This window comes from Quercus lobata, chromosome 6 (assembly GCF_001633185.2).
Source record: "Quercus lobata isolate SW786 chromosome 6, ValleyOak3.0 Primary Assembly, whole genome shotgun sequence".
In the NCBI taxonomy this organism is placed as follows: domain Eukaryota; kingdom Viridiplantae; phylum Streptophyta; class Magnoliopsida; order Fagales; family Fagaceae; genus Quercus; species Quercus lobata.
In genome coordinates, this window is record NC_044909.1 from 33,445,293 (window position 1) to 33,498,020 (window position 52,728).

General features: G+C 33.3%; 4 protein-coding genes, 1 non-coding gene and 1 pseudogene across 7 annotated transcripts; 4 read left to right on the top strand and 2 right to left on the bottom strand.

The window, feature by feature from the left end:
• Window positions 1–16,648: 16,648 nt before the first annotated feature.
• Window positions 16,649–21,572, top strand: LOC115950588. 3 transcript variants are annotated; one of them, XM_031067791.1, is made up of 8 exons: window positions 16,649–17,343; window positions 18,067–18,363; window positions 18,653–18,809; window positions 19,416–19,754; window positions 19,850–19,896; window positions 20,159–20,221; window positions 20,836–20,968; window positions 21,295–21,572. In XM_031067791.1, the coding sequence occupies exons 3-8, from the start codon at window positions 18,707–18,709 to the stop codon at window positions 21,309–21,311; spliced, it is 702 nt and encodes a 233-aa protein (XP_030923651.1). In that variant the 5' UTR covers window positions 16,649–17,343; window positions 18,067–18,363; window positions 18,653–18,706; the 3' UTR covers window positions 21,312–21,572. The 3 variants fall into 3 exon arrangements, with proteins under 3 accessions (XP_030923651.1, XP_030923652.1, XP_030923653.1); XM_031067792.1 differs by having other exon boundaries at window positions 18,114–18,363; XM_031067793.1 differs by having other exon boundaries at window positions 18,119–18,363.
• A 1,323-nt stretch (window positions 21,573–22,895) lies between these two features.
• LOC115951114 lies at window positions 22,896–22,999 on the bottom strand. The gene has a single exon (XR_004083239.1). It is a non-coding gene; the product is annotated as a U6 spliceosomal RNA (small nuclear RNA).
• Window positions 23,000–30,201: 7,202 nt separating this feature from the next.
• LOC115994900 (short-chain dehydrogenase ptmH-like) lies at window positions 30,202–35,274 on the top strand. The gene is made up of 3 exons (XM_031119239.1): window positions 30,202–30,993; window positions 34,070–34,229; window positions 34,746–35,274. Exons 1-3 carry the CDS (start codon window positions 30,657–30,659, stop codon window positions 35,080–35,082), a joined length of 834 nt encoding a protein of 277 aa, XP_030975099.1. The 5' UTR covers window positions 30,202–30,656; the 3' UTR covers window positions 35,083–35,274.
• A 3,723-nt stretch (window positions 35,275–38,997) lies between these two features.
• On the bottom strand, window positions 38,998–41,209 carry LOC115993730. Its single transcript, XM_031117693.1, has 4 exons — window positions 41,071–41,209; window positions 40,675–40,921; window positions 39,826–40,170; window positions 38,998–39,722 (listed from the first exon to the last, which is right to left on the bottom strand). The coding sequence occupies exons 1-4, from the start codon at window positions 41,187–41,189 to the stop codon at window positions 39,234–39,236; spliced, it is 1,200 nt and encodes a 399-aa protein (XP_030973553.1). The 5' UTR covers window positions 41,190–41,209; the 3' UTR covers window positions 38,998–39,233.
• A 1,674-nt stretch (window positions 41,210–42,883) lies between these two features.
• On the top strand, window positions 42,884–45,216 carry LOC115950732. The gene is made up of 3 exons (XM_031067967.1): window positions 42,884–43,012; window positions 44,109–44,453; window positions 44,559–45,216. Exons 1-3 carry the CDS (start codon window positions 42,959–42,961, stop codon window positions 44,901–44,903), a joined length of 744 nt encoding a protein of 247 aa, XP_030923827.1. The 5' UTR covers window positions 42,884–42,958; the 3' UTR covers window positions 44,904–45,216.
• A 1,357-nt stretch (window positions 45,217–46,573) lies between these two features.
• LOC115950152 lies at window positions 46,574–50,224 on the top strand (annotated as a pseudogene).
• Window positions 50,225–52,728: the final 2,504 nt, after the last annotated feature.

The window sequence follows — 52,728 nt, forward strand, 5'->3', positions numbered from 1 at the left end:
ATTTTGCAAAAAGTACTTGACAGTGATCTTATGTTTCAAGATGGAGAATTTACAGACCTTCCTCTTCATATTAAACTACTTCTTGATAATTTACAGGCAGCATTCACCCTCAGACAGAAACCCTTATTCCAAATGACCCTTCAGGCTTTGGAATTACATCTTGTTAGCACCGGGGCATTTATTGAAGCTCTCGGTTGTCAACTCCCTGGCAAGGAGAATGGAGATTCAAGCTCCACAAAGACAGAACTACAGTCTCTAAAAAGCTATCTTATGGGAACAAGCTTTTCAAAGCTCCACCCTAAGATTCAGCAAAAAACAAGACTTGCTATTAGAACCTTACCCCCTGAAATCCAACAGAATATATTAACTCATAAAGCTGTAACAAGTTCTTATAACAAATGGATGTATCTTTTTACAGTATTAATCTCTACAACATTTATCAGAACAGAAGACATGATAGATGATCTATGGTTATCTCATAAGGCTAAATGGTATGACAATTTTGGAAATTCAGACAGAGTTTATGAAAGAACAGGAGACATATTTAATCCTTACCCGGGATTACTTATCAACACAGAGACAGAAGATCCAGTAATCTGTGATCCCTTATGGTTATCTGAAATGCTAGAAGCAGGGTTTATCAGCAAATTAACCATTACTTCTGCAAATCATATTAGTTTATTTCCCAGAGTCATCCAAGAAGCAGCAGCACAGATTGGAGGACTTAATTATATGAAGATGGAAATCTAGAGTACTCTTCCAGTTTGGGACACTAGCTATTATATGGAAGCTCAGCCAGCACATATTTTAGTCCTTATCCATGATTGGTGTGGTATCCCTGAATGTAACTGGTATACAGGAGATACTTATTTATCACTTAATGATCCAAGTGCTCTGGCTCAAGAATGGTCTAATTTCATGAGTAATAAGATTTATGAAGTATAGAAAGAATTAGACAGAGGTTTCCATTTATATGGCTACACCGACAGAATAGCTATGTATGGCCCAAGACCTTCAGCAGGAAGGCTCATTGGGAAAAGAAGGATTGTTAAAGACCCCAGATTGATGACAGCCAAGGATCATGTTCCTGTTTTCCTTCCGATTTCATACTGTGCCCTATGTAATGATTATGGAGTGCTCCACGAGTATGAGCAGTATGAGGATAACTCTGATCCGCTAGATTATGACAACTACGCGGATATAGATTGATAGACAGATAAACAGAAGGCACAGACAGACAGAATACTCTTCTGACAGACAACGGCGACAGATCACTATTTACCAATGACAGATCACTATTCACTAGAGACAGATCACTATTCACCGACATGCATGAATAGCTTCCAGACAGATCCATTACAGTCCAGACAAATACAGACAGATCCAAAAAGATATTTTGACAGAATATTATTCACATGCAGATAGATTATTACTGTTCAAGATAGACTTTTACTGTTCAAGATTCTACCGACAAATTAACTTGAGTTCACTTTACTTAACTCAGGTTACTTTTGAAGACTTACCATGGTTCAGTTCATCTATAAAAGGACAAACTCCGAAGACAGAAGAAAGGTCCAAATTTTAAGTCCAAGTTTCCATTCCAAGGTCCAAGCTTTAGATAGACTTTGTAATAGACTTCCCTTTCCCTCTCCGAAAGACTTTTGTACTTTACTTTCTTTTTGTAATCTTGTAACCTTCCCTTCAGACAGACAATCTTGTAACCTTACCTTTCCAGACAGATAATCTTGTAACTCTTTACAAGATTTTACTTTGTAATCTTGTAACTCTTCAGACAGTATTTATTTTCAAAGCTTGTAAGAAAGACAGAAGTTTTCAGTTTTAATCAAAGACAGAAGTATTTTCAAGTAAGATTTTATTTGTTTCAGTTTTCATATTTCATACCCTGTTTTAATCTATTTTGACTATATCTATTTTGCTATTTTCTTCCTTATCAACTATTATATCATTGTTTATGCTTCTATATTACTGTTGTGCTTCTATATTATCTGTTATACTCCAAAGTCCTCCAATCTGTGCGGCTGCTTCTTGGATGACATTAGGAAATAAACTGATCTGATTTGCAGAAGTAATGGTTAATTTGCTAATAAACCCTGCTTCTAGCATTTCAAATAACCTTAAGGGATCACAGATTACTGGATCTTCTATCTCTGTGTTGATAAGTAATCCCGGGTAGGGATTAAATCTATCTCCTGTTCTTTCATAAACTCTGTCTGAATTTCCAAAGCTCTCATACTATTTAGCTTTGTGAGATAACCATATTTCACCTGTCATGTCTTCTATTCTGATAAATGCTGTAGAGACCATTAGTTTAAAAAGATACATCCATCTATCATAAGAACTTGTTATAGCTTTATGAGTTAATATATTCTGTTGGATTTCAGGGGGTAAGGTTCTAACAGCAAGTCTCGTTTTTTGCTGAATCTTAGGGTGGAGCTTTGAAAAGCTTGTTCCCATAAGATAGCTTTTTAGAGACTGTAGTTCTGTCTTTGTGGAGCTTGAATCTCCATCCTCCTTGCCAGGGAGTTGACAACCGAGTGCTTCAATAAATGCCCCGGTGCTAACAAGATGTAATTCCAAAGCCTGAAGGGTCATCTGGAATAAGGGTTTCTGTCTGAGGGTGAAGGCTGCTTGTAAATTATCAAGAAGTAGTTTAATATGAAAAGGAAGGTCTGTAAATTCTCTGTCTTGAAACATAAGATCACTGTCGAGCACTTTTTGCAGAATTACACTTTTATCACCACATGAATACATTGCCTCTGCTAGCAGTGTATCTTGAAGGGATATTGTCTCTATCGAGACGCCTTCATGCATATCCGAAATTTTTACTAAGGGCTTTCGGAAACCTCTGGGTTGCACCGCTGGTGCCTTGCCCTTGTCTTTCTGAGAGAATCTTTTACTCATGGTAGTCTGCAATTGGGTTTTAGGAAAAGGATTATGTTTGGAACAAATATTTTCTGTCAAAACTTCTTTTGAAGTTCTTTTGCCTCTGTCTTTCTGTGAAATTCTTTTGAAATATTTTATAAGAAAAGTAATAAAAGCATTTACAAAACAAACAACATTTATAAAACAAACTTTTCTTTGTACACTTTTGTGCTCTTGCTAAGTAGCAATAATATTAGAGTAGTCATAATGGGATCTATCAAGGTAAATGAGATTCAAAGTATTTCTTAAATATAGTATGATTCTTTCTTCGTGAAGTCTTTCATTAATAGGACAATCTATCAAGGGATTAATTCTACCTGTTAGGAAATTAAATCTGTCATTATTCAAGAAATTACCATAATTAATGTTTTCTTTAATGATTAATAAAGGAGAGTCTGTCGTCAAAGCTTCTTTTATTAAAATATCTGTTATATGAATATTTAAAAATGCTATAAAGGGTGTACATTTTTCATTTAGTACTTCTATCAGTCTATTAGTATGTCTGTCATTATTATTAAAAGAAATAATAATTGTTTCATCTATATTTTGTGTGGGGGCAATAGTCTCAAATTGCCATCTGTCAGTCCATATACTATTAGTCCATGCATATTGATTACAAAAGACTATATTCATATCTCCGTCTTTTATGGATTCTTCTGTAGATTGGACTTTATGTAAGAAAGCAATAGGAGAATAAGAACATATCTCTGTCTCTTTGTCTTGTTTATCTTTCTTTTTGTCATTTTCTGTCAATTGATTAACAAGTAATATTTCTGTCTTTAAAGATGACAAACTTCTTTTAGTTCTTTCATTGATATCTGTTAAAATAGTAACCTTTTTGGAAGAGTGCATTTCTTTCAATACATTAGTTTTAATTCCTTTATCTGTCACTAAAAAGGGATAAATTAAAATCATGAAAGGAATTCTTAAAATAATTTTAGAAGGAAAGTCTTTAATTAAAACAAAGGCTGTCTCAAAATATATTCCATCATGGCATATATGAATAATAGGTATTTTATAATTAATTATTAGTTTTTCTCCATTGGCCTGAATTAATCTTTCAGATGATTGTTCATAATACTTTAAGGGTATTAATCTTTCTTGTATATAATCCATATCAGCACCTGAATCTGTCAAAGCAAATTCTGTTAAAGAAAATTGTTTAGTAATATTTGTATGCCATTTTTGGAGAATTACTCTGTCAATTAAACTTAAGAAATTCTGTCTATCAAATTTATTACTATTGTTTGAAACATTAATATCTATAACTTCTTTATCTGTAGGAGGATCAGGGGAGTCTATCATGGGTTTAGAAAATTCTCTTAAACTTGATATTTCTACAATATTATGTTCATTTATGTCCGTCGAATTTTCTTCTTTAATTTCTTTAATTTTCTTTTTTACCGTTTTTGCTTCTGTCATTAAGTCTTGTAGATCTACTGGTTTTATCTCTACACCATCTTGTTTTATTTTCATTTTTACCTTTTCTTTCTTGTCTTTTTCTTTCTTGGCCTTTTCTTCCTTTCTACAATCCGTAACATGGTGTCCATATTTCCTACACCTAATGCAAGCAATAGGTATTTTTATAGAGTCTTTCAATTTTAATAAATATTCTTTTTTGTCTTTATGGTGATTCAGTAGATTGTCTATTAGTTTTATTATTATGTCTTTTTGTTTTCTTTTTCTTTTATTAATTTTAAGTGGGTTGGTTGATTTTAACTCTTTCTTTACTTGATCTATCTCTTTTTGACTAACATTAAATATTTCCATTAATTCATTTATAATATCTTTCTCAAATTCTAATTTACTGATTTGTTTAATAATTCTATTATGTCTGTCACATTGTTTTTTAGTATGTCCATATCTTTTGCATTTATGACAAATAGTATTATTAACATGTCTGTCAGTTTTCTCATTATCTGATAACTCTGTAGTATTTAAAACTGTTATATCTCTATTTCTGTCTGTCTGTAAAGGTGTATCTAAAATTTTGATTTTTCTAGTTAATTCTATCAAACTGTCATTTTGGGTTTCTATTATAGATCTTTCAATTAATTTTAGTCTTTCATCTATCATTTCTTTTAAACTATTACACTTTTTGTCTTTTACTTTTACTACACTATTACTATTACCATAATTATTTTTCCTACCTCTGTGGACTTTGACTTTTTCTCTTTCATGTCTCATCTTTTCTTCTATCTCTATCTTCCTACGTAGAGATTCTTTACTACTATTTGTTTTTGGTTTTTGCATGTCTTTTACTGTCCCTACATCTTTACTATTTTGTCTTTCATGTAATTCTTTCAAACTATCATCATAATTTCTAGGACTATCATCTTTCTTTATCATGTTTCTCTGTTTTACTATGTCTTTTCCTATATCTAATCCTTTACGTAGAGTTCCATCTTTTAATTCACAATTCTGTCTTTCAAACATTTCTTTCATCTCTTTTACCATTCTTTTTTTTATTATTTCTTTCTCATTATCTATCAACTTCTCATGTAGAGATTCTTTCTTGTCTGTCTCTATTAGGCTCTTTTGTCTATCTGTGTCTAGCTTTTTACATATAATTTGTACTGAACTAGAATCTTCTCTATTATTTTGCTTTTCCATCATTTGTTTTAGTCTGTCATTTTCTAGAGTACTTCTATCTTTTATACGTGTTACTCTTTCCTTAATAGGGCCAGTTTCTTCGTCAACTAATCTGTCAGTTGCTTTTAATGTCCGTAAATTCTTATCTACAACTTCTTTTGAATCACTATTTATATACCAATTATCTGTCATAGGTTCTGTAAAAGATGATCTATGATGGGGTCCAAATTCTATATCTTTTTCAAAATGTTAATTTAAAGCTTTCATTCTTTCATAGAGGTCCAAAAAGCTATCATTTTTCTTTTCAACTTTAGTATATATAGCAAATCTGTCAATATTTTCTAAAGATTCTAACTTTCTATTAATTTTGTCTAAAAAACTATTATTGTAGTTATTAGTTTGTCGGTTGATTTTATCTCCTGTTAAATTACTCCAATTGTTTGTGTTACCATTATAATTATAATCATCAATTTCACTGTCAGAATCAATTTCATAATCCATATCACTATTAGACCAATTTTCATCTATATCTTTCATGCTATAACCTTCATCATAAACTATATCATCATAGTCCATGTTTCAATTAGTGTGTGCCTAGCCTAAGTGTGAATAAGCAAACAGATGATGAACTGATAAATGTATTTATTCTCTTTCTAAGCAATTAATAATTCCTGGCAGAACTATTACTAACCACTGGTATCCTTGCTATCGGGACCACCTCCTCGGGAAACTCCATTGCGGGACCACCCAAACACACGCCTGCATTGACTACTCAGGAGAGAGCACAGCAGTAATATAGAAGCATAAACAATGATAAAATAGTTGATAAGGAAGAAAATAGCAAAATAGATATAGTCAAAATAGATTAAAACAGGGTATGGAATATGAAAACTGAAACAAATAAAATCTTACTTGAAAATACTTTTGTCTTTGATTAAAACTGAAAACTTCTGTCTTTCTTACAAGCTTTGAAAATAAACACTGTCTGAAGAGTTATAAGATTACAAAGTAAAATCTGTAAAGGGTTACAAGATTGTCTGTCTGGAAAGGTAAGGTTACAAGATTACAAAAAGAAAGTAAAGTACAAAAGTCTACAAAAGTCTTTCGGAGAGAGAAAGGGAAAGCTAAAGTCTTTCTGAGGATTTGACCTTGGAATGGAAATTTTGGACCTTAGAATTGGACCTCAAACTTGGACCTAGAATTTGAACCTAAATTCTGGACCTAAATTTGAACCTATTTTTTGGACCTGTCTTCTGTCTTCTGAGTCTGTCTATTTATAGATAAAGTGAACCATGGTAAGTCTTCAAAAGTAACCTGAGTTAAGTAAAGTGAACTCAAGTTAATCTGTCGGTAGAATCTTGAACAGTAAAAGTCTATCTTAAACAGTAATAGTCTATCTACATATGAATAATATTCTGTCAAAATATCTTTCAAAATATCTTTCTGGATCTGTCTGTATTTGTCTGGACTGTAATGGATCTGTCTGGAAGCTATTCATGCATGTCGGTGAATAGTGATCTATCTCCAGTGAATAGTGATATGTCGCCGTTGTCTGTCGGAAGGGTATTCTGTCTGTCTGTGCCTTCTGTCTATCTGTCTATCAATCTGTATCCGCATAGTTATCATAATCTAGCAGATCAGAATTATCCTCATACTGCTCATGCTCGTGGAGCACTCCATAATCATTACATAGGGCACAGTATGAAATCGGAAGGAAAACAGGAACATGATCCTTGGCTGTCATTAATCTGCGGTCTTTAACAATCCTTCTTTTCCCAATGAGCCTTCCTGCTGAAGGTCTTGGGCCATACACAGCTATCCTGTCGGTGTAGCCATATAAATGGAAACCTCTGTCTAATTCTTTCTGTACTTCATAAATCTTATTACTCATGAAATTAGACCATTCTTGAGCCAGAGCACCTGGATCATCAAGTGATAAATAAGTATCTCCTGTATACCTGTTATATTCAGGGATACTACTCCAATCATGGATAAGGACTAAAATGTGTGCTGGCTGAGCTTCCATATAATAACTAGTGTCCCAAACTGGAAGAGTACTCCAGATTTCTATCTTCATATAATTAAGTCCTCCAATTTGTGCGGCTGCTTCTTGGATGACATTAGGAAATAAACTGATGTAATTTGCAGAAGTAATGGTTAATTTGCTAATAAACCCTGTTTCTAGCATTTCAGATAACCATAAGGGATCACAGATTACTGGGTCTTCTGTCTCTGTGTTGATAAGTAATCCCGGGTAGGGATTAAATCTATCTCTTGTTCTTTCATAAACTCTGTCTGAATTTCCAAAGCTCTCATACCATTTAGCTTTGTGAGATAACCATATTTCACCTGTCATGTCTTCTGTTCTGATAAATGCTGTAGAGACCATTAGTTTAAAAAGATACATCCATCTATCATAAGAACTTGTTATAGCTTTATGAGTTAATATATTCTATTGGATTTCAGGGGGTAAGGTTCTAATAGCGAGTCTCGTTTTTTGCTGAATCTTAGGGTGGAGCTTTGAAAAACTTGTTCCCATAAGATAGCTTTTTAAAGACTGTAGTTCTGTCTTTGTGGAGCTTGAATCTCCATCCTCCTTGCCAGGGAGTTGACAACCGAGTGCTTCAATAAATGCCCCGGTGCTAACAAGATGTAATTCCAAAGCCTGAAGGGTCATTTGGAATAAAGGTTTCTGTTTGAGGGTGAAGGCTGCCTGTAAATTATCAAGTAGTAGTTTAATATGAAAAGGAAGGTCTGTAAATTCTCCGTCTTGAAACATAAGATTACTGTCCAGCACTTTTTGCAAAATTACACTTTTATTACCACATGAATACATTGCCTCTGCTAGCAACGTATCCTGAAGGGATATTGTCTCTATCGAGACGCCTTCATGCATATCCGAAATTTTGACTGAGGGCTTTCGGAAACCTCTGGGTTGCACCGTTGGTGCCTTGCCCTTGTCTTTCTGAGAGAATCTTTTACTCATGGTAGTCTGCAATTGGGTTTTGGGAAAAGGATTATGTTTGGAACAAATATTTTCTGTCAAAACTTCTTTCAAAATTCTTTTGCCTCTGTCTTTCTGTGAAATTCTTTTGCAATATTTTACAAGAAAAACATTTATAAAACAAACAACATTTATAAAACAAACTTTTCTTTGTACACTTTTGTGCTCTTGCTGAGTAGCAACAGTATTAGAGTAGATATGATGGGATCTGTCAAGGTAAGTGAGATTCAGAATGTTTCTTAAATCTAGTATGATTCTATCTTCGTAAAGTCTTTAATTAATAGGACAATCTATCAGGGGATTAATTCTATCTATAGGGAGATTAAATCTATCATTATTCAAGAGATTACCACAATTAATATTTTCTTTAATGTTTAATAAAGAAGAGTCTGTCAAAGATTCTTTTATTAAAATATCTGTTATATGAATATTTAAAAATGCTATAAAGGGTGTACATTTGTCATTTAGTACTTCTATCAGTCTATCAATATGTCTGTCATTATTATTAAAAGAAATAATAATTTTACCATCTATATTTTGTGTGGGGGCAATAGTCTCAAATTGCCATCTGTCAGTCCATATACTATTAGTCCATGCATATTGATTACAAAAGATTGTATTCATATTTCCGTCTTTTATGAGTTCTTCTGTAGATTGGACTTTATGTAAGAAAGGAGAATAAAAATATATCTCTGTCTCTTTGTCTTGTTTATCTTTCTTTTTGTCATTTTCTGTCAATTGATTAACAAGTAGCATTTCTGCCTTTAAAGATGATAAACTTCTTTCAGTTCTATAGATTCCTCTATCGTTGATATCTGTTAAAATAGTAACCTTTTTGAAAGAGTGTATTTCTTTCAAGACAGGTGGTACAATGAATTTAAAGAATATATCTTTTTCCAATATATTAGTTTTAATTCTTTCGTCTGTCACTAAAAAGGGATAAACTAAAGTCATAAAAGGAGTTCCTGAATCTGTCAAAGCAATTTTTGTCAAAGAAAACTGTTTAGTAATTTCGGTATGCCATCTTTGGAGAATTACTCTGTCAATTAAACTTAAGAAATTCTGTCTATTAAATTTATTATTATTGTTTGAAACATTAATATCTATAACTTCTTTATCTGTAGGAGGATCAAAGGGGTCTATCATGGAATTAGAAAATTCTTTTACAATATTATGTTCATTTATGTCCGTCGGATTTTCTTCTTTAATTTCTTGGTTTATTTTACCCTTTTCTTTCTTGTCTTTTTCTTTCTCTTTCTTTCGGCATTCTGTAACATGGTGTCCATATTTCCTACACCTAATGCAAGCAATAGGTATTTCTATAGAGTCTTTCAATTTTAATAAATATTCTATTTTGTCTTTATGGTGATTCGGTAGATTTTCTATCAGTTTTATTATTATGTCTTTTTGTTTTCTTTTTCTTTATTAATCTTAAGTGGATTGGTTGATTTTAACTCTTTCTTTACTTGATCTATCTCTTTTTGACTAACATTAAATATTTCCATTAAGTCATTTATAATATCTTTCTCAAATTCTAATTTACTGATTTGTTTAATAATTATATTATGTCTGTCACATTGTTTTTTAGTATGTCCATATCTTTTGCATTTATGACAAATAGTGTTATTAACATGTCTATCAGTTTTCTCATTATCTGATAACTGTGTAGTATTTAAAACTGTTATATCTCTATTTATGTCTGTCTGTAAAGGTGTATTTAAAATTTTGATTTTTCTAGTTAATTCTGTCAAACTGTCATTTTGGGTTTCTATTATAGATCTTTCAATTAATTTTAGTCTTTCATCTATCATTTCTTTTAAACTATTACACTTTTTGTCTTTTACTTCCACTTTTACTATACTATCATTATTTTCTTTTTCTTTTAAATTACCACAATTATTTTTCCTACCTTTGTGGACTTTGACTTTTTCTCTTTCATGTCTCATCTTTTCTTCTATTTCTATCTTCCTACGTAGAGATTCTTTACTACTATTTGTTTTTGGTTTTTGCATGTCCTTTACTTTCCCTACATCTTTACTATTTTGTCTTTCATGTAATTCTTTCAAACTATCATCATAATTTCTAGGACTATCATCTTTCTTTATCATGTTTCTCTGTTTTACTATATCTTTTCCTATATCTAATCATTTACGTAGAGTTCCATCTTTTAATTCACAATTCTGTCTTTCAAACATTTCTTTCATCTCTTTTACCATTCCTTTTTTTATTATTTCTTTCTCATTATCTATCAACTTCTCATGTAGAGATTCTTTCTTGTCTGTCTCTATTAGGCTCTTTTGTCTATCTGTGTCTAGCTTTTTACATATAATTTGTACTAAACTAGAATCTTCTCTATTATTTTGCTTTTCCACCATTTCTTTTAGTCTGTCATTTTCTATAGTACTTCTATCTTTTATACGTGTTACTCTTTCCTTAATAGGGCCAGTTTCTTCGTCAACTAATCTGTTAGTTGCTTTTAATGTCTGTAAATTCTTATCTGCAACTTCTTTTGAATTACTATTTATAAACCAATTATCTGTCATATTTTCTGTAAAAGATGATCTATGATGGGGTTCAAATTCTATTTCTTTTCCAAAATGTGAATTTAAAGCTTTCATTCTTTCATAGAGGTCCAAAAAACTATCCTTTTTCTTTTCAACTGTAGTATCAACTGTAGTATATATAGCAGATCTGTCAATATTTTCCAAGGATTCCAATTTTCTATTAATTCTGTCTAAAAAACTATTATTGTGTTTATTAGTCTGTCGGTTGATTTTATCTCCTGTTAAATTACTCCAATTATTTGTATTATTATAGTTATAATTATCCATTTCACTGTCAGAATCAGAATCTGTTTCATATTCCATATCACTATTTGACCAATTATCATCTATATCTTTCATGCTATAACCTTCATCATAAACTATATCATCATAGTCCATGTTTCAAATTAGTGTGTGCCTAGCCTAAGTGTGAACAAGCAAACAGATGATGAGTTGATAAATGTATTTATTCTCTTTCTAAGCAATTAATAATTACTGGCGGAACTATTACTAACCACTGGTATCCTTGCTATCGGGACCACCTCCTCGGGAAACTCCATTACAGGACCACCCAAACACACGCCTGTCCGTTGGCTACAACAAAGGGGCTGACCAACGCAAAACTATGGTTTGCCAACGAGTCACTAGGCTGACCAACGCTAACAAGGAGCAAGTAGTGGCTATGTAGTAATATAAGTTTCTAGTAACTTCTTAATTGCAAAGAAATAAAACTCATACACCTACCATCCATGGCTCTGATACCATTGACTACCCAGGAGAGAGCACAGCAGTAATATAGAAGCATAAACAATGATGAAAGCTATCCACCATTAAAGAATGACAGAGTACTAGTTCATGACTTCTTCTTTTTCCACACAATGTGAATATCTGAACCCAGTTCTTCTTCTTTTATTAAATAAATAAAAATTATAAAAAAAACCCATTATTTAAATTTCCCAAAATAGAAATAAAGTATTAATTTTTTTATAAGAAAAAAAAAACCTCTAAACAGCTAAACTAAAAAACGCTAACATTAACATTAACATGAAATTTATACAAAGAAGTTAATCCAACGGGTGAAGTGTAAAAAGGAGCTGCAGATTTAGGCTTTTGGGTTCGGCACAAGTTACCAAAGTGTGGATTTAGGTGAATAGGAATCAAATAGACTAGGCTTGAAACTTGACAAGTTCTCAAATATCACATGTGGTGTTGTCCTAGTCTCAAAAGAAAATTAATCGTAGCAGGTGGCCTAAAAAAAAAAAAAAAAAAGACCGTATGAAGAAGATGGGTCTAGGATGGATCTTCAAGAAATTTTGTAGCAGTGCCAGCCCTCAACCTTTTTAGGAAGTCAGTAAGATACAAAAAGTAGGAAAAAAAAATTTGTGAAACTCGAGTACTATGAAGAACCTGGTGACTTATCTAGGAACTCGAGTTTACGAAACTTTAGTACTATTTAAAACTCAATTTTGTAAAACTAAAGTACTAAAAAAGTGATAAATTGCTAAATATTTCCGAAACAGTGCTAGTTTGTCACAATTATTATAAAAAAATTTTTGCAAACTACTAATGTGGTGAGTAGTTATTATAAAAGTAATATTAGAGGTGAGCCCAGATAAGAACTAGTAATAATTAGCCATAACAATAGTTTGTAAAAATATTATAAAATTGTTTATAGATATAACATTATTTCTTTTTTTATTTTTATTCTAGATTTCTCCATTAGAAATACTAAAATGTGTCGATTGAGTTACAAGCTAGGTTCTTGGCAACCCCTTCAATTACTCTAATTTGAATTGTACTATCTAATTTTTCTTAATATACACATCAAATTTTGTGATACTCTAATGTTATTTACTATATGATATATAAACTCATATTTTGTATATAATTTTTTTTTTTGAAGGATCATATATAATTTTCAAATATAAATAACTTGATATTTAAATATTTTATAGTTGAGATAATTATTAATATCTCTAATCATAGTAGTATAATTAACAATCTTGTTTAAGATAAACTTAATTATTAGGTTTGTAGATTAAAAAATAGACTCTCAATGTCCAAAATAAAAATTCTTTGTTCCGCATTTAATGTTTCACTTTATATTCCCCTAATTTTGTATGTCCTATGTCTAATTCAGTTACAAAGGAGACCTTTTCTTCATATATCGACACCCCAATGAGTTCCACTTCTAGAGTGAAAAAAATAGAGTGAAACTAATATTCGGGGTATAAAGGCTTGCGGTAATTATTAACAAGTTTTTTTTTCCCATATCCTCCCACCTTCAGTCACATGAGCTCTCGAGGGCTCGATCCAAATCTAAAAAATTATTTTTATGTATGTCTCACATCTTTCAGCTCAGTGAGAGTTTGAACCGCTTCCATCACATCGCTTATAATAACATAAGTACGCGTAGCATCATTTTCAACAGACCTCCATTGTACATATCTTTTTATACAGTTGCCAACAAATTGTTTATACATTAAATTGCTGCTTATATACACACTTACATCAGAGAGCTCATATAGAGAAGGAATTCCCATGGTACGACAGTTCTACACTTACAATGGATTGGGTTGGGTTGGGTGAGAAGTTTCTCAACCCGATAAGGTCGTGTTGAGTTATGAAAAACCCTCCAACCCTATGCATACCCCTACATGCTTCAATACTATGTCTTTCTTTGCCGCTCGTTCCTCAAGGCACCAGTGTAGCTATGCAACAACCATAGTAGTCATTTTTGGGTCAATATTTTACATGTTTTATTTATGGACCATCTTACATTCGATTTGATCATTTATCCCCATTTTGGCCGTCATTTCACGTTTGGTAGTTTGGCCATTATAATATAGGAGTAATATAATATCTAATTTAAAAAGATTGTGTCGTTTTAGACTTCTCTTTTTAAACCATTTAATCACCAAATGATGTTGTTTTAGAGTTTTTTTTTTACACAACTCTCAGTCTCCTTTTCAAGTGAAACGAAGTCGTTTAGGTTATTATTACTATGCAATTTTTTTTTCAACTCTTTTACTCTGTAATTTTCCAATTCTAAAATACACACACAGCCCAATCCCACCCAACAAACAGTATTTTTCCCTCTACCTAACCCTTCACTAAAATTCTAAAATACTTAGTTTATATTTGGTAACAATTTTTGTTTTCTATTTTCAAAAACTTGTTTTTCGGAATATAAAGAAAAAACAATTTTCTTGTATTTTTGAAATCAAAAACATGTTTGGTTAGTTGAAATTAAAAGGATAATTTTTTGAAGAATAAAAAAAGAAAATACTAAAATATGTAGTTACTAGGATTTGAACTCTAATGCTAACTCATTAAATGATATAGATTCATTAAATTAAATACATTTTTTCATTGAATTTTAAAAATTAGAAACTGAAAACAGCATTTTACATGTTTTCAGTTTCCTTCACAAATTGAATTTTGAGAACAATTTTTGTTTTCTATCTATTTTGGGTTGCCAAACAAGTTTTTTAGTCTCAAAAATAGAAAACTATTTTTGAAAACAGAAAATAAGGGGAAAAAATAGTTACCAAACATACCCTTATACTCGGCCTCTCCTCTCGCTCATCTCAGAACTCACTCTCATAGTCACGGTCTCACTCTCTCTCACCCTTTGAAAAAAAAAAAATCTTCTCACAGTTTCACACTTTCTAAGCCAATCAATCTCTCTCTCCTCTCAGTTCTCCACCGCAGAGCTATGTAGCTCTTTCTTTGGTAAACCCTAATCCCTAATTTTTTTGGTTTTTTCAGCTCACCGATCTACTTATTTGGTGATTCTAATTTATTTTTTTTTGGGGTTATTTTCTTGCAATTTCAGGGGCGTTTTAAGTGATTTAGCCTCATAAAGAACTAAATTTGAAAGGATCAAAGACTTCTAGGGTATTTTCTAAATCTATTTTTTATTTGTTTTGAGTTCACTAATGTTTGATTTTTTTTTTCTAGGGTTCAAATATTATAATTTTATTTCTTGATTATCCTATTGTTCCATTATTCTGCTATGATTTTAGTTGATTATGTCCTGCTATCGTGGTTTTCGGTGATTATCTTCTTGATGTGAGTTTAGCAATGAAAAAGCTAATGTTATTATTTTATTACCAAGCTAATGTGTCATTTTAGCATTAGGAAAGCTGCTTGAATGGTTGTTATCTACAGATAGTTATAGAACTTGGTGAATGGTTGTGTATATGTTGTAATTAAGTCAAAATGGACTCAAATGCTATTCTTTAGAGGCCTAAAAGACCAAAATTTAGAATAATAATTTTAAAAAAGTCTAGCCCAAATAACCGAACTAACCACACTGAACCGTTGAAATTAACCGCACCTTATGTAGACCAGTTTTACCCTTTAGAACTAGGGTGCGGTCATGCATTGGGTGAAACCGCACCCTCTAGGTGTGGTGCAAAAAACCTCTTTAAAACCGACCAAACCGAACCGTGTACAGCCCTACTTGGAGTTATGAATCAAAGGTTCTAGTCATGAACATGAACGGGTTGTTCGTGAATGGGTGATGTACGAAGAGTTCATAAATTCTAAAACTGTTGTAAGTCATACCAATAAGTTCAACTATTAGGTAGTGTCTATGGTCAAAGGTTTTGAACTAGGTTTATAAACTTCTCTTTTATAGTAAATTACCTTAATCAGGGTGGGTGGGTCATCATTGTAGTGGGTTTTTCTTTGAAGTTGTTCTACGTGTCTGTTTGGAATAACTTATTTAGTTGAAAATGAAAACTTTTTATTGAAAATATAGAAAAAATATTAAAAAAATAAGCTGAATAATATAGTGAGACCCATAATAGTATCAAAAAATGCAGTGGAACCCATGAATAGTATAAAAAATAATCTGAAAGTAGAGATAAGCTGAAAAATTCAACTCATCCCAAATGCACACATTTGTTTTTCACTTTGTTATCATATTCGCTATGTTATCTCTTCAATGCTTTCTTTGCTTGCTTTATAGATTTGATGACGGCTAGTTTCATTCATTAAATTGTCGTAATTGTAGCCACATGCTTGAATTAACCGGTTATAATCAGTTAATTCATTGCATAATCATTTTACTGTTTTAGGGTTGAAATTGTATAACATGGAGGAAAAATGGAGTTTGACAATACACAAAGTGCAGTTAATTTTAGGCGAAAACCACATTTTCGTCCTTACATTTTTATGCAATTTCACTTTGGTCCCTAACATTTTTTTTTTTCCCCACTGCTTTTAGTCCCTAAAATAAAAAAAGCGATCTCGTTTTTTGTCTTTATCACCAGTGCCCTAACGGCAAAATTTTAGGTGGCAAATGAAACACTCTATTAGCTGATGTGGCGATTAAAATATTATTAAAAAGATTATTTAACATTTTTATATGCCATGTCAGCATTTTAATTTCTTTAAAATGCCACATCAGAAATTTTTAAAAAAATTAAATTTAAACAAAAACCTTAAATCTAATTAATTTAAAATTTTAACTAAAATTTTCTTTCCTTAGTATTCATGTTCTTCAACTTGTCCTTCCTGTTCTTCACAGGCCAAACCCAGCAACCAAGAACTCAAACCCATATCAGAAGAACACAAACAAAAACAACAAGAAGAAAAAATTAAATTAAATACTAACAGGAAATTTTCATCATGTTCTTCTCAAATCCAAGAAGCAACCAAACCAATCTCTTAGCAAACCCCAAATCCAAATCCAAATCCAGCAACCAAACCCAATCTCCATCAAATCCAGAAAAACAAAAAATAAATCCAATAAACAAACCGGCCCAATTTCAAAAAACAATATACAAATCTATATGAAACGCATTTGAGAACAGAAAGAAAAAAAAAAACAAAACAAAACAAAATTAGAACCTAGAATACAGACACTAACCCCACAAACCCAGACACAGCACAGGCCGCCACAAACAACACAAAGCTCAGAGGAACCTTAGCCCGGGTCCGAAAATCCGGCGATACAGAAGCCAAAGAGTTCGAAACGAGAAAGAATCGGACGAGGTCGAGAAAGAGCTCAAAAGGGTAAGCAGGGGAATGGGGATAGGGCGAGGAGACGAGTGAGAGAGAAGCAGAGAAGAGGAGCTGTGAGAGGTGGAATGTGAAGAAAGTGAGGAGTGAAATGAGTGATGGAGCAAAAGAGAGTAACGGGTTTTTACTAGTGGAAGTGGTGGTGGGTCCGATCTGCCACCACAAGGTCCGATCTAGCACCTCTCTCCGCAAGGTCTCCACCTTCGACACCGTCGAAGATTTTTGGTGGTACCTTTCTAACCTTCCTCAATTCCCTGATTTATTCATGTTTTTGTGTCTATTACTATGATTCTTGATCTGGGCTCCTCTTCATCTTTGCCCTCTTTCGTTTTTTTATGTGTTTATGGGTTTGTTTCTGGGATTTATTTTTTGTTTTTCTGGATTGGATGGAGATTGGGTTTGGTTGCTGGATTTGGATTTGGGGTTTGCTAGATATTGGTTTGGTTGCTTCTTGGATTTGAGAAGAACCTGAAGAAAATTTCCTATTTGGTATTTAATTTAATCTTTTTTATTTTAGAGACTAAAAACAGTGAAAAAAAAAAGAAGTTAGGAACTAAAATGAAAATTGCATGAAAATTTAAGGACGAGCACGTGGTTTTCGCCTTAATTTTATCAAAAAAAAAAAAAAAAGTGTATGTTTGAATTTTGTTTGACAAAAGGGCTCCAAAACGTTAAAACGGAAGGAGTGGATTTCATTTTGGGTTTGTTTAGTGTGTGAAGAGGAATTTACGCTTCTATCCTAAAACAATTTTGATTAGAAGGAGAGTTTGTTTGAATTTGGTTTGACAAAACGACTCCAAAACGTTAAAACGGCAGGAGTGGACTTCATTCTGTTTTGGGTTTGTTTAGTGTGTGAAGATGAATTTACGCTTCTATCCTTAAAAACTTATGATTTAATTGGCGAAAGAGCTGGGACAGTTTCGACTATCTAATCTCTTTGTTTGCTTTAAGCCGTGTTTGTCAGAGAGTGAGAGTGAGTCTGTTCATTTTCACTCTAGTGCAGACTGCGGAATGCGGATTGAAATTTGAAAGAGAGACGGAGGGAAGCAGATCAATTGCCGGACCGGATACTTCGGCAGAAAGTCAGTGCCGATTGCAAACACTTCATTTGAGGAATTTGTGTTTGATTATCATACATTTATTCCCACTAATAACACCGAGAGAGAGAGAGAGAGAGAGAGAGAGAGAGAGAGAGGGAAAGGGACGAAATTCAAGGATTGCTTTACGAAGTGTCCCATTTTGTTCAAGGTTAGCATTCAAACCGTTCAATTTAATATTCTGATTTTGATCTTGATATTTATCGGCTATATTCTCATCTTTGGTATTTTCGATTGAAGGTTATTTTAAAAAACAATTGAAATATCTTATGATTGAACTTTCAGTCGTGTGTTAGCTCTTGAATCAGATTACTTATTTCACATTTGCCACTTAAAATTAGGGTTCCAAGTTAACTTAAACTAACATTTTGCAAAAATTGAAAAAAAAAATGCTAATTATTTTCAGTTTATTTACATTAACATATCACTTTGCTTTGCAGAAAATTAAAAAATAAGAATAGCCGTTTGGTTGAGATAGAATTTTGCTTGTGAAAATGGCAAGGCGAAGAGCCAAGAAAAGCGTTAAGAAAGTGGAGACGTCACCTGTGAATGATGAAAACGACGTCGTTGAAAATGAGGCCCAATTTGACAAAGAAGGTATGATTTTCCCTTGCCCCTTTGGTTATGTGCTTGCTGGCACAAGTTAGGCTTGGAGATGCTAACTCTTAAAAATTGCACTATATCGAGGCATTGTTCAAAATTATGTGTTAACTCTATCAAAAGAACGTATTAAGTTTCAACTCAAATTTTTGTGCCGGATCGTATGTGTGGATCAGACCTGCGTGTATTATGTGTAATACGCAATATGGTTTTCGTGTTTGGATGATACTTTTAAACTATGATGATGTTATTGCTATTTCTTAAAATGATATCCCCGTTAGCCAAGCATGCCGAATTCATTTGCTTTATTTGAAAATGGAGAAGCTTCCTTTTACTTCTGTTCTTTTTGGAACACCATGGTTTTGATTTTTTTCATTTTCTCTAGGAAACAATATTCTTATGTCTTGTCTATCTTACTTTACCAGCTAACCAGCTGTGTTTGCGTGTGTGTGTGTGTTTATTTGAATCATGAAATGAATGTAAGGACTCAATTTTTATTGAACTTTTGATTTATGGTGTGTAATTCATTGGAGTGATTTTAGAATTGTTTCTCAATTTGTTGCCTTTCTTTTATATTTTGTCTTTCTTTCCCTTTTTAAACAGTTGAGCGACAGAGTGGTGCTATTAGGGCTATTCGTGATGTGGAGATTGAGCATTTACTGACTGAATTGCGTTTGCTTCGCTCATATTTCAGCGAGGAACAACTACAAACCCCCACAATGCAATTTTTTAAAGAAAATCTTCCAAACCTTTCAGTTGTAGGAACTGAAGGAAACAAACAATTTGAAGTTCAATGGAATGATAAGGAAAGTAAGGTATCCATGAACCATGCTGATGAAAGAGACATACATTCTTCTCTTCTGCGCCAGTTGTCTATGGTTTATCCTGACTGCCCTGCTACTGTTGCATCTTTGGGTGGCTTTGAGTTTTCTAGCAAAGCAGGTATCAACAAATTTCTGATATTTTGATGAATAAAAATTGACATTTGAGTTTTTTATCATTGATTGTATCTCACAAGATTGCTTGATTGGTGGCAGTGAAAACAAGCTATCTAGGTGCTGGTAATCTGCAAATAAATGACTTTGTATGTTCTCTAGCTTTTTATGTTATTGCAAACAAGGGTTTCTGGATACAACTCTTCCTAACAAAAAAAAAATAAAGGATAGTCTCAACTTTCATTTGAGTTTGTTTAATTGCATTGAAATGTGCTTTTCTTTTGCACCTCATGTGATTAACTCATTAAAGCATGGTTTGAGCCAAAATCCAAAGACCCTTTGACACACACACACACACATACACTTCAGTCCCTTTCTCTTGTTATTCTGATTGAAATTTCCATTTTGTAGGTTTTGGAGGAGCCATCAGAAACTCAGATACTCGGGATGCAAGATGGTCTTCAAACTCCTGGGGTTTGTCTCTTCTTATTTATTTTTCATATTTAATTTTGTATGAAGCTTCAATCTTATTAAAATGTAACTAATCCAATGTCTTGGTAAGTTTTAGTTAGGAACCAAATTCTTGTTTCATTTCTTGAAACAAGTAGAAGGGAAAAAATGTTTACTGAATTGCACAATTCATCAATATGCTATAGTCCAACTTCAGGACCTTGAAGAAGTTTTCAGCTGATGCAAATAAGTGCCTACAATGACCAGTGCGCCCTAGATGCTCCAATGAATTTGTACATATGGGTAGATGGGCTTGCTTATCCTTTGACAAGCCCATCTAAGGATAAGCAATGCGCCTGCAATTCATTTGTTAAGAGAAAATATAAGCATAAGCAGCTAGTGATTGCAATTGAGTGAACCATAAAAGCATGCTAACTTTCAAGTTTGTTAGAAGAGTGCATATTAGCTAGGAGTGTCAAGGGTTTTGGAGAGGGAAGGAGGAGGAGGGGGGGGGGGGGGGGAAGACGGGAACAACTTATGGTTGATGACTTCCCTGATACTGTGAGATTTCTCATGGGAGGTGTTGGATGGTTATCAAACGGGCATGACTTGATGTGACATCTGAATCATATTTGCAGGTGAGTAGCCAAAGGCTGTCTGTTGGAATGACACCCAAAACATTGAGGCTGCCTAAGCCTGGTGAGATGCTTTTATCCGTACATGGCTCACCCCTTGGAGTCTACAAAGAAGACAATATGGAAGCCATACATGGTATGAAGAGTATCTATATCTTCTCTTGTTCATGTTGTCAACACTGCATTGAGGGGGCATGCTTGCTATATTGGGGTTTTTTTTTGTTTTTATTTTATTTTTTTTTTTATTTTATAAGTAGCTTGCTATGTTCATATTGTTTAGAAAGTGGAATACCAAATTCTCCTTGCTGTTTTACATCCTCTACTGTTATGGAGATTTGTTCCCCTTATAAATGTGAATTGAATGGGCTAATTTTATGCATTATAGGGGAAGAGTGTGTTCTTAAACTTTGATTATTATCTTAGTTTTGTTCTGATGTGTAAATTGAATCAATTGATGTGCAGAGTCAGAAGAGGATTGACTGGCTTCAATTTTACCATCAATGTGGTTCAAATAGATGCAAATACTTGCAGTTCCTAGTCCATTAGAATGTTTCTCTTTCACTGTACCAATGACTATTGTAAGCACTGAAATTGTTCTTATATTATAATGCACTGTTACCTTTGCAATGATATTCAAATTAAGAATACTTGAGCATTTCTTATTCGTATTGGTCTGTGTAATTCTTCTTCATTTGCTCTAATAATCACAATGGAACAAGCCTACTCCAATCCACTGATCATATAACGGGGTCCTGATGAGATTTGTCTATATTTGATGTTGAATTAGATTCAAGGTAGTATTTAAGTGGGTTTTCATATTATGTTTGCATGGCTTTGGGTTTATGAGATTCAGTATGCTCATGGTCCAATTTTCTGAGAATGTTATGTCTAAAATTCTGAATTCATGTTTACTTTTGGTTTGATTAAGAATATTTAGATTTCTATAAATGTGATAATTACATGTTCAGCTTATTCTTAAGAATCTTGTGGGACTTATTTATGTTGTTCAAAACTCTATAGTCTATACAATGAGAAATTATTCAATACAACAGGACTATCATGTAAGAGGTGTCTAGTATTCTTCTCACCCAAAAAACTACTGTCATCTGTTTCAAATTGAGTCAGGCCATTTTAACTTTTAAGAGTGGTCCACCCATAAAAACTTACCCACTCACCCAAACCCACTCAAAACTCAACGATCCACAACAACCATCATTTAACCCATATAATCGACCAAACAGATACTCACCCAAATTAAACACCCAGCTCTTCCATTTGCATTTTTTGCAACTTTCGGGCATGAAAAGCCTTGATTCCAACTCGTACCATGAAGTCACCATGTATAAATGAATTATTTTCAAATGAATGCGAAAGATTTGCTATTGAAAATTGAAATCAACAGTTACCAAGCATTTTGGACTTGAAAACTCTAGATTGCCCACAAATGCCATTAGTTGAATTTTTGCATAAATGAATCATTCTCAGACTCGGAATGATATGGGTCAATTGCATTCAAAACTAATACCATCCTTGTACTTTAATTTGAGTGTATTTGATCTGTAAACCTTCCAAAGACTTGTTCAAACTGAAAATTCAAGAATGATATTAACACTGACATCAAAGTTCAAGTGTGATATTTTAAGAAACCTCTTAAATAAATATATATACCCAAGATAGGGTGGGACAAAGTAGAACAATATGGACAAAGCTTGGCCAATGGTTACAACCCTACGCAATATTTTTCCATTGGATGTGAATTTTGACAAATTCACCATTAAATAACAATTTATTGCGAAATTTCCAGAAAATCAAATATCAATAGTTATATTATTAATTAAATATTTAAATTTCAAATTTTTGTAGTTTAAAATTATGCGTCAAAAGTAAGTTTATGAATTAAATAGTAAATAATATTCGATTGACATGAAATTTGACACGTGTGTTAAGAACATAAGAAACATGCAATTCAACGACTAAAATTTTGAAATATGTAGCAATGTTAAATCTTTTAGTGGAAGTTATAACCTTTAACTACAACCAAGTTTGTAATTAAATTTTGTCCTAACAATATAATCTAAATTATTGATTTATGCTTGTCATCCTTGCGTAGGGGCCATGCTAATCTTCTCTGTATCGTTCCAATTTTATCGGATGTCCCCGAAGGGACAATATAATCTAAATTATCAAAAGCATTAACTATTAACAATAGAATCATCCAATAGCATCAACATGCTCAAGTAAAGATAAATTCAATAAAATCAATATTAATTTCATATAGAGAATCAAATATTATGTTTCATGAGTAAAAATTAATAAAAAGAGATAAACTTTTGTTATTTTTTTTTTTAAAGTGGACTTTACTTTGTTTTAGTTAAGGCATGGTGAAAGAAAGTTGAACTTGAATTCCCAATTCGTGTGAGAGGGTGAATGACTAATGTTGAAAGTGTGAGAGATTGGTTTACAAAAATTGACATCTCATGCCATTGGCAAATCGATACTTAGTTTTGGGGTCTTATTAATAAGAGTGGGAGAGAAATACAACAAAATAAACTTAGATGCGAAGATAATCTCACTCTGTTTTTTATAACTATAAATCTATAAATGCTTTAAGCCAAAAAAAAGAGAGGGTGTTTAGCAGCTCACTAATAATAAAGGGTGTTTAGCAACCCACTAAAAAATTGTTTTATTGGATCTTCAAGTTGAAAATAATTTTAAAGATGATTATAAATTCATTATTTACTATTTATGTTTTACAAACTCAAAACTTAAAAACAACATTCACCATATTTTGTAAAACACTAAAATTCTACTAGTAAGATTCAACTCCTAATAAAATAAACTAGCACATGTTATAACCAGAAATGCATAAGGGGTAAAATGGCTAAATATCACTTATTTAAAACATATTTAACCAAACATCACTGTTTGCAAACTATTTAGCAGAATACCACTATTTTAGAACTCAATATTATGAAAATTGAGTTCCACTTAGAACTCGATATTTCAAATATCGAGTTTCATGCATTTTTTTGCCACAATGGCAAGCGGTGATGTGGCTTTGTTCAATAAAAAAATCATGGAACTCGATATTATGAATATGGAGTTCTATGTTAAGTTGAACTTGATATTCATAATATCAAGTTCTTTGCAATTTATATTTAAAAAAAAAAGAAAAGAAAAAAAAAGAAGGCGAAACTTGATGTTAAAGATATCAAGTTCCAATGCAGCTTAAACCCAGAAACAAACGAATCTGTTCTCTCTCTCTCTCTCTCTCTCTCTCTCTCTCTCTCTCCTTACCATGGAAATCAAATCCATCTCTCTCTACCTCTCCTCTCACCAAAACCCAAATCCCCCCCCCCCCGCTTCCCCCCCTCTCTCGCTCAGTCCATAGCTCTCCTTCCACCAGAAGATTCCTAAATCTGATCCATTTGAGCTCTCTCTCTCTCTCTCTCTCTCTCGAGTAAATTGAAGTTGATTTGTCAAACCCATAAGGTACAATTTTTAACCTAAATTACTGTATTTTCTTTACTAGTGGGTTTGCTTACCAAGTGGTTTGATTTATTTTTACTTATTTAACATTGATGCTAATATGAAGTTGTAGCCTACTGAATAAAAGAAACCATTTACATGATTCCATTGTACTATGGTTCAAAAATATTTTTTCATTTAATTTGGACGTATATGGTTGAAAAATAATTTTTCATTTAAAATAATTTTTATTTTAATTTTTTTTTTTGAGATATAACTCAACTTTATCTTGCTGCAGTTTAGATGTATATTGTTTATAGTGAAGTTAGTTCAGTATGTCATGTTAAGTGGTAGCCATGTATCTTATTGAGATGAGAATATCAATTACCATTGATGAAATCATTGTTGTTTCCATTTCAATATAGTTACTATGACACTAGTTGTCTGAAACTAAGAAGCATTTTAGATCTATATTGTTTATATAAATAGCTGTTGTTGCAATCATGGGCGGAGCCAAGGGTGGGGCGAGAGGGGGCAAGTGCCCCCCTAGCTCCTCAAAAAATGACTTTTAAATGAACAACAACTTTAACTCTTTTAGGTCTTGCCCCTCCTGACATGAGAAAAGAAAAAGCAAAGAAGCATTCTCACAATAACTAATCTGTATCATTGACATAAGAAAAATCCAAAAACCTATACTACTTAATCAATAAGCCTAGCACCTAAGAACAAGACACCAACTGTCACTTCTTTAAAGCCACTATCACCCATGATTTCACAACACCACACCATTCCTGCTATCCTTTTATATTTTCTCCCCAATCCCTTTTTTTTTTCTTTCAAACCAGCCACAACAACTCAATCAATGGGCCCCATATTAATATTACACACAATATAATATAATAATAATAAGTAATTTTAGAGACACAACAAAATGTTATAACAATTATAGTTGTTTACAGTTATTTATTTATTTATTTCTTATTAATATTGATTAATTTTCTTTAGGCTATTTTTTTATAGTGTCTTTTAATTTTGCCCCTCCTAAATTGAAATCCTGACTCCGCCATTGGTTGCAATCGACTAGTCTCTTCTTCATAGTTGATGTTGTATTTTTAACCATTTTGGATTGTTTGGATTTTGTAAATGTCACTGGTTTTCGGCTTGTGTTTCGAAAAATAAATAATAAAATCTAAGTACCCAAAAATTTCCTTGTGTAAAAGACACCGCGGAAAAATATTTCAAAAAGGTCTATTGGTAGTTAGCACAAATTTTAAATTACAAAATTTCAACTTACATAATCACCTTTTGTTAGACATTAACAACAATGTCTTAAGTTCATAGGTAGTTTTTGGAAATAATCATTGCTTGAATCTGAAAAGTCTGAAATTTCTTTGTCATCTTATAAGTTTGTAATTTCATCAATGGACTTGATGCTCACTCTTGTGCCTTCCCCTTTAGATGTTTCCTAAATTTTTGGATTACATGGAAACAGTATAATCACATTTGCATTTGATTGTTCGCTCTTTCAAGGTGATCAAGTACCTTTGTAGATTCATCTCTAGGTAACTTTGTGTTAATACCCATTTTCGCGACACATTTTTACAAGTCCAATTCATGTATTATATTTTATTTTATTCTTTTAAGCATGACCCAAGCCCATGTAACTTTTTGAGGAAATTGAGGAAATGTGGTTTGGAGGGTATGGGTCAATTCCTTTCGGACCTTTTACATGAGCCTAGCCCATGCGTGCTACCAAGTGGGCAAGGAACACTTGTAGCACCTTAGGCTCATGGAAGAGGACTTGTATCCAAAATTTCCACCCCAAAACAGCTTTTATGCTCTATGTGACTGTGGCCCAAAGTTTTTGTCCAAACCTTTTTTTTCCTTTAAAAATGGTTGGCTCTCATTGGCCAACTTCAGCTGCTAGCTCTCATCTAGTTGAGCCTCCCAATGGTCTGAAACAACTGAAAATGAGGAGCCAATGAAAGTTTAGTCAAGCATTTCCCTTAATGATGATAAAAGTAATCCTTCCTTTTATCCAAATAAAAGCAAACCTGAAAATTACTACTTGCTTAACAACTTGGGGTCCAAAGCCTTTTCTATTGACCAAAAATCAGTCACTTAGAGCACCCCAAACTCAATATAAATTCCAAAATCAGATTCAAAACAAAGGAGGACGTTTTACTCTGAGAGCAACACCCCGAGCTCAATACAAGAGTCTTTCTTCAACTAAAAAAACAACCAACCACGTTCTACCTAAAGACCTGAAATTTCAGAGCAAAATCCCATTAAGCCAGTCAATAATCTCACAATTCCAATGTTTGGGGGTGGAAATATTGGTATAGGGGAACCTTCCCTCTCTTCCTCACGACCTCCCTCAATTTCCTCTTCTGTGTAGCTGTGAGTCGAAATTTCAGACCTATTATGTTTTTATGCTTTTTCTGCACTTTTGTTGTTAGCATTTTGATTCTCTCTTGTCAAAGCACCATTAGCCTTTGTTTTTTTATACATTGTGAAATTTGGGCTTGATTCTCCATAAACAAACACTTCTAAAGAACCCAAGGGGAGATTTGGGCCGTTTTCGCATTTTTGGCCCTTGTCGCAAAACGTCCCCGACACTTTGCAAAGAACTAGATATTATGAATGTCAAGTTCTAAATTACACTCAACTCGATTTTGAAAATATTGAGTTCCATGTGATATTTTTTTATTGAGAAAAGCCACATCACCGCTTGCCACTGCGGCAAGTTACTCATGTGAAACTCGATTTTCATAATATTGAGTTCCAAAAGGGTGGTATTCTGCTACATAGTTTGAAAATGGTGGAGTTTGGATAAATATTTTTAAAATAAGTGGTATTTAGCCATTTTTTCCATGTATAGGATACAAATTCTCTCTGCCTAAATTATCGAATTGTAAGGGGAAATTTTTTATATAAAAAAAAAAAAAAAAATCACTTCTGCAATAAATGACAGAGACTTGGCAAAACAGGTTGGATTCTTTAAGCCAACCTGAACCCAAAATTTTTTACTCAAATAAAAAATGGGTTGATCCATGACTCGACCCTTTTTTATGGGTCAACCCGACTAACTAGTGTCCTGGTCCGTTTTTAAATACTTTTTTTAAAAAAAAATTTAAGACATAGTTGGTTTACTTGTTTGTTATGGGTTTTACATTGTACAACCCAAACTCAATTGACAAATATAACGCACGTGACTTTTTATTCCCTAAAAACATCAAATTTTGAAAAAAAAAAAAAAAGCATCTATTTATATTTAATATCATTCAAATACATTAGTCTCAAGAAAACAATTGAGAATTTTATCTAGTTGCATGCAAATGAATTGATGATTACATGAAATAAGTAAAGATTGAGACATTCTTCTTGCTTGAATAACAAGATAAGTAAAGATTTTAGATATTAAATAACAAAGTATTTATCAAAATAATTTGGATGCAATAGACTTTAAAACAAATATTTGAAATTATAGACATATATGAGAAGTATTTATTAGTGTGTAAAGGGTAAAGATGGAGTATATCAATGAAATTGGCTTAAATTAGGAATGATTAGGCTTATTTCTTATCAGTCCATAGCCAAAATAAAATAAAATTTTTCTGGAGTGTATATTGCCTAACAATAATATAATATTTATAAAAGAGACCATATATAAATAAGTAAATAATCAAAATTTGATGTATATTCCCAAATTGAAATAGAGTGCCAACCATAATGCATCAAAAATTAAATACAACTTTTAGATCATTTTTCAAGGTATTAGACTATGATATTAGTTTTCAAGATTTTAAAAAAAAATTCATTTGTTTTTATTCTTTGTCAAATTAGCTATCTAATTGGACATTTGTAATTTTGTTTTTATATTTTGGGATGTTGATATTATGTAGTAGTGAAATTTATGTGTTTGTTCTAATTAGATTTTCAAATGGTAGATGTAAGGACCAGATTCGAGACTCAGTCCAGGATGAATGGACTTAGGCCAAAAAAGCTCAAAACAATGAATTTGTAGAGAGTGGGTTAAAGAACTAAACCCTAATGAATTTGACAACAGCTAGTATGGATGTAGAGGATGATTAAGCAAGAACAAAGAATATAGAGCTAAATGAGTTCACCGTTCGAGGAGGTAAGTTTTTATATAAATCAATTAAACAGAGTACAAGTACAATTTAGATTGCTACAGTGCCTTTTCTTTATTCCCCCATCCCCCTTTTATCAATGAAGGACCTCTTACATTATATAGGTCCCTCAAGATGATCTCGATCCTACATCTGTTGATTATTTGAGCCACTATTCGAGTGTCTGTTCCATCAAACACCCCCTCTGGCCTTCTGTTAGTTGTGGTAACCAAGATAACACTGTTCAGGGGTTTTATTCACATAAATGTGGTCAGAAAGTTAGCTGCAAGGCATTAAATGCGGTGGCAACAGCTTTTCTTTAGATATTTCCTAGCTCCCATCCTACTTGTATGTTCATGAGGCATGTCCCTATCACTGAAGCTTCCTCGAAGGTCACCTTGACTTTTTATGAGACATATTTGAGTTGTGCTTAGTCTATCCTCGGAGACATTCCTCCTCGGACTACCCTCCCATTCGTATTTCACTTATTAGATTCTAAGTTTGACTCTGCCACCTCCATTTATTTGTCTTCAGATCACCATGCTCTCGCCCAAAACCCAAGGCTCAATATGTGGGCTAGGCCCTTGACTCTACAGTAGACTATACACCTTTTTGTATGTGCTATTTATTTTGATCAGTAATATTAAGATTTGTATAATTTTATAATTATTGAATAAGTATCAATTTGTTGAGCTCAACTCTTGGATAGTGAATTTAAAGCTATATATATTTTTTTGGATAGAAAAAGTAATGCATTTCATACTAAATAATTTACTATTATTATATGACCAAGATAAAGACATAATTTTTAAAAAAATAAAAAATTTCATGCGAGAAAGTACTAATTGACCCGACCCTATTAAAGCTCTAACGAGCATATCTGGTGCGGTTTTTGAGTGTTTCTAGTGTCTCAAAAACTGGCATAATAAGGGTGGGTTTGGATTCAGCGTTTGCTGAATCCTGCGTCCACGTTTTTCCCTTTTTTTTTTTTTTTTTTTTTTTTTTTTTTCACTTTCACGCGTTTAAGGAGAGACAGATTTTATTGTTCAGAGACAATTTTCACTGTTTCGTTACTGTTTATGTACTGTAGTAGTACTGTTTATGCATTTAAAAATATTAAAAATGAGTCCCACGGTACTTTTCACATATTTAAAAATTATTTTGCTATAATATTTTCAATTTTCAATTTCAGCAATAATAAATTCTATCCAAACAAACTCTAAATATCACAATTCCTCGTGTGATTGATAAAAGATAAGGATGAGCCATATAAGGACACTCTCCACTAACTACCGCCCATGACTAATCCGCGGTTTTTTTGGATGGAATTGGAAACATCAAAATCATTATCAGATTTCCTTCTCAACCAAAAAAAGAAAATCATTATCAGATTTCATTTAGTCATTCCAGCCAGCTGGATGAACCACTGGTGGTGTGACACGATAAAAGAGAAAACTTATGGCCATAAATTATGGGTAGAATAATAAATAAATTAATAATAATATATCCACCACGCTTTCCCAGATGTAGGTGGTCAGTGAAATCTTAAATGAAAAAACTGTTACCAATTTTGTTTTTTTCCTTTCATTTTGGACTTATAAAGATGGGTCATACCGATGAGTGGCATTTATTAATAATCTATTTTTAAAAAATTTTAATATTATTTTTATAAAAAATAAAAAAAATTATCAAAATATTAATTTTTTTTTTATTTTCCATAAAAAATTTCTTTAAATAAATTATTAATCAATGTCACCCGTTAGCATTTCTAAATAAAGATTTACACATACAAATGTACGACTCTCCCTGTCTCTCATTAGTCTCTCTATCATTGGTATCAACGAAGAGCTGGAATGGTAGTACTAGTAATACTAATAGTGTAACTAATAATAGTACTACTGAGAGGGCAGAGGGCAGAGCAGAGAGATGAGAGGAATGAAAAATGGCGTGAAGCTTATCTTTTGATTTATTTAAAGGTAATTTGGTAACTTCTTCCAGAGTCTAACGGTAGGATTTCTCAACGTGCACGGGCTTTTGGAAAAGACTCCTCACAGCTCCATTAAAAGAACGCGCAATCTCTTCACGTGGGCTAAACGCAACTTTTTCTGAAAAGTAGCTTTTTAGCTTCTACCAAACGCATATATTACATGTATGGTTACGTGCTTTTGGGCTGGGAAAGCTGAAATAAACGGGCACTAAAAACTCTTTCAGAACCGTGAAGAAATGGAACCTGACGGCAAAGAAGTGGTGCTAATCACGGGGTGTTCGGCTGGCGGTATAGGCCACGCGCTGGCACGCGCGTTCGCCGCCAAAAACTGCCAAGTCGTGGCAACGAGCAGGTCCAAGGTTTCGATGGGAGACTTAGAGCAGGATCCTAGGTTCTTCCTGCAAGAACTGGATGTCCTGTCCCACGACAGCGTGCAACGCGTGGTGTCCACTGTCGTGGAGAAGTACGGTCACATAGATGTGCTGGTGAACAATGCTGGGGTCCAATGTGTAGGCCCTCTTGCTGAGATTCCTCTCTCTGCTCTCCAACGAACTTTTGATACCAATGTCTATGGTAACATACTGAACTGACTTATCAGCCTAATTTTTGTTAATTATTGTTGGATAAATTATGATAAAGATATATATATTTTTTAATTGATTTAAATGAATTAGTATGGATTATGATTAGTTAGATTAGTTTTGTTTAGGATGATTTTTTTTGATAAATTTGATAGGTACAATGGGGAAGGGTGGATTCGAATGTAGACGGCTGTGTTGAAAACATTAGGGGCTCTAGTTGAACTACGAGGCACTTGGTGGTTTTAGGATGAATTGTGATTAGTTTTATTGATAGATTATAAGAATTTCGTATTTAAATTTTATCTAATACCAAGTCTATTTTGTATAGCTAGACTAACTTGAGGTATACACTCTCTTGAATTAGTATTTTTTATCAAAATTTGGAGGCTTGGTAATGGTGCCTTCAAAGCAACTAATAAAAAATTGTGCACATAACATATGCTCTACTAAATATTCTTCTGCTAACCTTTTATTTTGTATTTTTAAACAAATTTTTTTTTTAAAGATGTGCTTAATCTGTGTTTTTGGTTTTCGTTACTGCCATGTTGTAATTGTGATGGTTATTTCTCAAAATTCACCGAGCTTCAACTTTGGGACAATTGAGAATAATATTAAAACATTGGTTGTGACTTGTGAGTTTGAACCCTGCATTCTACACTCCTCCCATTTAACCACTTATTAATATCGGGAGTCTGGGTCCACATGTGAGTGAGGGTGTTAGAATAATGGTTAAGTGATTAAATTCACTACTGCCTATAAGTTTAAGCTTTTTCGACAATAGGTAATTTATCATTGCAATATGCTACTGTTTTAAATGTTAAGTTGAATGGGCATTTCTTCACTTATTACAGATTGCCCTGCCTGAGGTCAGCTTGTTTTTCCTTACTGCAATACTTTTTTTCAATATTTCACACACGTGTTTTGTTTTGTTACCTCTCGATAGTGATTGATAGCAGTTAAAGTTCTTGCTGCTATAATAGAAGGAAAAAGGTATGACATTCAGAATTTATCTTTGGAACTTTGACAAACTTGTAAATCTCAAAATATTGGGGTACTTGCTATTTGAAATTTGATAGCAATATCTAGAATGAACAAATTTGAAAAGAAACGAGTTTTATGTCCTTCAGGGAGAAAATTGTGATTTTTTTTTAAAACTTAATTAAGCAATATCTAGAAACAGGTTCTTTTGTAATGCTTTTTATAGGAAATGTTAGAACTGAATATCAAAATGGTGCTAAACAACAATAGTAGACCCTAAAATAGATGCCCATCTTGATGCAGGCTGGTTGGGGTTGCTGTTTATGCTTAGAAATGAAATGAGAATGAGGCAAGCTTATAGGTGGATAATACCATTGCATAGAGAGAACACTTTGAAAATAGCACTCAAGGCTAAGTAAATGTCATTCAATCATAATATGTGTAACAAGTCATGCAGCAAATTACTTGTATTGCAATAAGTAGTTTGATTGGCTCAAACGTCACTTATTTCTGATTAGTTCCTACAGAGCTAACTAACTAAAGCACTAACTAGTTAGTTACAAACTAATCTCATTGGCTGCTGCATTAACAGACAGCTAGAAACAATGTGATTGGCTGCAGCTTAACTAACTGGCAGCCTAACTACTTCTGTTACAACAAGTTGCTTTCGAAACCACTAAGCCTACTTCTAAAGCTTTCAACTACCCTGACATGAGGCTTCACCTTGAACTAAGCCACTGCACCAAGCCTAGCCCAGTTGCTGAAATCACTAGCTGGTTTATTACGTGCTGCTGCACTGGATTATGCCTGCTGTTACTGCACTCGGTTGTTGCTGCAACATACCAAATTACTACACAGCCAACTACTCACAAAGGCATTTAGCTATGTAGATGCTCCTGCATCACATCTACTTGATATCTGCTATAGAATGAGTTTTTCAGAGGCCACATCACTTATGTTTATGCTGCGTCAGCACACTGATACTTTGCTAGTATCAATTCTTTAGTTCACCCAATGAAGAATTTTCAGGCCTCACTCAACGCTATTCTTTGTGATGGTTCAATTGGTAACTGCATGACAGCATTACAGTTAAGACGATAAATGTATCATTAATCAGCATCGATGCACTCCTTTGTATGTGTATATATGTATAAACACACAAGTTAATAACTTTTTATTGAATGTTTTTGTTTTTTGGATAAATTCGCTATCGGGTTAATTATCTCCTTAAATCAATAGCTATTTCATCTATGATAGTATTAAACTTAAAGTTTTTTGCACTTTAAAAATTATATAGTTTGTCATGCACATACATGTATATTTACATTTAGTTGAAAGAACTGAAGGATCAAATTTTCTACCTTCTTGTTTTTTAAGGGGAGATCTTTTGCTGGCCTTTCCATTTAAAATTGCATTTCAAAATTCCTCCCAATATTTGCCATTTGGAAACACAGATCTTCACTAAGGTTGAACTTTGCCCTCAAATTCCAAGCCATGCAATAGGACTTGTGTAAACTTCAAAACTAATACTCTACTGACAAAGCATTGCCTCTCTGAATGATAGGATCTATTATTGCAGGGTTTCTGTTGCTCAGTCTTCATTACAAAGAACTTGAACAGAAAATGGTCAGGTTACATCCTGTGAATAGATTGACCACATCCTCAAAAACTTCTGAACCTCACTGCATTATTGACTTAGTAAACACATTGAAGTGATGCAAAATACAAATTACATCATTTGCATTATGCAATGTTTCTAATTATTTCTCATATGTTTGGCTTTGGATATGAAGCTTGTGTTTTCTTTACATCATTCATGGTAACACATGGTGCTACCTCTGATAAATTGGCCTTGTAACAACTATAAGTATATGGCATTGCTACAAGATTGTTCTTTGTATTTGAATCTGTCCATGTCTAAATTATCTGTTTTTTAATCTGACCCTCACAGCAGATTTGATATGTTCTTCTATTTTCTTCCTGTAATATCTCATGGTTGTTTGTTTTCTTTGATTACATTCCTAAATCAATGAAAAAAAATTAAAACAATGAATAATAATATTCATTTATAATGTCATACTCTAAAATAGGTCCCATGCGGTTGGTTCAAGCTGTTGTACCTCATATGGCATCCAGGAGAAAGGGAAAGATTGTCAATGTTGGAAGTATTGCTGCTCTGGCTCCGGGACCATGGGCTGGTGTATATACTGCATCCAAAGCCGCTCTTCATGCATTGACCGACACATTGAGGTTTGTATACAACCTGCATACATCTTAATGCTGGGTTATATCTGCATAAAAACAATGATTGTCACATAGATAATTTTAGTAGTGCAAATTATTTATGCTATTAGGCATAAATATAGCTGTGCAAAGCCGTTGACAATAATTATCTTACCAAACGAAGAATTGCTGTTTAACAAACGAAAACCTTGGAATCGTCATGAAGAAACACAAGAAGGCCTTCTTTAGGATAAAACCGTGTATGACTTTTCCAAGTTAAACTTGTATGAATACATTTAAGAATAAACACAATTTAGGGTAACTTTATTTAAACCTAAGAATGGGAACAGCATAGTTTTTAAGTCATAAGATAGTCATCTCCTAGCCACACCTTTTATGACTTCCACTTTCTTTAAGCCAGGCCAATGGTTAATTGAAATCTACCTTTGTAGTAGGAATATTGGTGGATCCTTTGTTATTTGATGATTGCTTAACGCTTAAATTCTCAATTAATATTCCATATACTCTCCATGTAACATGCAGATTGGAACTAAGACATTTTGGGATCGATGTTATCAATGTTGCCCCAGGAGCTATTAGGTCAAACATAGGAAATGCTGTCATAGCTAACTACAGCCAAATGCCTGAGTGGAAGTTGTACAAACCTTTTGAAGCTGCCATCCGGGCCAGGGCCCATTTTTCACAAGGAACTAAGTCAACCCCTTCGGAGGAGTTCGCGAAGAAGACTGTGGCTGCAGTGCTGAAGAAGAATCCTCCAGCCTGGTTCTCCTCTGGTCATCTCTCCACCGCAATGGCAGTCATGTACCATCTGCCCCTCTTTATTAGAGATTTCATAATTAAGATAGCAATGAAAGGTTGAGTTTTACCTCTTTCGTTTCCTATATTGATTTTGGTCATATGTTGTACATTAACTTCTTGATGTGTGTTCTGTTTTGTCCTTTCTTTTTTGTATTCTTTACGCGCCTTCTTTTGTATACGGCCTGTGTACTGGGGATGCACTATTTTTGGTTTGGATGAATTTATTCACTCATAAGAAAAAAAAAAAAAAAAAGATCATATCTGGTAGCCCCCAAATGCTAAAAACATGCACACGAATCCTAGTATTCCAGCACGATGATGCCTTATTAGGTGCATATAGCACTCCGTTCATTCACAATACAAGAGAGAGAGATGGAATAACTCGCTGTTTTTATCTCCTGAATTATATGTAATCTTTGACTTCAATGGATGATGACTTCTCGTTGTTCTCGATGTTGCATTGTTGACAATTGAAAGATCCTTTTAGAGAAAAGTTGAGTCAGGATAGATGGTGAAAGTTGGATAAACAAAAAATTGACAGAAGTCTCATAGGACAATGTCAATATAGGAAAATATAAAGGGTATTACACATGATACATGCAGGTCTGATCCGCATATATGATCCTGTACAAATATTTAGTTAAAACGTAATGTTTTGATACATTTAGTATGTCGTTTTGAACAATGCCTTGATATATTACAAGTTGAGAGAGAGCATCTCCAAGCCTAATATGTGCCGTCAAATACATCAATAATGGTTAATTAAACAATGTAAAAATACATTAGTCTAATCTCTTTATTATCCCAATATTCTGATCAGATTTGTACCTTTCATAAGTTAAAAAGATTAAAGGGAAATTACACCAACCTCCCTTGAGGAATAAGAAAATGAGAGTGATCCCTAATTTAGTTTTGCACAAATATCTCCCTAAACCCCCTTCCTTTTGAAGGCTGGGGAATCCATTTCCTTCTTGTATTAAATATTAAAAATGATTGATTTGTAGTTCAAGAGGAATTTCATTTCTGCAAAACTTTGGGGTCATTGTCATTTCTAACCTCAAGAGAAGTGAGTATAATTTTTCAAAGATTAGATTATTTACTAGAATAATCAATTCTAACTAAATTTACTCACGTTTGATTTACTAAACAAGAACTATTAAATAGTATATATTCTAACAAACTTAACCTATGAAAATTTATCTGAGCTTGCCCACGCTTAGTTAAGAAAATAACATACAAACCCCCCCTCCAAAAAGTTGAAAATTTATCTAACTCTTAACAAATTGCTTACACAGTACAACAACAACAACAAAAACAAAACACCCCACTATAGCAGTGGCGGAGCCAAGAATTTTGAGTTGGGAGGGGGGGCCGAACTATATATTATGTCAAGATAAACTCAAATAAAAAATAGACGCACCCCTAAAAAATCCACATAATATATATATATATATATATGTGTGTGTGTGTGTGTGTGTGTGTGAAAATATAAAATATATAAATTGTTTGCAAAACTTCATCCATGTTTGACAAATCAATATCGCAATGTTATAATTGAAGTATCATATAAGCTTTTTTATTTCTTGATAAAATCTTGAGAATAGGAAATTTTAACCAAATTGCATATATTATCAATGTTGAATGATTTGATTCATTTGAACGTATTAATTGAAATTGAAATTGAGCTAAAAATTAGGGATTCCATACTTCTACTATTTACTCACAAAACTTACTACCAAACTATTTTATTCTATTGCAATTATATATCAACTCTAAACTCTCTCTTTTTAGGAAAAATTACTAAATTATTTGATCAATGCTTTCTTTTGGGGCAGGCAACTTCTATTTTTTTCATATAACCTTTAAATATTTATAAAATATACTTAAAATTGTTAAAAAAAAATTAAAAATCATACCTTCTTTGACAATTTGGGCCTTCTCTTCAAGGACGTCGTTTTCATCAATCACAAAATGATTTCAACAATAGTTATTAGTCACCTAGGTAATCTTGAATATCCAGGCTTGTCACACCAATTCTTTTAAATAACAAATAAGCCCCTGGTATAGACAACAAAAATTGAATAGTTAGACTTTGTTAGAGTGAAATGTAAGATCCATGGGTATGAGTGCATTAGTTCTATTATATAAGGAATTATCACAGTACTATTTTGAGAAAATACTAGTACCAAGCTTGAAACAAACAAGTAGTAGAAGTGGATGAGAAATTACAGATGTCACCTACTAATATAAGGCAAACTGAAAATACAGTACCAACTAGCCCAAACAACAATATTGTGGTGAAATTCTTGAAATTTTTGCTTTTTCTTGGCCTGAAAACAGGAAGCAAATGAAGAACCCATATCAGTATCAGTATGATGCAAGATTCAGTACATAATTCAGTCAGATGACATTACATTTTCATAGAAATAGCATATAAGAAGAATCAAAATTAAGCAGGTAATGAATCTCACAAATATCAAGACTGATAAATCTAAATTCAATACGATTCAATTATTTGTTCATAATTCATATCATCATGTAACACCTTTCTTGCTGCATTAGTTTAGCTAGCTTGGAATCAACATTGAAACTGGTATTGGAGGGTTTACATTCAACTCAACATTGGATACTGTTTGATCTCTACTAAATTTATACAGAGAGAGACTGAGAAGAGAGAAGAGACAACGGTGCCTTCAAGAGAGAGTGAGAAGAGTGTGAAAGAGAGAGAGAGAGAAACATATTAGTTCATTTGGAACTCAAGTCTCTTCCATGGAGAAAAACATCAATTGATTTTTATTTTTATTATTATTATTATTTTTTTTAAGTTCTCAGTGGAACTCAAGTTTCGGAGACTTGAGTTCCAAAGGATACTACTTAACTACTATGTTTCATTTTCGGCCACACTAATATGTTTGCAAAATCAACACAATTGGCACCCAAAAAAAAAAAAAAAACACAAAAAAAAAAAACCCAAAAACAACTTCTTTAAAAATAAAAAAATCACACGGAACAAATTTCTGTAGGACTTGAGTATACTAATGTCGAGTTCCACCTTAGGCTAGGCTTTTCATATGTCACTGAGTTGTTTATATAGTTTGACTTTGGCTAAAAAGGAATATATTCCCTTTTATTTAATAAGTAAGTTCAAACCTAATAGTTTAGGCTCAATTATCAAACTATATGAACTTAATCATAATTGTATGGGTTGTGAGTACAAGACTCTAAATGTGTGTGTGTGAACTTGAGTTTAGCTTCTGTAAATTTGTAAATAAGTTTGTAAGAAATCAAATTAATTTGGTATTCTACAAGGTAACGCTATTAAGGCGTGTGTAACTCCTACTTTCCTAAGTAACTCCTATTTTAATGGACAAGTAAAAATTAATTGTGCAAGAAAACATGTCGAGAAACACCTTAGGAAAATTTTAATTGTGAGGTAAATATAACAAATAAATACATCAATTGAGCCAAAAGTTTATGTCTAGCTATGGGTTTGGTTTGGGGTTAATTGTGTTATATTAACCACTCACCCGTGTTAGAATCTAATTTCCTCTCTCAAAGTGTGTTTGTTTTTTTAAAAAAATAAATAAATAAAAAATCACTCGCACTTATCATTACCCTTTTTATTATTATCTAACGTGGGCATTACTAACCTTACCACTAACACATCAGTACTTCAATAAAAAGTGTTGCCTGTCTTTTTTATTGCTGCAGGCATAGTTGTGCTTTTATTTTGATTGTATAGAAACAACCTGTCCAAATCTTATTCATATTGGATGACAAAAATGCTTGACAACTTCCAAATAGTTTCAGAGCCTGAGGATGCCTGGACTTCTCACACAGTTTTGCAAATACCTAAAAAGCTATCAACCCGACTGAATGTAAGGTAAGATTATAATTCGTTTGCACACAAACAACAAATTAAGTTTTAGCATTAATATCATACTGTACTTCTATTGGTAGTAACTAATTACAGCAATTGCCTTTTTCATCAACAAAACACCAAACAGGACCATATGGAGACTCGAGTCATTTACTTCACAACAAAATATGTTCACTTATGTTTGTCCCACGGATATGGTAATTTCATGCCATTTCCTAGTGAATTATACATGGATCATTTTCTAGGTCTCATTGTCCAAAAGTAAACAGAACCTACAAGTGACGTGATTACTGATTACAACTGCTCGACTTCCTTGCCTATTAGCCTTTGCATCATGGAACACTAGGAAGCATGGCTTTCAACCAGGTCAACCTCTTCTCACTTTTTGTCGATATGAATGTTTTTCTCCAGGTTGGGTGCTGAAACAAATAACAAGCAACACTATAAGTACTGCAATCAACATCTTGCATACCATTTAGTACAGCAACACAATGACTTTCAGAATATGGGTCATTAGTTTGAGGTGTTGCAGTTCCATTTGATTTCAAGACAGAATTAATCTCCCTTGAATTCTCAGTTCCCTTGTGATATTTCTTGTTGGGTCCTGAACCCAAAAGCTGTGGTGACTGGCGCTTGTTGCATCCATGTAAAACGATGTCATCAACATTCTCCCTTGAGCGTGCAAGATAGTTTCTTCCAGACCTATCTCCACCAATTACAATGGCTTGCTTTCCAGTGACCATTGGCTTTGTAAATATTTTGCATAGCTCTTCATAAATAGGACACCCCCATTTCCTGTATGGCGCAATCTCAGGATGCACCTATAAGTTTCACAAGTTGAAATTTTGGAATACAGTTAAAATTAGATGTAAAAGAATGTGTGCATGTGTCAAGAGAGGGAGAGAGAGAGAAGAAAATATGTACCTGAACATATTCTTTCCACACAAGATCATCAACATCCATCATCTTCCTACGATAATTCCTACCAAAGTTGCCATGGTTATACAAAGGTTTTACAATGGAATATCGTTTTCTTAAAACAGCTAGGCGTTTTTTCAATTCCATCTTATCGTAATTTAGACCTGTTCGATGATTAAATTCTTTGCATACATGGTCCCATGCCTCCTCATTAAAGTCACTGACACACACGTCTGGATGGTAGTTCATTTCTTCAATCAGCAATTCTACGAATATCTTCTCCAGGTGTGGTGCCCAGTTTGGACTGAACCAAACATCCTCTGATTGCTCTTGATTTGTCTGATTATCAATCTAGAATATGAAAGATTTTGCCCACATTTAGGTACAAAAAAGACTAACTTTCTACTAAATTCCATCTTTGATATTTCATAACCAGCATTGTAATTAAACTGACCAGCAAAAGGATGATACAAATACAATCCCTTAATTCTTGCATATGCAACTCAAACGTGTGCTATTGACAAATTGTATTACATTATGAAGTAAAATTTGAATGCAAGATACCATTTTGGTTAACAGAGTAAAGATGGACACTTTTTGAACATTTCTTTTACCTGTAAGCCTACCATAAGGCACCATCACTAGAAATGTTCATATTCACTGATGTCATGTATGATATATGCAGAACCATAATACATCTGACACAGAACCCGTCACAAAACCAATAATGAAATGTACTGCCAAATACTAATATCAGAGTCAAACAAAAGGGAACCACTTTTTTGCAATAATCCAAGCAACAAAATCAACAAAAGTGATCAATAAAAAAAAATGACAAAAAGCAATTGAATTTACCCCTGTTTTGAGGTCCTTCCCCTGGAACTTGAAAAGAGAGCTAAGCCCATCAACCTTGTCCTCCAATCTCTGAATTTGGCAACGCAAGTCTTGGGGATCTTTCTCATTCTTGGCGAGAACGGAATTGTTGGAGTCCTCGACTGACTGAAAGTAGAGGCGACTGACATTTTTTGCTGAACATTTTTGCATGCACACAGGGCAACTATATCTCCTCCTTCGCAAGCAGTGCTTGAACCAATGTTGTAAACTATGGATTCAAGCGCGCACACACCAAAATAAGTGAAAAAACATCAATTCCATATTCTGACTTTTCATTTTTCAACTCATGCATTTATAGACATAATATGATACATACATAAATATTATATTCAATGAGAGAGAGAGAGAGAGAGTGACCATGGCTCGTGGAAGACATGACCGCAGACGGAGATGGCTTGGAGATCTTGGGCAAGGGGCTTGAGATCTTCGAAGCAAATCGAGCAAATGGTCTTGACAATGCTCTTGCCACCCACCATATCTCTCTCATTTTTGGTGACCATATTTCTCTCTGTGCTCTGCGTAATTTTTTTTTTTTTTCACAGCCTTCTGTGACTTCTGTCTCATATATATTTATTTTACTCGGTGGGGGGTGGGGGGTGGGGAATGGAGCGAACAGTTGAAGTGGTAGCGGGAACGAAGTGGGAAAATCCAACAATTTTACCCTTTTTGGCTCGAAAATCCAACAATTTTACCCTTTTTGGCTCCAAAATCCAAGGATGTGCAGTAAATCACGTTATTATTATTTTATTTACACTTATTTTCATTTCCTCCAAAAACAATGATTTATTTATAGAGAAAATCTTAGAATAAGCTATATGGGTAGAAAGTTAGAACACTTTTGACATTTCATGGTTGGCTGAATCACCTTAATTAATTAAATAATAATAATAAATAACCATATTAAAATCAACATACATCATCTTCTTAAAATAAAACATAAAACATTCATCATCTTCTTAAAATAAAAAAAAACATACATCATGCAATGTGTCCTTCTCCCAAGTACGGTTTGGTTTGCATCTTCACAAGATTTTCCATCTTTTGCACTTTTTCTGTCCTCTCAACCAAACATAGCTTAAAGTTAATATAATATTATTACTTATTCATTTTTTTACTATGTAATTTTTTTATGAATAAAATCATGTCATTATTCATAATTTTTTTTTTTTCATCAATTTTTTTTTTATTTTATAAATAATGACATGATTTTATTTATGGCTGTAAATATGACGAGTCGAGTATTAAAAGTTCAAATTTGTTCATTTATTTATTTATTTATTTTCAAATATGAACCGAGTTTGAGCTCATCACTAATCAAGATTTTATATTCAAATTTGATTTATTTTCTTATCGAGCAAGCTCGAGCTTATTTATGAGTTATTTGATTAACTTATTCTTTTTCTATATACTATGAAACCATGACTAAAATGTTTTACTTTTTCACAATTCTATTAATTTTTACCACAAATAGACTAATTATATCATCAATAAGATACAAATATAATAATTTAATATTATATAAACCTATTACAAACTTATATAATCCAATTTCAAATCTATATAAATGTATTTTTATATAAGTATACATATAATTATATATAATATTATATATAGTTAAATTAAGTTCTCATATTCACGAGCTTGTTTACAAATGCATTATTATAATTGAGCTTGACTCGTTTAATAATCAAGCCTCAACTTAAGATTTGAACTTGACTTGCTTTCTAAACCGTTTGAACTTTACTTATTTTTTAAACAAACAATTGTAAATAAAATAGCTTATTTACGTTCATTTACAGGTCTAAAATCCAAATCTTAGAATAAGCTATATGGGTAGAAAGTTAGAACATGTCCAAATCTCCCCTCCAATTATTATTAATTTTTTTAAAAAGTTTGTTTAACGGGTGTCTTAAAGTACTTTTTAATGGAGCATTTTAGAAATGTTTTGAACAATTTTTATGAAAAATGTAAAAAATTGTTCAAAAAATTAGTTACATCTTTTCCCATAAAAAACTTCTAAGAATATTTAATAAATCAATATCTATTAACTTTAATAGTAATTGTAAAAAAATTAAAAAAAGATTTTGCAATCCCGCGTATTCGCTTCCCGCTACTATAAATCATAAATGGCTCTAATTACTAATTTAGCTCTCAAAATATAAAGTTACAAAACTAGTCTTTGGCTTATGCTTAACAACAAACCCTGTGTTTCTCTGTCAGGGGTTTGCTCTTCGAATTTCCAAAGATGCCTAAGAGAATGTCAAGAAAGAAAGGCAAACGTGGCTCCGATTCTGAAAGGGTGAGTTTGTCACAGTCACTCATGGCTCCCACCACAACCATGTCCTATTTATAACTTAAAAGCATGCTTGTTTTATATATATATATATATATATAATTTCATTCACTTTTTATTTTTCGCCAAATCTGGTTTATGTGATTTACATGGTGATAATTATGATTCTCTAATTTGCCTTTTGATTCTGGTATACTATGTGTTTGATTTATGCTATGCTTATAAGATAACCCTGTTGTTTGGATATTTTGGCCTATTATCTATTAAGTAAGCAATCTAGTTAAACCTTTGACCACACTAAGCTATCTTGTTGCACTGCTTCGACCATCACACTTATAAACCCGGAAATTATGATTTCAAGCAATCTAATCTGCGATAGGCATTTATGTAGTTTGAATTTTACTAGGCAATGCATATGATTGTTGGTTTTGCAATAGATGTATAGTCCTACATATATGACATCAACAAATATCAAATGTTGTCTGTTCTGGTTGGGAAAATTTCGTTCAAGCTATCTAACCTGTACAAAATTACTACAAATCGCCCCTATCCCACCTCAGTCTAAATTCTGGCCAATTCCGTTCCATTGCCCATTTCAGATCATTCCACTAAATTTAGGCTATTATGTAAAAAAAAGATTTTTAAATCGTTGATGTCATATTATTTGATTTTGAATTGATAATTTGATATGGTAGGAACCCTATGTGATGAAGACTTATATATATATATATATATATATATAGTGGTAATTTGGAACGGTATGTTAGAATAAACTAGTACCGAAATATTCCATTCCATTGAACAAACTGGAATGGTCACTGAGCGGAATTGACAAATTATAATTTAAGTTAAAAAGAAATGTTGCTATTTTACTGTATTACATCCTGCTTTAACTTCATATTGTAATACAATTTGTTGATAGACAAAGTGTTTGAGCTGCAAGGCAGCAAGTGCAAGCATTAACTAATTGTATTTGTATGATTATATCATCCTTTTGTTAGCCTGTTTAATTACAATGTTGGTTTGAATATCAAAGATGGAATTTAAGTAGAAAGTTATTGCCTCTTTATACCTAAACGTAGCAAAATCCTGCATATTCTAGATTGATAATCAGACAAATCAAGAGCAATCAGAGGATGTTTGGTCCAGGCCAAACTGGCCACCACGCCTGGAGAAAGTATTCGTTGAATTGCTGATTGAGGAAATGAAATACCATCTGGACGTGTGTGCCACTGGCTTTAATGAGGAGGCATGGGACCATGTGTGCAAAGAATTTAATCAGGAGACAAGTCTAAATTACGATAAGATGGAACTGAAAAAACATCTAGCTGTTTTAAGAAAGCGGTATCGCATTGTAAAACCTTTGTATAACCATGGAGGCTTTGGTTGGGATTATCGTCGGAAGATGGTGGATGTTGATGATCTAGTGTGGAAAGAATATATTGAGGTACATATTTTCTTCTCTTTAGAGCTAGAGCTATCTGTCTCTCACACATTCTTTTTATGTTTAATTCTAGTTACATTACAAAATTTCAATTTGTGAAACTCATAGGTGCATCCTGAGATTGAGCCGTACAGGAAATGGGGGTGTCCAATTTATGAAGAGCTATGCACAATATTTACAAAGCCAAAGGCCACTGGAGAGTTTGCCATTGCAATTGGTGGATACAGCAGGTCTGGCAGCAACAATCTTGCACACCCAAGGGGGAATGTCAATGCCAACATTTCAAATGGACGCAATAAGCGCCAGTCAGCACAACCTGTGGGCTCAGGTCCCAACAAGAAACATGACAAAGGAACTGAGAATTCAAAGGAGATTAATTCTGTCTCGAAATCAAATGGAACTGCAGCACCTCAATCTGATGACCAGACTCTGCTAGTCATTGTATTGCTATAATAAATGGGATGCAAGGTGTTGATCGCCGTACTTATAATGCTGCTCTGGATTTGTTTCAGAACTCAACCTGGAGAAAAACATTCATATCATTAAAAAGTGAGAAGAGGTTGAACTGGTTGAAGGCCATGCTTCCTAGTGTTTAATTTGCATGGGCTAATAGGCAAGGAAGTCAAGCAGACGTAATAACGTCACCTTTAGGTTCTGTTTACTTTTGGACAATGAGACCCAGAAAATGATCTCTGTATAAATAACATGAATTTCAGTACTATTTTCGTGGGACATATGTGGTGGACATCTTATGTAAATTGAATGACTCCAGTGTGGTTCTGTTTGTCATTTGATTGATGTTCTCATGAAAAAGGAAACTTCTGTTACCTTAAAAAAAAAAAAAAAGTATTAATGCTAAAACTTATTTGGTATTTGTTTGCAAACCAATTACCATCTTACCTTATATTCTTTTTTGGAAAATAGGTTTTTAGGTATTTGCAAGACAGTGTGAAGTGTGAAGCAATTGCTGAGAAGGATTTCATACCAATTGGCCTTGCCGTCTAACGTCTATGAATTTGAAGATGGCCGTAATCAGTAAGGTTGTTCAGGCATTCACATAATTTTACATTCTGAATTCTCAAGCATTCACATAATTTTACATTCTGAAGTCATCTCATTTCCAATAAGAGATATCACAAAAATTATCACTGTCTCTTCCAACTGTGTCAACCCAGCTAGCAATATTTTGTTACCAGACTTGTACCAGCTACTTTATTATTAAGCTTCTTTAGTCGTTTCCTTTCTCTGAGCATTTAAATCAGTGAAAAACTCTGAATATTTTTTGAAAGAAATAATCAAAGTAAAGTTAAAACATGCAATTGAATTCTTGATAACATCAAAGGAAAACATCAACTATAAAATATCCTTACCCTTAACACTTAATAGTTCATACATACATATTTCCGAAGCAAAATTTTGTAAAATAAAAAAATCCAGCGCTTTGGTTTATCAAAATTCTAGGAAATATGTTGTTTACTAGACTCGAGTTCCAGAGCCAATCTCAACCTCGTGCACGTGCAGGCACTGAAAGCAACAAGAGTGATCTTCCATTGTAGCCGTTTCTAACAAAAACGACAAGCCGACCAGTTGTTTTCACAGAATCACAAAACAACGTTGCCGGCTACCTTGACGTTATATCTCCGGCTATATCTCCACCTTCCACGTCATCCAGGGCCCACAGTTCACACTGTTCGCCCAAGCAAGCAAGGGCATCTTTGTCAATCCACTTAAAAGAGGGAATATTACCTGAAAATTTGGCTCCAACGATATTCCAAACTCTCACCCACTTAATAAAATAGTACACACAATACAACAGTCCCTAACCTTTAAAACCTTAACAAGAAAAAAGTAAATTAGCATTAGAAACTGTTTTCTTTGAACTGAATTACAGTTACACTTCTGAAAAATTGAGAATGGGAGCTGAGTTGACTGAACAAAGAAAGTCCAAGGGCTGGTGTTGGTATTTAATTGTGTTTGTGATTGGAGCTCTGGTTGTAGCAGCGGCTACACACTATATTGAAAAAATTTCATAACTAAGCTAAGCCTAATTCAATTCCCGGCGCCATTGTGGAAAAATATGTGAACGCCCTTGAAATCACTTTGCAATTCTTTGATTTTCAAAAATGTACACAATTCAGTCTAGAAAGTCTAGAGACACAACTTTTACTACAACTCTGACATGGTCAACTGTGTGTGGTGGAGAAAAAATTGTGAGTCCATTTGAAAGTGATTCTCTACCAGTCAGAGTTGATCACTTCAATAAACTGCAATTTGGTCACACACCCTATTGATCTTATTTTTTAAACCTTAAGTTGAATGTCCTTAATTAATGAATTAATTAGTTTGTTTGAATTTTGTTGTTGCAGCTGGTAAGTTGGTGAATAATAGGATTGCATGGAGAGGGGACTCGGGGTTAAGAGATGGGAATGAGGAAAATCTGGATTTATCAAAAGGAATGTATGATGCAGGTGATCTCATTAAGTTTGGATTTCCAATGGCTTTTACGGCAAACGGTGTTGTCATGGGCGATTCTTGAATATGGAGATCATATGAATGCGGTGAAGCAATTGGAACACGCTCAGGACTCACTTAAGTGGATAACTGATTATCTTATCAATGCTCATCCTTCTGCAAATGTGCTCTCTGTTCAGGTTTGTCACTTGTTTTTAACTATTACTTCCTTTTGATCTTATGATAAGTTGATACTTGATAACATGTTGTTTCATTTAATATACCAATTTCATAGGCTACAGAATCACAGAGATAAGTGCATAAACTATTTTGATACGTGCACATGGCATTGGGATATCTGTAATGTTTCAACAAACTTACAACATTGTCAACAACAGGTCCACAGGTCTTTTATTTTGTGACAAATTTCTGAAACTCCCAAAATCTTAAGCTCTGAGAAAATAGTAAATTTAATCATTTAATCAATATTCTGTTTTTTTTTAATAAAAAAATGTATATGTTTCACAAGCACCAATCCGTTCACCATTACAACTTACGTTTTTGTATGCTTTTAGTATAGCATGATATGTAGTCAATCAGGTTCGTGTGTTGAGGATCCATAGTTGACTCTTTAACTTTGGGACTAAAAGGCTTTATTGTTGTCAGCATATGCTGTTCATTCTTAGAACCCACATTTGAAGTTCCATAAAAATTGTGGAGTATACCAACTATTTGCCTAGTAAAATTTTGTATAAGAAAGAATTATTGTCTAAATTGTTGTGTTCTTTTTGTTTTTGGTGGTTGAAGGTGGGTGATCCTGAAGTGGACCACAACTGTTGGGAAATGCCTGAAGCCATGAATGAGAAAAGGCCTCCTGTGCAGGTTAACATGTCATTCCCAGGAACAGAAGTTGCAGCAGAAACTGCAGCCACTATGGCATCAGCATCAATGGTTTTCAAGAAAATCGATTTTACCTATTCTAGTATGCTCCTTATGCATGCCCAGCAGCTGTTTATTTTGGCTGATACTTACCAAGGTTCATACAGTGTCAGCATCCCCCAAGTGCAGAAATATTACAACTCCACAGGATATGGAGATGAACTCTTGTGGGCAGCTACCTGGCTCTATCATGCAACTGGGAAACAATTTTACCTCAAATATGTAACTGAACAAAATGGGAAAGAATTTGCGTGCTGGGGCAGTCCAACTTGGTTTAGTTGGGATGACAAGCATGCTGGGACTCAGGCATATTTTATGATACAGTGCTTTTGTTGTTTCAATTCTTGTTTTTAATGAAGTACTTTATCTTTTAGATAGATGTTGATGTTAGATCAGGTAATGCATAGGCTAATATCAAAATTACTATAGCTTGTTTTTAGCTTCTTTTTTGGTCCATTACTTCATATGAGCTTGAATAGCGTACCTTCTTAATATTTTGTTTATATCTTATGTTACTTATTAGAGCACTCTTTGAGACCATACTATCCCCTGTATGATACTATTCATATCATAATACGGATTCAATCTACTGTCTAATTTTGTATATTGGAGGTGTGTTGAGAAGAGAGAAGGCAGCTCAAAGTTGTACATGCAATGTGGTCCTGGGTGTTTTGGAATTCAAAAAATGATGCATCAAGTGCTAGGCTGCTAGCTGACCTTAAATAGTTGCATAATGTGAACCTATGCTGATAATTTTGCAATTTCTGAGCAGGTTCTCCTCTCGAGGATAAATTTCTTTGGTGCAAAATATGAGTCAACTTCTGAGAATCTTGATCTCCAGCTCTATAGGGAATCTGCTGAGGCCATCATGTGTGCTCTACTGCCAGATTCACCAACAGCCACTTCAAGCAGAACAGAGAGTAATTTTCTTTTCTCATATATATGCATATATGTGTGTGTGTTTCCTAAGACCATGGATATACCGTAAAGTCATTATTTTGTTTTTATGGTGTGCTTGTCTTTTTGTGTGGGATATTGAAGAAAAATAATACTAAACAAAAAAGGTCGAAAAACTTGGTCTGCCTTTTTTTTTGGCCCCAAAAGAAGAGGAAAATGGAAAAGTTGAACCAATAATCTCCTAAATAACCTTTTTAAGAAACATTTCAAAGGAAAATTTGGTGGTGGGTACCAGCTAATCTGGTTAAAGAATCTGGCATATTCACTAGTGAAGGTTCTACTATTTTCTTTTTATATTCTTTATTTATTTGTTATGTATGCAGAGCTATTAATCAAACGCCTGAAAAATTAGCATTAACAATGGACAGTCAGTGTGGATCTCATTGCAAGGCTTCTTAGTTTTTGGACTACCTTTCTTTTCTTGAAAGCTTTGTTTCCAATTCTTGCAAGCTAGGTTCAACTTAAATAGCACTGATGTCATGATCACAATTCTATTAATGAATCATGCACCCTTCTTGTTTGATATACAGCAATATTAATTCCACTTGCATCATGAACTCAGTCTTAATTTTTGGATTGGAACCCGTGCTTTTAAAATAGGTGGTCTGATATGGGTGTCAGAGTGGAACTCATTGCAGCATCCTGTGGCATCTGCATTTCTAGCTGTTCTTTATAGTGATTACATGCTTACATCCCAGACTGAAACTCTATATTGCAATGGTAAATCTTACAAGCCCGAGGATCTTCACAAATTTGCCATTTCTCAGGTATTCAATTTGTTGGAATAAGGTGCAATGATTTTGCACCATTAATCAGTCTGGACTCATTATTCAATGTGTTTCTACAGTGAATTCCTGAAACATCCTGCCTGCATTATCTGTGGTCTAGTTTATCCCTAAACATATTCAATTACTTTCTTAGAGTGCTTTTAAGCATGCCCTTAACGTGTTGCTAGAGACATATTTCAACATTCATATTTAATGCACTTCTCAGCATTGCTCCTCACCAAGCAAGATATATACAACATACATAGTTCTTCACTTCTCTGTATAACTCCTGAACCCATTTCAAATACTTTCAGGCAGATTATGTGTTGGGCAATAATCCAATGAAGATGAGTTATCTCATTGGATATGGGAGTAGCTACCCTCAATATGCACACCACAGGGGATCTTCAATTCCTGTTGATGCTAAAACTGGTTGCAGAGATGGTTTTAAGTGGCTTAACTCTTCCCATCCTAATCCAAATGTAGCTGTTGGAGCACTAGTGGGAGGGCCCTTCCTCAATGAGACCTATAACGATTCCCGAAGAAACTCAATGCAATGTGAACCAACAACATACAACAGTGCTCTCATTGTTGGCCTCCTCTCCGGCTTGATAACCAGTTCTTCAATGGTAGAGTCTTTTGCATAAAAGAGCATGTTAGATGATTCCATGTTGTACCCTATGAAAGAAATATAATTCTTTCCAGAGTGAGCCACATTGTAGAGGACCTTCCATGTGCTTATTAATTAATGTCTGCTAGTAGTGTTTGATTCTACATTATTTTTTTTTTCTATGAACTGCAAAGTCGTCTTTTTCAAGCTTTTTCTTAGTGTATATATAAGCTGAAAGGAGTTGTATGATTATGCGAATGAAAATAAGATGATCAGGCATTATGAGTAAGGTTCCCGTTTGTAGACAAATTGTACAAGACAGGAAGCCGATACTTGTCTTGCTTAAACAAATTTGGAATCTGTTTGATAATTGAGTGAGATTAACTTTAACAATATTTGGCGTAGAGGAAACTATCATAACAATTGAGAGGAAAGGAATGTGTACATCATTCAAAATACCTGCATAGTGAGGCCAGGGGCACGAGATAGCAGACTACAGATCATCCGAGCAATGCTTCCCTGAGATATCTGGAGGCTAGAACAAATTGGCAAATCTACCATAGAGCATAGACTATTCATTTAATTAATTATTATCATTCTTCTAGAATGGCTACTAAGAGAGTTCCTTCAGTCTTCCGACAGTTCAAGTTCAATCCTTGGTCTTCTTTGGATTAAGATAATTCAACCCACCATAATGCTACAATCTAAAGTAAACCCATGTATGTATGCAAGATGACCAAAAATATGTACTACATTAAGCAGATTTCACAGGAATCATACCGTTTCTGTCAAAAACTATCACCTTTCAAGATCCACAATGAATGTACATATGTAGAACAAAATAGTAATACAAACATGTGAATATGTGATAACAAAATGAAAAGATTCTATGTGGTTTTTACTTTGTATACTGCTTTTAGTGCGGATCACATAACAAATCTTCTTGATCCCTTGCAGTGAGATTAGTAATTAGCTCCAAAATTCCTTTTAGAGACGTGGATGTGATGACACCACGCCTTAAGACGTCTTCATATTAGGGGCACCCCCAAAAGCAAAGGTGCGTGTTAAGCTTGAAGATGCATTCAGTAATAATAATTATCTTATGCATTATTTATATGCATCATTTCACAACCGTGTGAGACCCACATACTAGAAGAGGTAGGATATAAAGTGATGATATATGGTTCATTAACATAAATCTACAAGATTTTATAAATTTTTGATACAAATATTATCACAAAAGTACATACGAGTATAAATCTAAAGTTATTCATACAAATCTATAGGTAAAATGATATAGATTTTATAGGCACAGATCTAAAGGTTTGACACAAATTATTCACACAATTATACACAAGTAAAAATAAATTTATTAACATAAATCTGCAAGCAATGATCTTATAAAGTTCATTTACACAAATATACAAATTTCGTACAAACTTTCATTCAAGTATATACGAGTGAAAATTCGAGTCATTGATGCACCTCTACAAGCAGTCATGTGAATATAGTTTGATTGGAAAAAAAGGTTTGATATTAGAAGCCTACAATTGGGAATAGTAGAATTATACTTTACGAGTAATGAATAATGATTGCACATTTATAGTATTGCGTAGAAACCTAATAAATTGAAATTGAATCTTTTTATATTTTTTAAATTTAGATGCATGAATTTGTATGTAATGTAATTGACGTAAAATTAGATAATAATTGGAATGAAATTAGAGTGCCTTTTTTTTTTTTGAGAAAAAATTAGAGTGCATTTAAAATATAAAAACACTCAGGCATCAAATTATAGGACAATGAAAAGTACAATTCACACAAAATAAGAGTTTAATTATAATCAAATTTGGATTCTTGATTGAGCATAAAGATTTAAAACCTAACAAAATTAATCATTGTTGTCTCTTTGGGGACAGCCTGGGTGGTAGATTAAATGAACTTATGGGACAAGTCCTAATCTCAAGAGGATTTAGGTTCTATCTATTGTGTTGCCGGCTAATGAGTTTCTAAGCTATCTCAAAAGCAGGGAGTGGACTAGTCTAACAAAGTTGAGACATCATTTCTCTTTTAATTATAATAATAATAATATCTAGCCTTATCGCAGTGTGCATGAGACTCTTTGCTCTTTTTTTTTTTTTTTTTTTTTTTTTTTGGGAGCAATTAGAGAAAGAGAGACAAAGAGAAAAACAAAGGAAAAGAGAAAACAATAGATAATTCTAAGTACTCACACCTAAGTCAAATTAATATTCCTTATCAAATACTGTAATATCACATTTACAATAAATTCTAAGCGATAAATTGTTAAGTAATAATCCACCACTTAAGATTTGCTATGAAAATGTTGTATCAAATCTGGTTATTGAAAAATGAATTTTATATATATATATATATATATATTTATGGCAACAAATTTTCGGAACAACTAGATTTTTAAAAAAAAAAAAAAAAAAAATGAGAGTGTCCAGACCTCTTCGAGTATCTGATTAATCCCCTTAGGTGTATGCAATCATCCTGTCCCACACATACCAAGTTATTACAGGGAGGAATCCAA

Excerpts from the sequence above, each read along its gene's own strand:
- LOC115950588 (XM_031067791.1), top strand. The coding sequence starts at position 18,707 with ATGGCAAGGCGAAGAGCCAAGAAAAGCGTTAAGAAAGTGGAGACGTCA. Across the intron at positions 19,755-19,849 it reads TGAGTTTTCTAGCAAAGCAG|TGAAAACAAGCTATCTAGGT; the intron begins GTATCAACAAAT and ends GATTGGTGGCAG. Across the intron at positions 19,897-20,158 it reads ATCTGCAAATAAATGACTTT|GTTTTGGAGGAGCCATCAGA; the intron begins GTATGTTCTCTA and ends TCCATTTTGTAG.
- LOC115994900 (XM_031119239.1), top strand. The coding sequence starts at position 30,657 with ATGGAACCTGACGGCAAAGAAGTGGTGCTAATCACGGGGTGTTCGGCT. Across the intron at positions 30,994-34,069 it reads TTTTGATACCAATGTCTATG|GTCCCATGCGGTTGGTTCAA; the intron begins GTAACATACTGA and ends ACTCTAAAATAG. Across the intron at positions 34,230-34,745 it reads GCATTGACCGACACATTGAG|ATTGGAACTAAGACATTTTG; the intron begins GTTTGTATACAA and ends TGTAACATGCAG.
- LOC115993730 (XM_031117693.1), bottom strand. The coding sequence starts at position 41,189 with ATGGTGGGTGGCAAGAGCATTGTCAAGACCATTTGCTCGATTTGCTTC. Across the intron at positions 40,922-41,070 it reads CATGTCTTCCACGAGCCATG|TTTACAACATTGGTTCAAGC; the intron begins GTCACTCTCTCT and ends TTGAATCCATAG. Across the intron at positions 39,723-39,825 it reads TGTGGAAAGAATATGTTCAG|GTGCATCCTGAGATTGCGCC; the intron begins GTACATATTTTC and ends TGAAACTTATAG.
- LOC115950732 (XM_031067967.1), top strand. The coding sequence starts at position 42,959 with ATGCCTAAGAGAATGTCAAGAAAGAAAGGCAAACGTGGCTCCGATTCT. Across the intron at positions 43,013-44,108 it reads GTGGCTCCGATTCTGAAAGG|ATTGATAATCAGACAAATCA; the intron begins GTGAGTTTGTCA and ends TGCATATTCTAG. Across the intron at positions 44,454-44,558 it reads TGTGGAAAGAATATATTGAG|GTGCATCCTGAGATTGAGCC; the intron begins GTACATATTTTC and ends TGAAACTCATAG.